Source organism: Neltuma alba, unplaced genomic scaffold (genome assembly GCF_004799145.2).
Source record: "Neltuma alba isolate B1F8T4 unplaced genomic scaffold, ASM479914v2 tig00011274_pilon, whole genome shotgun sequence".
NCBI classification, from domain to species: domain Eukaryota; kingdom Viridiplantae; phylum Streptophyta; class Magnoliopsida; order Fabales; family Fabaceae; genus Neltuma; species Neltuma alba.
In genome coordinates, this window is record NW_021635984.1 from 443,227 (window position 1) to 514,784 (window position 71,558).

A 71,558-nucleotide genomic window follows, 5' to 3' on the forward strand; every position below is an offset into this window, starting at 1 on the left:
TGACACTACTAAAAAAATTAAAGGTAAAAAGTACTTTCCTTTTAATAATAAAACAACGTACATCAAATGGTCAAATTATTCGAAACTGAGAATAAGTCTAGTTGGCACTACTTGACTGCCAAAATAATGCACACAAAATTACGTAAAATTCCTATATCAAATGACAATTTCAATTTAATTGAACATTTTAAAATTTTATAAACTTTTATTCAATAATTCAATATACATTATATGTGTGCGCGCATGATATGCATGATCGAATTCAAGAACACAGAAACAAAGCATTTAAATTAATGGTCCATTACTGAGAAATTCTAATGGTCCACAAGTTCTTAAACATATAAAACTGAACTGTAAAATAATAGATAAAATTACTATAAATTTCAAGAAAGGAACATAATCCTTAAAAAGTCTAACAAATGAGCAGTATAAACCTACTAACATTTTCTATACCGAAACTTGTCATTATATGCTGTTAACTTATTATGAAATTTTTAAGTAATTAAAATCTTTTTTTAAATCTCATAGTGATTCTCATATTATCAGCGTAGTTCAAAATAAAATGCCAAAGTTTCCGACCATTTAATAAAAGCAAGACATTAAAACATTATGTGAGGGGTGTGTGGGTGTAAAGCACAAAGACCATATTAGATCACCTTCCTTTGCTACGCCATCACCTCGCCCAAAAAAAGAGAATGTAAAAGGCTACATATACCACCATACCAAAAAAAAAACAAAAAATGAAACAACCAGATTCTTCTTGTATATTATAGGATATACAGTCGTTCACATATTCCAACAAATAAAAGCTAGACATGCTCTTTCACGAGATTCTTCTTCAAGGTATCAATGAACCTTATTTTTTGTGTGCCATTGCTTGAAACAAAGTCAAAATACTCTTCGACGCTAGATTCTCTGTACAGGCATGGGCGTTCTTCATCCACCAGCATTATGTTAATTAAGCAAAATAGTAGCAGTATATCATTATGTTCATTAAGCAAAATACGCAATTATGGATCATTTTAGATAACCTTAAACCTTGCAGTGAATCTCATTAAACTCTTACATTTGCCTAGATAACTCTCCTACTAATAATTTTATTCGTTACTTATTTAGAAGGCTTATATACATATAACTCAAAGCTTCAGGGGCCGTACATGCATACAAAGATACAATTTGAATGGTACATAATTTGATAGCTTGGGTTTATCCATATGGAGTTGAAAAGTTTTTCTTTTTTCTTTTTTTGGCCAAAATATAGAGTTGAAAAGTTTAGAAGGGTTTGCTATTAATCTTTAAAGCTTTATCCATACATAGCTAAAGGTATAGGGAAGTCTTGTGTAATTTAGTATTTCTTATACTAGAGAAATATGGTTTTGGTTAATTTTTTATAAATTAATATAATAAAGGCTTGATCGGATATAAAATCCCTATCCTTGGATTAAGTAGCGGGGAACACATAACTTACATGAACCTTGTGATAACCCAAGATATCAGGTTATATCTTGAGTGTTCTCCCTTAATGAGCATGGTAATGGTAATTTACATATAAAAGTGATCAAAACGAGACAAAAGATTAATTACACAAATGCCAAATGAAAAATTGACTTATGCTATGTGTAGTTCACTTAAAGAACACATGCAATTTTAACATTTAAAGTAATGGTCCAATTGATTGGTCCACAAGTACTTCATAAATACATAATAACTACGGTCAAAATTAAGTTGAGGAGAAAAAAAAAAAGTGTGAAACTCTTGTACCCATAAAATATGCTTACTTGAGGGTTGATATTTTTGTGGGTGTAGATGTGTGTGTGAATGTCCAACTTTATATACTACCTCTGATCTTAATTATAAGACCTTATTTGTAAACTATAAACGAGATCATGTAATTAGGACTGGAGGTAATACAATAAAATTGGCACCGATATCTAATCAAACCAACTAAATAACATATAAGTCTAGGGATATGGTGTCTGAAGAAAAGATATAAAGATAACTAGATATATAGACTAAACAACCAAAATTTTGCCACAAAATTAATTTTTCAGTTAGAGAAAACATGGCTTAGGTTAGTTGCTCCATTTACAAATGCTATCATTTGATTAAGTGGCATGCAACATACTGTCTCTAGTCCTTAATATAAGAGCTAGATAATTAATTTGCATATATTAAGAAAATTAGTTAAGTTAATTATTTTTAATAAATGAGTATTAACTTTCCTGAAATATCTTTATTAATCATGCATGTGCATTAGAATGGAAACTATTTAACATGTACAATCACTATGAAGACTAATTTAGAGGAAAAATAAATAAATATGAAAAACATGATAAATTTGAGTCTTATATTTAGGACCGAATCGAATCTCTGATTGGCTCTTACATTTATGACTTGATGTGGTATAATATATATGGCTCATGGCAAACGTATGTTGTCAATTTAATTTCTAGCTTGAGTGGTCTCTGTTGATGATCGTGATAGCACATATAAAAATGATCGAGTTGAGACAAAATTTCGTGCAATCATATGCGTGATGGAGTATAATCAAGAATGCATAGAGACATAGAGAATTAAAATTAATGGTCCATTATTGGTCCATTTAAATGGTCCAAAAGTTCTTAACCATACAAATCTTGGGTAGGTATTAAGTTGATTTATTGACTCAACTTGAGGGAGAACACTCTTGTACCCATACAAGGTACAGATTCATCCTTGCTTGCAAGTTGATTTTTTTCTGCCCCATATACGTGACTGTCAATTTTTCAAATATGTGAACATCAATTTTTTTCAAATACAACAAATTTGACACTACTGATAAAAATTAAGGCAAAAAATATTATTCATCTTTCCTTTTAATAATAAAACAACGTACAACCAATGGTCAAATTATTCGAAACTGAGAATAAGTCTAGTTGGCACAAAGTGACTGTTAAAATAATGCACACAAGATTAGATAAAATTCCCATATCACATGAAAATTTCAATTTAATTGAACATTTTAAAAAGTCTAACAAATGAGCAGTATAAACTTATTATCATTTTCTATACCGAAACTTATCATTATATGCTGCTAACTAATTATGAAATTTTTTTAGTAATTATATCTTGTTTTTTAATCTCATAGTGATTCTCCTATTATCAGCGTAGTTCAAAGTAAAATGCCAAAGTTTCCGACCATTTAATAAAAGCAAGACATTAAAACATTATGCGAGGGATGTGTGTGTGTGTGTAAAGCAAAAAGACCTTATTAGATCGCCTTCCTTTGCTACACCATCACCTCGCCCAAAAAAAGAGAATGTAAAAGGCTATAAATACCACCAACCAAAAATTAAAAAAAAAAAAATGAAACAACCAGATTCTTCTTGTATATTATAGGATATACAGTCATTCACACATTCCAATAAATAAAAGCTAGGCATGTTCTTTCACGAGATTCTTCTTCAGGGTATCAATGAACCTTATTTTTTGTGTACCATTGCTTGAAACAAAGTCAAAATATTCTTTGACGCTAGATTCTCTGTACAGGCATGGGTGTTCTTCATCCACCAGCATTGGAGCTGGCCTAACTTTTTCCTCTAATGCAAAACTGCAGAAACTTGCTATGGAAATTCGATTCTGATCTGCATTATTACTAATTGTCGCTCGATGTGTCACGCTCTTATATATTCCATTGCTCATTACTTCCATTTGATCTCCCAAAAGCACTAACAAAGCTCCTTCAATTAATGGCACATCAACCCACTTGTCATTAGGGTTCTTAATTTGTAGCCCTGGATGACTCTGAAGTGCAATAGTAAGTAAGCCATGATCAGTGTGGGGAGCCAAGCCTGAAAGAGATTGTGGCTCAGAACAAAGGGGATAGAAGTTCACGAGCACGACGTGCATTCCTTGGTCGATTTCTCCTTGTATGTAACTAGGGTTTAATCCTAAGCTTTTTATAACAATATCCATTAGTAGCTGGTTTAGAGCTTGCACTGCCACCACATACTCTCTCATCTTTTCCCTGTAAAAAGCATGTTCAGTTCATTCATAATCTCAAGTTCGGCTTCCAGAGGGATGAAATCTTTGAACTATCGTACTCCCAGTTTCCCCCCTTGTTAAAAAAGTTTAACCACAGTTGCAGAAACTGCAGCTAAGCCTGTTGTTAAATCTTAGGGGATATATTTCTATTTCTAGCACAACAAATTATTCTTGACACTAGTGACTCATAACAATGCGCCCCATTCGAGAGCTAACAATTCCATGGCATTTCACTTGGCATCTTGCTACTCAAATTCCATGACAGGACAAGTTCAAAACGAGATCCCAACCCAAAAGTCTAGCCTATTGGGAGGGAGAATGCCATATAAAACTCGCTTCTCTTGTAAAAACCCTTGATATGGGACTCATAACAACAAACAGGAAGCCAATTTTTTGGATGATATCAATAGCCACCTGTGGAGAATTTTCACTTGGTTTAAAGTGTTCGCATTGCACTGGCTTAGGGAGGATGAGAAATGAACTTGCTATCAATTTGTCATTATGGCTAAAATATATATATAGTTTGAAGAGTTATGATTATTGATTTTACCTGCATGATCTCGGGAGAACATCTCAGATATGAAATCAACTACAACGCGTTCCATATTACACTTGAAGATGATGAGTCGGTTAAAAAAATGTTGAAATTTTAAAGACCCTTGGTGACCAACACTATGAAAAAGCAGAGTTAATTGAATGTGGCAGAATGATAGTGTTGTTCATTACTTACTTGTAATTTGAAGGATTTGAAGGCCACATATGGATCCAATGTGAGATTGGATGACAGTAGAGCTTGAGGAAACTTCTCTGTAGGTAACCTTCTCTGTGAGGATTTGTGATGTTCGTCCCATATCTCACAGGCTTATAAATATCATCTGAAGCAAAACTCATCTTTTCCTCATCAGACATGTCAAAGAACTCCATTGAAGTGTCTATGGCATCTTTGATAACAGAGTGAGAAACTCCATGATTTATAACCTGAAAACAGACAAACTTTAAGGTACATGCACAGTTACTTGTTAACAAATAATAAAAATATGAAGAATATAATGTGGTTAGGTCGAGTAGAATGAACTTAATATTCCTTAAGTAAGATCATGGATTAATATATTTTAAATGATTAAAAAAAATTACATTATGAAAATTACCTTTATTAGATACGACAATACATAATCTGACTCAATAACAATACATATCAGCTAGTTATGCCAAAAACAGTTTTATATACTTCCAAACCTGAAAGAAACCAATTTCTTTACACGCAATCTGAATTTTCTCAAGTGTTTGAGATCTTGAAGAATGATCTTTCAAGGAGGAAAGATCTATCAAAGGAAGGTCTGTGGTCATACTCATTTGCAAAAAGCCAGCTAAGGAAAACCTGACAGAATCTTATTCCTGAAAATTCATTAACCAAAATTCGTTAACTTACAATTCAAAATATATATCCTGTTAGAGTCAAAACACACAAATCAACAAAGGAACTGAGCATTCACAAATTACAACTCAATTTCACGGTACATGCAACTTGGCTTGCTAAAGTAGTTTATGAATATGAGAGAAAAAATGTTTCACTTTATTTAAAACTAACTACAAAAGATTCTTGAAAGAACAAACTATTTTAAAATACTACTGTGAAACTTGTAATCATCACCAAACAGGACAGGATTCTTTTATAAACCAAGTTCTTTAGTCAGGGAATGCCACAAGACAACATAGAAATTAATAATAATATCAAAATTATTGAGAGAAAAATTTATTGAAGTTTCTCATCAACAGGACAATTGTGTGCTTTTCCTTAAATTCGCCGGATTTATTGTCGAAGAATTATATACGCTCCGCTAAAGAAGCATGAATCTAAAAACTTCAATTTTATTTTATTTTAATGGCTACAATCTACAGATGACGCAACCACAACTGCAACAGAAGGGAAAAAATTCTCTTAGAATAAGAAGGAAAGTTGGACGATGTAAACTCGGTTCTACTGGCAAGTTTCAGAAATTCAAGATAATAATTGTTAAGTATATAGGACAAATTTGTCAAGATCTTACTTTACTTGCCTACCATGAAAGCATTTAGTGGCATGCTGCTTCCCTCTGATGCGTTCAATCAGGTTGATCAATCAACGAAGAAAGAGGATGAGACTTGAGCTAGTACGGAAAAGAAAATGAAGGTCAGATATATGTGTAAGAGGAGTTTGAGAGGTTTGCATGTAGACACAGCTTTAATCTTTGGATTCTCTGCGTGTAAGAGAAATTGCTGAAGCACGCATTTCTTTTTTTTTTGTCGATTGGGAGGAGAAAGAAATGATTTATTGTTTGACTTAATCGAGAAAAGTTCACATGTTAAGGCAGACCAATCGACAAAGAAATCTCACGGACGTCTCAAGACACGTAGAATTAAATAAACATATAGATATAGGATCTAGATCAGAGGTGTGTATCTCTAAGTGCACCATGTGTCGTCCTCTTTTTTATTAATTTAAAAATCACTACTTTTCTAAAATGATAAGGTTGATTGTTGGATTATTAGAGTAATCTCTCGACAATTTTAAATTTATACAAATGCAAGTTGGAGCGTCTGCTATATTGGAATGAAGGTTTTAAATACGACACAACACACTTATTATTTAAGAGACTTAACTAATGTTAAATTTGCATTATTTTTTTCCCATCTTTCTCTGGTTGGCATGTGATGCCACAATCGAAATCACAATACGTGTATTTTACTTTGTGAAACGTGTAAGCATCTATGAGAAAGCCACACACTTAGGAGATAAACTTTTAGGTATTGTTGTTATTTATAATATCAAAACAGTATGAAGTCATTAAAAAAATAAAGAAATATCGAATAAACACTCGACAAAGTTATTGAGTCAGGACTTTTTTTGTTAACAATTTATTCAAAGATTTAGTCATTGACAGGCACAATAGTATCATGTGATCTATGTAGCTAGTCTCACCTAATCAGATAACACTCGTTATAATTATTGCTGCTCTCTAGCATGCCTTCAGACCAAATTTTTCTGATATCACTCTATATTAATTATCACAGTCCGTGTTCTTTTAGGACACGGACTTGCGACCAAGTACTAAAGTTGTACTTACAGTTAAATTTAAATTGACCATTCCACATAGCCAAGTGAAGATATATATATATATATATATATATATAACTAAATTAAGGAAATGAGAACACAAAACACTTGCACATAGATTACAAAAGTACTCGCTTACTTGTACACACTAGGATATACAGTGTCCCTTACAGATTAATGAACCAACCAATAAATGAATGCTACTATATCTATGCTTGTCCTTTGACAAGATTCTTCTTCTTCAAGGTATCAATGAACCTTCTTTTCTGTTTATGATCACTACTTGACAAGAAGTCAAGAAAGTCTTTAAAGCTACACTCTTCATATAAGCTTTCACATTCTTCATTTACTAACAATGGTGCGGGCCTGACTTTTTCCTCTAATGCAAAACTGTTAATACTTGCAATGGAAATTCGATTCTGATCTGAACTAACAGCTTGATGAATCACACTCTTGTATATCCCATTGCTTAGTACTTCCATTTGATCTCCCAAAAGTACTAACGATGATCCTTCCGAAAATGGAACCTTGACCCATTTATCGTCACTGTTCTTAATTTGTAGCCCTGGATAGCTCTGAAGTAAGATAGTAATTAAGCCATGATCTGTGTGAGGAGCTAAGCCTGAAGTGAGGTTTGGCTCAGAGCTTAGTGGATAAGAGTTCACGGCCACAACGTGCATGCCTTCTTCGATTTGTTTTTGTATGGAATTGGGGTTTATCCCTAAGCTCTCAAGAACAAGATCTGTTAATTGCTTTTGAAGATCTTGCACTGCCATCACATATCTCCCCACTTTTTCCCTGTCAAAGTTCAGATCAAACTGAACATAAGTTTCAGGAATGGAACCGATGACACACTAGATTCGCCAAATTTGATTCATTTGTAATTAAATTGGTTAAAACAAATGAAATCTAGAGAGACAAAACTAACAAAAGCCTTCAAGAAGTGCAAGATGCAGAGTTGAGATTGGATGAGGTAATAAAAGGCTTCAATTAGTGTCAGCAAAATCATATCTTACTTGTAATCAGGAGGGTTTGCAGGCCAGAGATGGATCCAATTTGAGATTGGATGAGAATAAAGCTTGAGGAAACTTCTCTGAAGGTAACTTTCTTGTTTCACATCATTCCTGATATTCGTTCCATATCTCACTGGCTTAAAAATATCGTCTGAAGCCAGACACATCTTCTCCTCCTCTGGCAATTCAAAGAACTTAATTGCTGTGTCTATGGCATCTCTTGTAACAGACTCCGAAATTCCATGGTTTACAACCTAAAACCCCAGAAAAAGAAAAACAACCTTAACCTCTATTGATACTAGTTAATGAAGAGTGTCGTGTGTGCGTGTAGATATATACAGATACCCGAAAGAAACCGAGGTCTTTGCAAGCAGTCTTAATTCTTTCAATTGACTGAGACCTCGAAGAAGGATCCTTCAAAGACGAAAGGTCTATCAATGGAAGGGTGGTTGAAGCGCTCATTTTTCTTAACAACTCAACAATCACAGTTAATCTCACAAGAACCAGAAGATAATATATTGATTGGTCAGAAAACAGTATTGATCAATTAACAAAGAGAAAGAGAATGAAGTATGAGCAGTCCAGAAAAGAGAATGAATTCAGATATGGACAGAAGCTTCTGGTTTTGATCTTCGGAAGCCGCAATATAATAATGGAAACAGACAGATGTTACAAAAAGGCCGAGCAACGAATGATGTATGTTTTGGTAATTGCACTTGCAACTACTCATGAAGAATTCCAATGTTGAAGACACGTAACATTGTGACAGGCAACCTTCACGGACTCGAAACAGACCTATAAAGAAATATATGTATATGCGTGCTGATGACAAGTGGTGGATTTTTGATTATTTTAACCACCTTCGGCGTGGATCTAGCTTATGTTGTTGTTAAAAACTACAAACTAGCTGTATCTTAATATCTACCGATCGATATCTTAAGATCTTGTTTATAAATTACTTCCTGCATATTTTTTTGAACTAATACAACCTTAAATATCATTAACTATGTCTTAAAATTTAACAACTTTTTTAACTTCACCCCATTTAGTATATATTATATCTCATAAAAACAAAGTCTATTTAATAATAAATGAAAGATAAAATTGTGTATTCCCATAAAAATTTTACTGATGTAACTTGTAAATTAGACCAAAAAAAATTATTCTTTTTCTGCTATCGGAGAAGTATCAATATTAATGTCAAATACATAGAATTCAATTCACCCTTGAATGTCTTCCAACGCTCAACGTACATTTGACCATAAACACATGCGAGTAAACTGACTACTTAATTAGATGAATGGCAATAGTTTCAAGTGTTGGAACGTTGATGCTGTTAACTTCAATCAATTAGTTAAAATAATTGAGGTAAGTTGAAGTTTTTGTTTGAATTAAATTAACCCTCCTTTAATTTCCGCTTTTTCAATTATCACAATATCACTTGACGATCCTGTTTAATTAATGTGGTTCAATTTGGAGAATACCATAGTTATAATTAATGGGAGCGTAGCGATCGAGAGGAACTATGCATTGGGTGAAAATAGAAAAATAAAAAATGATAATACGCGTAGAAAAACTTGAAATCTTTATATACTCTTGCATTTAATATAAGACCTAATTGGAGAGTTAATGTTAGTCCTATATATAAGACATATTTGATATGTTTATCAATTCTTTTTCAAATTAACCTTATTAATATTCTCTCAACAATAATCAAGCAGAGAAAGGAGTGAGAAAATTGAGAAAGATGTCTAGCGTGTTTTAGGAAAAAAATATATCATACTACCCCTGGTCCTAAATATAAGAGTTAGTTGGAAGTTTTAAATATAACACTTCAATTCATTTTGTCTCTTAAATTTATAATGTGTTTTCAAAAATATCCCTGATTGTAAGGTTATGATTGAATAAGAGTAATTTAGAAAAATCAACATACATTTATTACAAATAACTAATTTTTTTAATCTCTCCAAATTAGATATCTAACTCCTATATATATTAAAAATTAGAAGTAATATTAATTAATTTAATTAATATTTTTAATCTACTCAAATTAATTAGTTATATGTATCAGTTAATTTGAACAAGTCAAATGATATCACAGGTGGGTTCTACTTTTCTGTTTTCACTTTACCAATGTTCCTCTGGGTTTCATATCCGTAGGGTGTGTTACGCCACCGAATTGAGCGGTTCTTATTTATAAGTCGGTAAATACGGTATTATTACATTTTTTTACAATTGTTCTTATTTAAAGTTTGATATAATTTTCTTTTTTTTTTTTGCATTCTCACAATGAAATTCATGATTTTAATATGATTAAATTTAGAGAAAAAAAATATTTCAAATAAATTTAATAAATTAACCATTTCTTTTTTATTCTGTTGAAATAATTGAATATGGCTTATAATAGAGTCAAGAGGAAGCATAAACAAACAAACCAAATTCTTCCTTTTAGTTTAGTGGCAGGGCACCAGAACTTCTTCTTCTTCTTTTTTTCCCCCACTACTCCTTAGTGCCTGTAGTGTTGTTTTGTATGTGATGAGGATTCTTTTCAGTTGCAGAATGACATAAGCACCCCCGGGGGAGGGGGGGTTTCACCAAATCCACACCACCCACAGATAAACTTTTTTATTCCTCTCTCGACCTACACTGCAAGTTTATCTAAAAGTGAATTCAAATCAGAGCACATGAAATTTCTTATTCTCTGTATGGGCAAGGCCTTCACATGAAATCATGAGTGGTATTTTTGTCTTGGGACGGTGGATCTATTTGAAACCATAATTCAATCACTTATAATGCCTTCGTCTCCATAAGGCAAAGTCCATCTTATTAGACGGTGTTGGGAGACTCTCAGAGCAAGGTTTTCATGGAGCAACCTCAGCCAAAATCTTGCCTCGGATCCTAGATACTATAACAACTAGACAATGAACTTACTTTATTCCAAAATACTACTCCTCCAGTCCTTAATATAAGACCCATTTAACTAATTTAATTAGATTAAGAAAGTTAGGTAAATTAGTTAATTATAAGACATGCGACACGTTTTTCCTAAAATACTATAATAATCTTTCTTAATACCCCATCTTCCTCTTCTACTTGATTATGGTTGAGGGAGTATCCATAAGGATAATTTAGAAAAAATTGATAAATATGATAAATGAGTCTTATATTTAGGACTAAAACCAACTCAACAACGGTCCTATATTAAGGACCGGAGGAGTACTTTTAATTCTTAATACAAGAACTAGTTTGACTTTTAATTTAATCCTAAATACATGACTCCAAATCCATTTTGTCTTTTATATTTATCTTTTTTTTTAAATACTCCTTGTAGTAGTTACACATGTTAAAGATTTCATCAAATGCTAGTTTTAACTAATATGCATTATTAGTAAAAGTATTTTACGAAAAACAACACCTATTTATTACAAATAATTAACTTAACCAATATCTTTAATCTCTATATTAAGAACTAAAGATAGGAGAAAAAATCAACCTATTTTGTCTCTCAAATTATAATTTTTTGCCCAAGATACCTTTACTGATTGCGCAAATTAAAAGAATGTCCAATTAAGAAGTAATTATAATACATATGATTAAAGAAGATAAAATATATTTATTACAAATAATTAATTTAACTAAAGTTTTCCTATATCTACAAATTAGTTATTAAGCTATTATATTACAAACAGGAGGGAGTATATCCCATACACACAATGAATTGGCACTATTCATCTCAAAGTGAAAAGAACAATGTTAGAAAAATAAATGATCCATAGAACAATTTCAAGCCCAGTTCAATGGCTTCTATCTCATGGATAATATCAATGGGGCAACTACACAGGTTGGGGGAAGATTTTCCCTCAACCCAAGACCATGATGTACTGGCCCAAAAGAAATTCATGCATTGATGGGGTCCGAAAAGAAACCAAAGTCCATGAGAATATTATTGGAATGTTCTCAAATAATATAATTTTATTTCTTTCTAACATATGTATCAATAGTACTAAATAAAAATACCAAGTCCTATTAGCCTGCTATATTAGCTTGAATTGAATAATTAATTCATGAACAATGCCCCTATCTTTTGATATCTCTAGTTTTGTTAACCCTACGGAATCGCAAGATCCAAATTACAAACAGAACAATTTAAAACCACTTCTAATCCTACCAACAATTCATATTTTGGAACTCGTCGAGCACTGTATGATCTGAATCTTGTACATAGAGAAAATCGCATTAGGACAGCTATCTAAGATTCTTATCACCAATACACATGCATCAACAGTAACTAAAGAAGATCAGGAGCCACGGCAAGATGTAGCGGACGCCTCAACAGATTGGGAGCGAAACAAGATCCTCTTTCATAAAAGGAGAAGAATTAATACAACAATGCAAGGATAAGACTAATACACAAGATTCTTCATTATACATACAATGCATGAAAAAGGGCTATGTGAAACAAAATCTTTGCAATAGACCAAACAGAGCAGCATGCTATACAGCCCGCAGAATACCATGAATGTTAGTGGCATAACGGAGCAGATCCTAAAGGTAACCTGGGTTTGAACCCCTCAGTAATGGAGATGAAAACAAACATGTAAATGGTACAAACAATACTCCAGATCCTTAATCCACCACATCAGCATTTTCCTCTCCCCCAGTTCCTGCATATCAAAACGTGAACGAGTTCAGCAACATACCACTCAGAGGTCTGTGTCCCATAAGTTGTCATAATGCACTGATTTGGGTACGCATATTTGATATCACATGATACAGCAAGAGGGGCAGAAATATCTAACAAGAAATCATGAATGATACAATGAAGAAATCAAGAGCTCAGTTAGGAGGAAAGCCAACTTATGCCATCTATGAATAGATGCAAGATTCATGCCAATGGGAGTAACCAAACACAGGCAGATAACAGAGCATTAGTTCCATCCATCCCATTACCACATGCACAAGTTAGATATAAGTAACCACGAACAACTCGAATGTTCAGCATGGAATTGAGAGCAATTCTATAGAAAGATCAGTCTCTCAAGTAGTTGAACTTTTCAGTTTTCATCATTAGATGAACTTTTAGATTACACCTTTTAGTTAAAAACTCTTAAGATTCAATTGGGAAAGTGCTCAAAATCTCAAGAATGGAGCTTTCCATAGAATTACCCCAGAATCTATATGGTTTACTGTCCACATAACTAAGTCCAATTGATGAGCGATGATTCGTTTGCTTGGTGATCAGGGTTGAATTGAAGAACTATCGTATAATTTGTCTGAGCTACTTTAATAGAATATTTGGATTGAAGAAAAATTTTATCGACCAGATGGCATTTATCTTCTGAGGATGGATGAAGAATGTTATGCATGTTGAGTCAGAGTAACTCTTTAAACATAGCTAACAAATTAATGGTGATATTTTCGTATTTCAGACCACAAGTTTTTCAGAAAGCCAGACTTTTTTGTACTACATATTTTCCACTGGCATTTTGCAAGTATCCTCCCTAAAGAAATGGAGGGAGTCAATCTCTCGGATCTCACAGGCATGTCATTCTGATCCAAAGCTCATTTAGAGCAACAGCGAAGTCATCATGCATAAGCAAACAAAATCAATTTTCCAGGCATGTTATAAGAAACCAAATGTAAGAAACAATTACTTCAAATTGTACTATAATGAAGATGAAATAGCAGAATTCAACACTGCAGAGTGCCTGTAAGAGGCAAAATTGACAATGTAGCATAGAAAAAACGTCAATATTGCAGCCGAGACACATCCATGTTAAAAATTGGAGTTATGTTGCTTTTGATATATTATGCAATAATCCAAATTGCACTTACATCTTGTTTTGTCACAATGTAACCAAATCCACATCAATGTATCAAAATAGATGCTTCTTAGAAATGCAGTCATACTAAACCACAATGAATTATACTAAGATCACAACTTTATTGTTAGTTATATACTCAAAGCTTACCTTGGTCACCTTCCCCTCCATCTTCACCATCTACTTCATCCTCATTCTCGTCCTCAGTGTCTCCTACGTAATCAATCCCATATCTCTCATTCAAATAATCCACAGCAGAAGGCGTTAGCACCAACTTATCCGCATTCAATACATCATACAAATTAAGCGTTCTAGGCGTCAACATCTTCAGAGTCCCAATATTCCTACTCGAAAGCCTTAAATTATCCGAAACCTCAGTCAGCAAGAACATAGCCTTCTCCTTTGGGTCAAGCCCCCACCTCTTCATTGCGGCAATGAATTCCTTCGTCTTAGGCTTCTCAAACTTATCCCCAAATTCTTCCACAACGATCGTGTTCACCACCGCGCTAGATAACGCCGTAGAAATCGCTAATCTCTTCTCCTTCCGATTAATCTTGATGCTCCAGTCCCTAGGCTTAGGCCCAAACACGACCCCTCCCCCGGGTCGGAGCGGGGTCCGATTCGACCCACGACGAGCACGGCCGGTCTTCTTCTGCGGGTAAGGCTTCCTGCCACCACCACTGACCTCGGCGCGTGTGAGGGTTGAGGCAGTGCCTCGGCGCTTGTTCTGGAGGTCAGTTACAACAGCGCGGTGCACGACGGCGCGTGCAGTATCGGGTGGCGCAGTTTTGAGGTCGAGAGCTGTTTCGCCGACCTTTTCGCCATCAAAGGAGAGGACTGGGAGTGTGGCGAGCTGGGAAGTAATGGAAAGGGATTTAGGGGAGGTGGGGATGAAAGAATTGGGTCTGAATGTGAATGAAGAGAATTTGTTGTGAGAGGAAGATGACGAGAGGAAGATAGAGGATGAGAAGAAGGAGAAGGATGGTGTGGTCGCAGAGGAAGCCATATTCGTCGGACAGAGTGGAGAAGAAGAGTTAAAGGACTAGAGCCAGGACTGGAGGAAGGGGATGAGTTCGTCGACTCTATCCGTTTAATTTTTCCTTTCTTTTTTTGTTTTTTTTTTGTTTTTGTTTTTGCTTTTTTTTTTTTTTTTTTGGTTTTCCGCCTCTCTGGTTTGCCAAAAGATGAAACATCAAAGGTTATCCCTGTTGATTCCCCGGCGACGGGATGGATCAAAACACTGTTAAAAAATAGGGAAAATGACAGAACAAGACCCATCAACTTACAAAATTTCAAATCAGAAATTCTCAACAACAAAAAAAAGGCGTTGTAACAGGAATTTTATAATTTCTATGGTATTTATTTGTTATTTTTTCTAAAAAATATGGAAATTCAAAAAACAAATTATATTAGTTTGATTCACTAATAGCAATGTCTCAAAAGATCCACATTATTTATACATTTATTTTCTGCTATAAATTTATGTTTCTCTTTTGGTAAATGGATAATTTTATTCTAACACAGTATAACTAAAAATATACATGCAAATATTAGAATTTTATAAGATCATGTAACCAACATAAAAGCATACTATAAGCTCCAATACAAAAGGAACAGTATAAATAACTCAACCCAATTTAAAAAATCAAAAGACATGGAAATAAAACTAAACCAAATTAAAGCCTGAAGTGCAAACACAAAATAACGTCTAGTCCTTAATATAAGACCTTGTTTGATTTTTATTTGGATCTAAATATAAGACCCAATCTATTTTGTCTCTTATATTTATGCATTTTTTTCTAAGTTAGTCCTTCTAAGAATGGTAGCTCTAACCAATACACGTGATTAGCAAGGATATTTTAAAAAAGATAACACATATTTATTACAAATAACTAACTTAACTTATTTTCTTAATTTTTTTAAATTAGTCAATTAATTCTTATATAAGAACCGGAGGTAGTATATCATAACAAAAAAGGGGTCATAATCTATACCACAGAACTTGAATTTAGTTAGATTATCGTTTCATCAAAAGTATAATACATTTTCATGCAAAAGTGAATATTCAATTATCTGACTTTTTACAAGATTTTGGTTTTTTTCCAACTTTATAAAATTTTTATACAATTTTGCTACCCCGAAAAAATTAAATTTAATACATCATTATTTAAGAACGTTTTGTTAACATTTAAAATTTTAATGGGAGAATTTTTTTTGTAAATAAAATTAATGACTAAAAAAATACTCTTTAAAATTAAGAGATCAAAATAAAATTATGCGTAAAATTTAAAAGACTAAATATGTATTTTTGCTTATATTTTTATTATATGTTCTTCATATAATAAATCTGCGATATTCAAATTATACAAAATTATTATTTATCTGAAAATAATTAAAATTATTTCGCAAAAAATAATTACAATTATAATTATAAATCACATTACTAAAATACCTCAAGTGATAATTACAATGGAATGGATAATTTGAAAAAAAAAAAGTTTATAAATTTGAGAAGGCAAATTGAATTGAAATTAGGTGAGGAGGCAAGAAAAAATTGGAACCGTTATAATTATAAGCCCATGCGAATAAATTAGTTGGTCTTATCGCCTGGCTCTTAGAAAAAGCATTTATCATATTTTAACTTGACAACTCAATAAAGTTATTTAGGCGCACAAGACTCTACAAGTCTCCTTTTATAACAAGCATAAGAGCATCAGACGAAGAGGTTCTCTCCAGGTTCTGCCCTCCTCCTCTGGTGCGATTCTGCTAACATTTGGAGATCCTATTCACTTAACCGACATGAATCCTGAGTAGTACGTCTATCTATCCATTTATGTTTTTGATCTTCAATTTCCTATCGTTATCCATGCTTCTGGGGACCCAAAGAATCTTTTTTTAACTTTCGGGGAGATTTATTTTTGTTTCCGATTGTATTTGTTCTTTTCGTGGAGGGTAAGTGCGGTTGTAGTTTGTTGGGGTTGCTGGGTTTGCTGTTATGATCGAGGATTTTTGTGCGTAACCCTAGATTGATCAGCTTTCTCAAATCAGATACGATTAATTGGGTTGCAATTCTGCTAATAGACAATCGTGGGTTCTATCGGAATTCCGTTCGCTGATTTTAATAACGATTTCAAATCGTAAGATTTATTTCAATTTTGCCCTCCTTTTATTTTGGAAGAAAATTTATCATTTTTGTTGGTAATTTTCTTGCCTTGATGAGAATTTTGATTAGTTTGAAGATAAAATTGATGTGTTATCCTCACGCTGAATTGCTTGATCGTTTTTTGAAATGAGACCCGATTGACTGGATTGAATTCTGTTATTGTTCGATCTTGGGAATCAATAAATAGCTGCACCGACATATTCTTGTAATGTCTAATTGCAATCTCTGGGTTCTCAACTTCGGCAAAGTTGTCACTTTATTTGAACGAACCCCTAAGATGTATTTGCTATATGGTTGACTTTACTGCGGACAAGTTTTCCTAAATCTGAAAATTAGGGGAAACTTCCGTAATTGCCTACCCATCTTTAGATTACAAATGTTGTTAACTGTAACGGTTTCTCGTGTGATGCGAATTTATGTTGAGGTCTTGAGGCCCTATGCGCAATTTCGCCTTGCTATTCATTGATCTCCTTATACCCGTTTGCCAATGAACACGTAATGCCCCACTAGGTAATGACTTGAGGAAAATATGAATGGGTAAGCTTTGCGGATGATTTGCATCAGTCATGCAAATACTCCAGTATCTAAGCATTGCTATACTGTTAAACAATCATCCGCATGTTTTTGATATTTGAGTTACTTTTATGAGAGATTTCTTGTATAATTTTTTTTTTTAAAAAAAATAATCAATCACTATGAATAAGTGAGTATTGACATTTCATGTTTACTCTTCAGCTTGAATTTGGGTAGTTAATTACATCTATTTTAATTAAGAAAGTTAATGAACATCTGGTTTCATTGCAGTGATTATTTGTTCAAGCTCCTTCTTATTGGAGACTCTGGTGTTGGCAAGTCATGTCTTCTTCTGAGATTTGCTGTAAGCTATTTATTATTTCTAATTTATGTGATGCTAAGTAGTACTCCCTCCGTTCCTTATTATAAGAGACAAATAACCGAAGTACGTTAATCAAAAAAATAGTTAAAATTAGTTAAGAACAATTAATGTGTAAAAAGTATAATTTTTTTCCAAAAATGCCCTCATTAATAAGGAGAGAGAGCATGAGAGAGAACAATTAAATTATTAAAAGAAAGAGAAGTGGGAGGGAGAGAGAGTGTGAGTTGGAGATAATAAATATGGGTAAAATAGTAAATCAACACAAAAAAGTAGAGACAACTTGTAAGTGTCTCTTATATATAGGAACATGCCATAAGCATCAAATGTCTCTTATAATAAGGAACGGAGGGAGTATCTTTTACCACTACGTGGTTCTGTGACAGTATTTTTTTTCTTTTCGCCCCACTCCTTTACTGGCTTACCTTGCTTTTCTTCTCTTCTACAAAAATGTGTTTTTTCATGTCTCGAAACTTCCTTTTAAGTGTATCAGGATGATATTTTGTAGCAGCAACACTTTACCCATAAACATTACATGCTTTGTTCTTTGTTTTATTTGTGTTACAATTTTGTTAACCTAAGAAATTAAAGAATGAATTTGTGAACGGACCTTGAATCTGTCCTTGGACCATATCACCTCTCTTCCTTCATTGTATCTAAATGCATGTCCACCATGGAATGGACACATGAAATTATTTAACTATTTTGTTATGTCCCGATAGTTTTATTTAATTGGGAAAGAAGGAAAGAGGATTTAGTTTCCAAATGATGGACAAGCAACTGCATTGAATCCCCAATCCAGCTTGTCTGCTACTCAGACGGTGGGCCGAAAAAAATCCAGCTTTTCTACCTTGCATTAGCCCCCCCCCCTTTTTTGTAAATCAATTTTGTTGGTTCAGGTTTTCCATTCATTGAACTGAATCAGTTTACATCAGTATATAGTTCGGGTCTCTGATTGAACTAGAGTAGTTGTCTAACTAACATATATGGGCCTGGGCTTAAGCCCATAAAATGTTGGAGCATGTTTGGTTTTTAAAAGGACTTTTGGTTACAAAAGTTTGTTTGCCATAAGTAGAAGTCACTTTTTGGAAGTAAGAAATTTTTACTTCTTCAAATGTACTTTCCAAATGTGCTTTGCTTCAAAAAGTATGATAACCAAACATGTGAAAATGCAAAAAGGACTTTAGACATCTCAAAAGTTCTATACAAGCAAGCACTCGTATGGTATGCTAACAATCAGAGGGTTTAAACTATGTTTCTCTTTGTTTTACTTTTGTCAATCGTATTTCCATTTTCTAGATTAGTCCTTTAACAGTGATAGGTCACCTTGAAAAGCCCGTTTGGAATTTTGAAGTTTCCTCTATGGCAAAGTCATTTATCGTTACAGAACTATTCAATAGGTCAATATTAATAATGCATTGCAATTTGTTAGGCCAAACAAGGGATTTCTAGCTCATGGTTTAGGCTTTAGAAACAGCAATAACCCCATTATATGTTGCCTAGTTGTTTAATATCATTAGGCAGAGGCAGACATGCAGGTTCTTATATGTCAAATGTCTGTAAATTTTGCATTTTTTGAAGCTATCTGTTAGTGGGATATGTCTTATAAGCTTTTCTTTTCTTAATTAAAATTCTTCTATCCGCCCATGTTTGATGTCATGGAAGGTTCATGGACAGTACTGTCACTCTGCATGTTTGGTTGATCATACTGATGGTACATGGGGTCTAAGTGGAGTAATTTGTGCTGTCAAGTTGATAATTTTTTCATTTGACCGCAGGATGATTCATATATTGACAGTTACATAAGCACCATTGGAGTAGATTTTGTGAGTACAACTTCTAGCTTTAGCTTGAATTGATTTGGAATGTTTCCATAAGAGCTGACGTTATTTCCTTTTCATGTAGAAAATACGAACTGTTGAGCAGGATGGGAAGACCATTAAACTTCAGATTGTATGTATCTCATTGGCTTATATGATGTTATTTATTTTCAAGAGGCTGCAGCTATACGTTTTAACATCTACGCAATTATTTTCACATGCAAATGAGATGTTTCCTCATCAGATTGTTTATTGCCTGGTTTCAATCTGCTTTGTATGTAGTGGGACACTGCAGGGCAAGAACGATTTCGCACAATCACCAGTAGCTACTACCGTGGGGCACATGGGATCATTGTGAGTGATGTTTTTCTTGACTTAAATTTTCAGGAGTACAAGATTTTTCTCCTCTATGGATTCTCCTTTATGTATCAGCTGACTGGTTTCTATCTGGCACAGATTGTTTATGATGTGACAGACCAAGAGAGCTTCAATAATGTGAAGCAGTGGCTCAGTGAAATTGACCGCTATGCTAGTGATAACGTTAACAAACTCTTGGTTGGAAACAAGTGTGATCTTAAAGATAATAGAGCTGTCTCATATGAAGCCGCTAAAGTATAGTATTGGCATACATCTATTAATTATTTGCTCTATTTCAGCCAAAGAATTAATTTCAACTATGTTGATTTATACAGCTGTTGGAAGTTATTGCTATCTCATTCTTGCTTCAGTTCACCCTCATGTTACCTTTTTATTTTGCTATTCTTTTGTAGGCATTTGCTGATGAAATTGGCATACCTTTTCTGGAAACAAGTGCAAAAGATGCTACCAATGTGGAACAGGCATTCATGGCCATGGCTGCTGCAATCAAGGATAGGTACTAATTCCTTTTTTTTAATGTTTTTTTTAAGTCATAGAAAAGAAAATGAAATTTTGATTGAAGAACACACTCGATCACATGAAATTCAATTTGCTTATTGTTGTGGGTAAAAACAGCAATGAGTGTATGTGTGCGCCCGCATGGAAAAAATGAGGGAAGAGTATTTTAGGTGCAGATTGTAATGGTTGGTATGAAGATATTGATGGTGAATAGAACAGCAATCCTTTTCTAAACATCAGGGTTTATGCTTTACCCTTTGGTTATTAGATCTTTGGAAGATGGGGTGCAACAGTTCATGAAAAAATGGATTGAGATCCAACCTAATGGGAATGTTATGGAACATGCCATTATCTTCTCATTTTGGGACTTTCTCCTCAATCCAAACATATCCAATGTGGATTTGTTCCTTCAATTTTTTATATACAATTACCAATATTTTCCAAGGGAGCTAATTGATGGTAACTTAATCTTTCTGTGCAGAATGGCCAGCCAACCAGCCAGTAACAATGCAAGGCCTCCGACAGTGCAGATCAGAGGACAGCCCGTTGCCCAGAAGAGTGGGTGCTGTTCTTAGCCTCAAATGCTATTATTTAGTCCCATTTCATTTGGTCTGCTCCTCTTACTCTCTGATGCATGTAATGTAAGATTTGTTTGTTATTTCACTAAATAGTGGATCAATGTCATAGAATTCCTCATGGTTTGGGAACCGACCTAGATGATCCCATTCTTTAGTAAATACTTTCTGATGTTATGGTTTGTGCAAAATATATTACTCAGGGATGATAATATACTGTGATGATAAAGTATTCTCGTCCTTTGAATTGCTAGTTAAGACCATAAACGCTTTATCTTTTATCATGTTGGACTGGTTCAAAATATGTTGATCTCTCAGTCTCACAGGGAATCCCTCGTTTTTAGAGAACAGTAAACCAAAGTCCTTGTATTTTATCAACCCTGTCATTTTGTCAATGTCTTATGGTGTAGTGGCATGAAGGTTGGGAGGTTCTGAGTTCGATAATTTTAGGCTATAGTGTCTGCTCCTCTAAATCCACCCCCCCCCCCCAAAAAAAAAAAAAAAGAGGGAATTTTTGATCAAATAAAAAAAATTAGTAAGCTGAAGCGACAAACTCGTTCTGCTGTTTCCACTGTCTTCTCATCTGCTCAAAGGTAGGGATCTTGTCAATTTTCTGGAGGATGTATTAGTTATGACCCCTGATACCTGGTGCAATTGGCTGTCAAATAGTTAAGACATAACCTCAGGTCAGTCATCTTGCAATGGTTAATCAGGAATTATCCGTAAAGAACCTCATGTTGATATAAAAATGGTTTTTTTGTTGGCCTGAAATATGAAAATGGTGTTGCATACTTGCCAAAAAAAAATGGCAGTGAATATATGGGTTGAATCATGTTTTTATATAGATAATATTATTATTGCCGATGGACCGTATCTCATTTCATAATCATTGGACCCGCGCCATTTTCCCATTTTATGCCTTCAACTTCCCCCATTTAATCGCCAATAAGGGCATTGTGATTGTGAAGCAAGCATATATTCTTCCCTCGTTCTCTCCCCCCATCAAAATTCTCCTTTGCGGCCTTCCTCATCCAGACAAAGCATAAGAGAATAACGTATGTTTGGTAGGAAGCTTTTGTAAGGAAAAGGCGAAGGGCAAGTTATAAGCAAACCAACAGCGAGAAAAATAGAGGGTTTTATCTAATATAATGCAAAAACACTTATTTCAAGTTCATCCAAATAGCTGTATCATGTTTCATATGAATAAGAGAGATAAAGAAATGATCAATAATGAGTGAGTTGAGTGAAGGGAATTCATTTTTTCCCCCTCAAACAGAGATCAATACTTCAAACCTTGTGGATAAAAACATTATTTTCAAAGAGACATTACCCGTTAAGTTGGACAATGCCTAAATTTTGATAAATATTGCTTCCCAATTACATGTGTCAACCGAAAAGAAAGGATAAATAATTAATGCAACACATTTGGTGTGAATAATACCCGGAGGATAGCAAAAATAAAAAGGCTTAACTGTTCCCAATTAAAAGTTCTCTAACTTCTATCAATTTTTATAACATACGTTTTAGAAGATTTCAGTGTTTCGTTTTAGTAGTCTTTTTTTTTTTTTAACAAGAAATTAATGTCATTTTTCAAAATTCATGTCATTTAAAACGCATAGTGGAGTAAGTGTATAGCGTAGTATTTATTGAGGGGCATATTTTTTGAAATATTGGGATGGTTTTAAAGACATTAACCGCTAAGAACTAATACCTCCGATCCTTAATATAAGATCTTATTTGACTTTTATTTTGGTTCTAATTATAGGACCCCAATCTATTTTGTCTCTCATATTTATGTATTTTTTTCTTAAGGTGGTCCTTCTAATAATGGTAGTTCTAGCCAATCAACTTAGTAAGTAAGGAGATTTTAGGAAACACCGTATATATTTATTACAAATAACTAACTTAACTTATTTTCTTAATCTCCTTAAATTAGTCAATTAGCTCTTATAATTAGGACCGGAGGTAGTATTTCTCCTTGCTTTCATTAGATGATTAAAAATGACTTAAAATAACAAAAGAAGCATGTTAACTTGTTACTCTCCATATTCCTTATTACACGCACCAAAGTATTTATTAATACTAGCTCTGGTCCTTAATATAAGACCTCATTTAACTTTAATTTTAATCTTAAATATAAGACCCCAATCCACTTTGTCTCTAATATTTATGTATTTTTTTCCAACAGTCTTTTTAACAATAGTAGTTCTAGTCAATACACTTGATTAGTAAGAATATTTTAGGAAAGACAACACTTATTTATTGCAAATAACTAACTTAACTTCTTTTCTTAATCTCTTCAAATTAGTCAACTAGCTCTTATAATTAGGACATAAGGTAGTATTATCATTTTAGAGACGTTATTTTCTTTGAAGGATTAAGATGTAAATTTGCATCAAAATTTTTCACTTAGAAATGCCACGTACCTGGAAGCTTTTTTTTTTTTTTTGTGCAAATTTATCTTGAACAATCTTATCCCTACCGTTAAAAATATTAACAATCAATATTAAATATCAATGTTAATTTTTTAATGGTAAAAACAAAATTGATATAATTTTAAATTTTCAAAACAAATTTACACCGGCAAACTTTGGGAGTCCTAAATAAAAACTTTCAAGGCAAATCTACACTCTTTAAATACATGATTGTACAGGATCACGGTTTTGTTTTGATTTTGAGAAGGTTGGATTAACTGATTAAGTCAACAGGAACAGTAGACATTAGAGACATCATAAAATTTAGAAAAAAATTAATGTTTTGATTCTCCTAATTTTAACTCACTCCCGAGTTATTCAAATTAAAATTTCAAGAACTAAATTACACTAAGTCATAATTAAAAAAATTAAGTAAAAATTGAATTCATTAAATTTTATGAAAACCTTTTTGTCAAAAATTAATTATTAATTATTCCTACGAAGACCCATCCTTTCTTGTTACCAAAATCCTTTCCGCCCTTTTCAAAGCAAGGATATACGAGACAGATCAACATCCTTGTCGGCTATTTCGCGAGCATTGAATCTATACTTGACCGCAACACAAATCTTTATTCCTATGAGCTAGCTTCTTCGTTTTCTTCTTTTCCTTCATCCTCAACATTTCAAACTGTCATGTTCTAACCTCTGACACCCACATGTTAACTCGGAACTTTCGTATGCCATCATAGATTGGCATGGGGTCCATTTGGCACCCAAAACATTTCAAAACAGGAGAGAGAGAATGAGAAAAGGAAGGCTGAGGCCCTAAACTTTATTCCAAACAAAGCCATCTCACTATGTCCAGAACGCAATAAATATTCCTTCCCTCACTTTTCCCATTTCAAGCAACTCCTACATGAACCAATCACACGCCCACGAGGCCTTAATGGTAGTCATTTTCAAAGAAAATGCTTTAGTCAGAAAAATGGGGCGATGAGAGACAGTAACGGTAATTTATGTTGTAATTGAATATTCAGCCATCAAACCAATGACATGGCAATTATAATACCAAAGGTCAATGCATCACCCCGTGTGAATATGCCAAATTCTTTGAACCAGAGAAGCTTCAGTAGTTCGTCACAACTTAAATGCCATGAAACTTCCCTGACTCAGGCGTAGCACTCAAGTCGAGGCATATCCACCCGGAACTACCTGGCGAATATTATACCTAATATGGGGAACCAGATTTTGAAACCAAAACTGAGTAATCAATCTTATAAATAAAAGCAGACTCAGCAACATTTATGTTTTATCCGCCATGACATACCCCCAAAATTTCAACAGAGAGAAGCAAAACACAGCAACTGGGGGGAAAGGCTACAAGTGAACAACGGACCGTATGATGAACCTAAATTTACATTCTAAGATAAAATTAAATGATCCTTCTGACGCATGAAATCCAATTACCATGGTAATTTCTGACTCAGTTCAAAGCAGATGACTCAAAATCGAATAAAGGACAGGGAAATGCCAGCAAGGTTCTAGATAACCTCACTTGCCACCCAATGTTGGAAACTGCCCAGGATCTTCAATTGATGGAGCTGCCGCACTGCCTGCAGCATTACCACCATAACCTCTTGATCCACGAGCACGACCCCTGCCACGTCCACCTGAGTAGTACCTTTCCCCTTCAGCAGGCTTCAGAAACTCGTTAATGCTGACAGCCTAAAGACATGAAATGAAACAAAAAATGAGGACAAAAACACAAGAGATTGACAGGTTACAAAGCTATGAGAAAAGAGAAGGATGACAATTCAAATTTAAGTATCTTTAAAAATAGGTAATTAGACCAAATTTGATCTCACAAGCTCATTTTAAGCATAAAATTAAGTAAATTTATACATAAAATTGTATGGGATAGCTTGAGGTAAAGTTATAGGAGAGATAGCATCTGCTTTCCATACAATTCTCACACATTCAATAGCGCACTCAAACAGCAGCAGAATTTATTCCCCTCATATCACATAAACCCTCTTCAAATGCATTCTCAGCGTAGAAAACCAAACAAACAAACCAGAAAACAGTGAAAACAAAATGTTGAGAGAATACGATACCAACAAATCATAACATGCATCAACCGAAAGATTAGATCCAAATGGACAATACATAGAAATATTTGGTTAGAATAACTGGCATGAGTGCATATTCAGTTAGTCACAGAAAAAGGAGAACTAGTTCCACACCAATCACCTAATCGTAGATATCAACAGGCATGCATAAAGAGAGAACAGAATATTAAGAGCTTAGAATTTAGTGAACGATGGTTGCAAACATAACACTGGAGCTTTCTTTGACGGTTGGCAAAAGCCAATATTTTTTATGGGGTATTTTTAGGCAACTACACCTGTTGCGTTTCAATCATTTTGTCAACTATGTATCACTAAACTTTTCATAGAAACTTTTGATAAATTCAAATAAATAACAGCTGTCAAAAAATCAGGCCAAAAAACAAAAAAAAAGACTTTCAAAGCTCGGATCTGAGGAAAGTGAGTGCAATAGCACCTAAAGTTGAGCCAAAAGCCCATATGGGTTCTTAACTTGGACTCAAAGATATTAATCATTAATATTAATGACTTTAATAAAATATTGGCCAGGAAATTTCATAGTCGAGCACAAAACCAAAAATATAAAGGAAATAAGAAGCATGTTCAAAAACAATAAAATCATAGGAAAATGAAATCATGTCGCACCTTCTTGGATTTCTCTTCCCTCTCAAGAGCCTCCTTGCGCTTGTCCTTATCAGATCCCTGATAAGCAGGTAAGTGTCAAAATCATGGATAACCAATCCACTATAACCAGAACAAGAGGTAAAATTCCGACCAGTTTAATGAAGATGTCATCATTGTCTTTCTTGCTTGACAGTTGCTGCATGGACTCAAACTCCTTAACATCTACTTTTCTCTCCTCAGTCCTGAGTGCCTGCAAGGCCTTACGTTTCTCTTCCAACACTTTCTCGTATTCTTCCAGAGTCATCTCCTGACCCAGGAAATTCACTTTTAAAGCACAATAATTTAAGAGAAGAAAAGCACAAGCATCGAATTACAATTGCAATTATATATAATAGAAAACACAAATGTGAAGGACATCAGGCTATATGCATGCACCCTAACAGTCTGGAAAAAATGATCGAGATAAAATCATCACATATCAATCGAAAAAATGAAATGAACTGGAGCTCGCTTATAAGTAAATGAGAAAAGATATCAATGTGCGTAGTTAAGTCCCAAGTGCAGTTTTGAAAATAAACAGAGAAAGTTCGACAAATAAATAAAAAGCAACCCATACAATTCAGTAAAGATACATTTAGCAGATTAACCCAGCTGAAATGTATTCGTTTATCATCAATAGCTTCCAGATCACTTTACAGGTTTGGTCACATGCAATTTAATAATTTTTTTTTAATAAACACGTGACAACACAGATATCTTCTGCTTGTCTATCAAACATGAGAAAGTAAAAAAAAATTATAGATGAAGATGAAGCAGATACAGGTTAAATATTAAAGACTTTAAATAAATGAAGAAATTCACTTTATCCTCAGGCTCTTTCTCTTCAGCTTCATTAGTAGGATTATCTTTGTTGGCATCTGCTGCTTCTTCCTCAACTGCAGGCTTCTCATCACCCAAATTCTTGTCAGCTTCAGTCACAACTTCCTCAGTCACCCTAACCAAACCAAAATAAAAATAAATAAATAAACATTATTACTTCAGAATCATAAAATATTCCGAATAAATATGTATCAATAATTCAATAAAAAGCATGAAAGAGGATATCAAGAGAACACTTACTGGGCAAGTTCATCAGTTGATGTTCCCCAGTTACCTCGTCCAGAACCATCACGTTTGATCTCATTTCTGCAAATAGAACATATAAGCTCAATATTGGCAAAAAAAATGATGCTAATTTATCAATATCTTGTAGTCACACACACCCGCGTCCAGTCCCACTGCGGCGTTCAAACGCTCTTCGTGGGCGTACATCTTCACCCACTTCTCCATTGCTCAAGCCACCTCGGCGACCACCACGATAAGGACCACGAGGTCCGCGCCTTTCTGCAGGCTTACCAGTATCTCCTTCTTCAAGAGCTCCCTGACCAGCAGGAGCTCCAGTGCCAGAGAATGAATTATCATCATTTGAAAAGTCACGGTTAAAGCCACGACCATATCCACGCCCACCTCCTCGTCCACCTCCACGGCCTCCCCGATAAGTGTCATTTCTTGCTTCCCTCACTATTAGATGAAAAGTAACATCAATATTGGAAAGAGAATCATTAATCTAGCACAACCAATACAAAGAGCATTCAGGAGTAAGGGTCACAGAGAACAAAACAGTATAAACATACAATTGACAGATTGGTAATAAAATGTTCAAATGATCATACCGATTGACAAGATCACAGGAAAGATCGTCAATTTAAAGGGTTCTGAATACAAGTTGAAGTAAATTTGGGATCTGCAACATCCAGCCATATACACTACATCACAAACTACCTAGGAAAGGTCAAGGCATTCTACAAGGCATATACAGCCTTATTGGAAAACTGAATGGGAGTTAAGGACTACTGCTCTTGCGAAATATTGCATCTATACGATATTATGAATGACACCTTCCAGCAAGGTAATTTAACTTTACTTAAAGTGACTATTTCAAAATATCACACATCACAGAAACCAACAAAAAAGATTAAAAAAATTGGGCATTCGCATATATGTAATAAACACAGGAGACCAAAAAAGTACCCAAACACATAACTTTCAAATCACTTTTGCTTCTAAATTCAAGAGAAACAAAAGAAGACATCTAAGACATGCTTCAACTACATACATATGTTTACGTACATGCAACACGGATTTCACTCACCATCTACACTGGATATAAGCCAGACGTAAAGGAGAAAAGAAAACCATAAACAAGTAACAAAGATAGCAAACCACCAAATCAGAAGTCACATGCTCAACATATTAAGGAACCTACCAACGCCTCATAATACAGCAACACTTAGTTACATTCACTATCAAACAGAAAGCATATACCTGTCAAATAATCAACACGTGGGTACTTCTCCTATGCATCAGAACACATTCACTCAATAAAAAGAGGGAATCAGAAGCTTACCGGCCTGAGATGGAGGAGGTGGCTTAGTAGGCATCTGAGCCACCTTGCTCTGTTGCTGTGACTGAGAACGAGCTCCCTGCTTACCCTGGTCATGAGCCCCGGCTTTCTTCGGCGCAGCCGCCACAACCTTCTCCTGTTCCGCCGCGATAAGCTGCGACGGGTCCTCGGCATCATCACCCAACAAATCGAAAGGGTTCATGGTCGCCATTTCAGAAAGCCCCGATGCAAAACCTCCACACAACTCAACAGAGACTTATACCAACGAGAAGGCGACCACTGGACCCTATATCAACATCAACCCCATCGCAAGCAATACACAGGGAGAGACAAAGATTCACGGGTAGAAAAGAGCGAGAGAAGAACAGAATCAAGAGGGTATATGAGAGAGAAAAACCCTAGCCGCAATAGAGCGCTGTGCAGGTAGAGAGAACAAGAGAGTAAGCAGCAAAATGAGCGCAACCTAATCTCAAACTCGGAATTTATCCTTGAAGCGATTAACTGTTGCGTTTAGGAGCGCTCGTGCAATACCGAAAAACTAAAATAAACATGTTTTTGGGAGGAAAACAAAAAACCCTGTCATGGGCCTCCGGAAACATTTTATTTGATCCAGTGTCTCTGCCCATTATTCAACCCAATTTGGTAAAAAAAAAAATTTTAAAAAAAGGAAAATTGGAGTGTTTTCCCCCGGGGGGAGAAAATAACAAAGTTGGGGTAAACTTTTATTTCTTATTTCCTAGGCACATTGGAACCTTTTGTTTATAATAAAGTTATTTCATAGAAAGGAGTGAAAAAAATTGGAAAGAATTAAAAGTGCGAGTAACCCCTTAATTTTATTTTATATGATATAGAAAAAATGGTGGATAGAAATTTGTTCTTTGTATGAAAAAAAATGTAAATCTTAAAATCCCCCAATTTATTTTACTTTTTGGAAAAATTTCAAATAAGTCTTAAATAATTAATTATTTTTAAGCTCCAAGAATGCCTGCTTACAAAGGGGTGGGCTGAATAGCTCGCCTCCAATTTTTGTAATTTTTTTAAAAATTTTTAATTTTGTCAACTTTTTGTGCCCATCAAAATCTTTGTTTCCCCCTCTCTTTCTTAATTAATTATAGGTTTGTAGTATCTTATTGTATTAGCAACATATTAATATCATATTTAAAGCACTTTTTTTAACTAGAGCTAAATATAAACAATTAATTAAGCATTCCTAACATTAACAATATATAATTTGGTAGAAAACTAACAAATTATAAAAATATTATAAACATTCAAATAAAAGTATAAAATATTTAGTTTGTAACATAACATCATAAGTATAGAAATTTAAAAAAGAAAATCATGAGGGTTAGCCACAAGTACAAACTTGACTACCACATTTATATGTAATTTGGATTGGACTTGTCAGCAATTGATTTTTTTTTAAACCTATCTATAATGCTTCTTCTTTTTTCTTTCACTATTTTTTTTTTGTTTTTCTTATCTTTAATTTTCTTCTCATTATTACCCCCTAGTTTACTTCTCAGCACTTTAAGTGCCCAGTTGTCCGTAAGTAGTGATTAATTTTTTAGTTCTTATTGTTCAAAAGCTAGTGGAGGCACGAAAAGTCCCACGCTTAGTAAATGGACACACGTAGTCAACAATTCAAGGAATATCTAGTTAAAAATAAGGCAAAAATGATCCTTGAGCATGAAAAAGATTTAAAAAAAAAAACCCTTGTTAGGAGATCCTAGTAGTAGGGCTCCATTGCACCAAAAGAAAAACCAGTCAAAGGCTTAAGGGGTATTCAGATGAAATCAAAACTATAGTTTTAAAAATACTTTAAAAGTATACGAAATAAATAAGTAGAAGAAATTATCTTGATTTATGAAAATTTGTTTTTAAAAAATACCTTTCATACTATCCAAACACCCCGCTGTATTGGTTAGGGCAAATTAATTAAGTTCCTAGTAAGAGGATTTTGATAACAATGATCAGAAAAACAAATCTCCAATTTTTTTTTGGTCGAAATTATAGTGGATTCGATGAAAATAACATTTTCTTGGGTTCTTTAAAAGGAGCAGAATCATAATCCAATCATGGATACTAAAATCTTAAAACTGGGTGATGCCTCATAGTTTAAAGCTTGGAGTAATGCAGTGTATCTTAGTTTTTTGTTCATTAAAAATAGTACTCCTTCGGTCCTAAATATATGACCCTTGTATACACTATATAAAGGTCTTATATTTAGAACCGAATGAGTAATTAATTTTTCCCACCATTAACACTCAACATAACACTACCTATTGTCCTTAATATGAAAGTTAGTTAACTGATTTGATTAGATTGAGGAAACTAGTTAAATTAGCTATTTCTAATAAATAAGTATTATCTTTCTTAAAATATTCTTACTAATCAAGTGTATTGGTTAGACTAGCATTATTACAAAGACTATCTTTTTTATAAAAAAAAAAAAACAGAGAAATGTGAGAAACAAAGTAGATTAGAGTTTTGTATTTAAAACCAAAATAAAAATTAAACAAGCTCTTATATTAAAAACAGGAGGTAGTATCTCATTTTAAGGTCAACACTTAAATAGGTACTTATGAATTTTGACTGATAAATGTAAATTTTGATGCATCTTTCCTACGTCCTATCACCCAAAAAAATGCTTTACAATAATTTTGGTAAACAAAAGGTTAAAGGGACCTATTGATTAGGGCGCAACTGTGAGAATGTGTAAAAAAGATGCATTAAAAATTGCATTAGACATTCACAGCGTCTTATATAATGTATAACTTAGTTCACTTGCTCTGGTTTTGCATATTTTTCTTACATTTTTTCAGATGCGATTTAAACACAATATCCTTTTATTTTAAAAGAAGTAAAATGTAAATAAAATACACGTTTTAATATAATTTTTAAGTTTCCATTTTAAAAATATGATTTAAGTAAACATAAAAATAGTAAAAATATATGTATGAAAATAGTGAAATATAATATAAACTATATATTCAAATTAAATCCTAACAAATAATGAAGAATGTGAGGCTAGATATCCCTCTAAAAAATGCAAAGGGTCCGCACACCATAATGTATAAAAAGAAACAAAAATACATATAAAATCCACCCAAAAGCAAAAGTGAAAATTCTCAAATCACTTGTCGGAAAGCAAGAATCAAATCCGACCTTTGTGGTTGATCAATCTATTTATAAAAAAAAAAGGTGTTGAATAAGCAAATACAGATTCGGACCCAAAAGAATGCGGCGCGGGCTGTCTCCAGTCTCCACTAAGCTAATGATCCATCTCCCTCCACTTCGCTCAACGAAGTCGTTGAGAGACAGGAGGCACGCAGTGAGGCCTAGCAGGGGAGCCTAGGACGACGCTAAAGGCCTGTTTGGTTTGAGGAGAGGGAGGGGTAGGGAAGAGTAGGGGAGGTTTCATCCTCATCTTATTTGATTTGATTAAAAAAGAGGGGAGGGGAGGGTATTTAATGATTCCTTATTTGGTTCAAGGAGGGGAGGGGAGAGATAGTAATAATCAATTTACCATTTTACCCTTGCATATTAGTTTATGTTTTTTATTGATATATTATATAAATTAATTTACATCTTAATTTAAATCATATAATTTAATAAAAATTTAGTCTTATTATGTTAATATGTTTATTAAAAAATTGGTACAGTAATTTTTTATTCTAATTAATATAATAATATATTTAAAATAATCAAATTAACAAATTTTATATGCTCTAAGAAAAATGAAATTTTATTTTCTTTAGGCTATCTTTTTTTCCAGCTTTAAAATATATTTAATAAATAATATATTTATAAAAAACAATTAATTTTATAATATTATAATTTTTTATTTAAATAATTTTTTATTTTTAAATAATTTTTATAATATATTTTTAATTATAATAATGTATATATTTTTTATTTTTTTACTTAGGATAATATATTTTTTATTTGAAATAAATATTATAATAATATATTTTATGGGTAGAAGTGGAATATTAAAAAACTATAAAGGCATAATGGTCCAAAATTTTGGCTCCTCTCTAAAAACCCCCAATTTGAAGGGGAGCCAAAATGGGGGGAGGGAGGGAGGGAGCGAGGGGACATTTTAGCTCCCCTCCCCTCCAAAATTTTTAGGGAAAAAGACAGAAAAATGCACCTTTAACTCCATAATCCCCAAAACGTCCGTCCAATTCCACAAATCTCATTTTGGTACCATGAGACCAAATTGGGATTATTATGTGAAAGGAAAAGACCACATTGCCCTTCATTTTAAATATTATTTTTAAAATATCACAGCCCCTACTGGCCGGCCGGTCACCGGACCTCCGGCGGCGGCGGTCACCGGACCTCCGGCGACCAGCCGACAATTGGTCACCGGAGCTCCGTCGGTCGGATTTTTTTTTTTTTTGAAAATTTTTACAACTTCAATATAACAGTTAACAACTTTTGTAATGCTATTAACAACTTCAGTATAGCAATTAACAACAGCTTTTCTGGGAAATTCAACAAACTCCGGCGATCGGAAACAATTATTTTGAAAATTTTTACAACTTCAATATAACCGTTAACAACTTTTGTAATGCCATTCACAACTTCAATATAGCAATTAACAACAGGTTTTCTGGGAAATTCAATAAACTCCGGCGACCGGAAACAATTTTTTTGAAAATTTTTACAATTTCAATATACGGTTAACAACTTTTGTACTGCTATTAACAACTTCAATATAGCAATTAACAACAACAAACTCAGGCGACCGGAAACAATTTTTTTGAAAATTTTTACAACTTTAATATAACGGTTAACAACTTTTGTAAGCCTATTAACAACTTCAGTATAGCGGTTAACAATAGGTTTTTGAGTTTGTTAAAGGCATTACTGAAGTTATAAAAATGTCACTTTTTGAATTTAAAAACTTATTGTTAACTGCTATATCAAAGTTGTTAACCGTTATATTGGAGTTGTAAAAATTTTCAAAAAAACGTAATTGTTAACGTTATACTGAAGTTAAAAATTTTTACAACTCCAATATAACGGTTAACAACTTTTATAATGCTATTAACAACTTCAATATAGCAATTAACAAAAAGTTTTCTGGGAAATTCAACAAACTCCGGCGACCGGAAATAATTTTTTTGAAAATTTTTACAACTTCAATATAGCGGTTAACAACTTTTGTAAGCCTATTAACAACTTCAGTATAGCGGTTAACAACAGGTTTTTGAGTTTGTTAAAAGTATTACTGAAGTTATAAAAATGTCACTTTTTGAATTTAAAAACTTATTGTTAACTGCTATATCAAAGTTGTTAACCGTTATATTGGAATTGTAAAAATTTTCAAAAAAACATAATTGTTAACATTATACTGAAGTTGAAAATTTTTACAACTTTAATATAACGGTTAACAACTTTTATAATGCTATTAACAACTTCAATATAGCAATTAGCAACAAGTTTTCTGGGAAATTCAACAAACTCTGGCGACCGAAAATAATTTTTTTGAAAATTTTTACAACTTCAATATAGCGGTTAACAACTTTTGTAACCCTATTAACAACTTCAGTATAGTGGTTAACAACAGATTTTTTTGAAAAATTATATAACTCAAAAACCTGTTGTTAACCGCTATACTGAAATTGTTAATAGGGTTACAAAAGTTGTTAACCGTTATACTGAAGTTGTAAAAATTTTCAAAAAAATTGTTTTCGGTCGCCGGAGTTTGTTGAATTTCCCAGAAAAGCTGTTGTTAATTGCTATACTGAAGTTGTTAATAGCAGTACAAAAGTTGTTAACGGTTATATTGAAGTTGTAAAAATTTTCAAAAAAATTGTTTCCAGTCGCCGGAGTTTATTGAATTTCCCAGAAAACCTGTTGTTAATTGCTATATTGAAGTTGTGAATGACATTACAAAAGTTGTTAACGGTTATATTGAAGTTGTAAAAGTTTTCAAAATAATTGTTTCCGGTCGCCGGAGTTTGTTGAATTTCCCAGAAAAGCTGTTGTTAATTGCTATACTGAAGTTGTTAATAGCATTACAAAAGTTGTTAACTGTTATATTGAAGTTGTAAAAATTTTCAAAAAAAAAAATCCGACCGACGGAGCTCCAGTGACCAATTGTCGGCTGGTCGCCGGAGCTCCGGTGACCGCCGCCGCCGCCGGAGGTCCGGTGACCGGCCGGCCAGTAGGGGCTGTGATATTTTAAAAATAATATTTAAAATGAAGGGTAATGTGGTCTTTTCCTTTCACATAATAATCCCAATTTGGTCTCATGGTACCAAAATGGGATTTGTGGAATTGGGCGGACGTTTTTGGCTTTTGAAGTTAAAGGTGCATTTTTCTGTCTTTTTCCCAAATTTTTAACTAAATGAGGGGAGGGGTTCATCTCCCCTCCCTTCCCCTCCAACCAAACAAACCCTAAGTTAATTTAATTAAGGTGTATTTTATTTTACAAATAAAAATTTAAAAAACAGTATTAATTAAATTAAAATTAATTATGATAGGATTAAAGAAAAGATTTAATGAGTTTGATTTAAAAAAATTAAACAGTGGGATTTTAAAATTTTAATAAAAAGAAGATATAAGATAAATGAGGAATAAAAGTTAATTAAAAATTTCCAACCCCATTTTTTTAATTTTTTAAAATGAGCACATTAAAATTTTTTTACCCCTCCATTTCCCTTATACCAAATAGACCCTAAGGCTTTGTTTGGTTCAATAAAATGGAGGGGATGGGAGTAGTCAAGAGTAGAAGTGAGGAGAGGTTATCAGTGTTGTTTGGTTGGAGGGAAAGGAAAGAAAGGAAAGATTTTTTTGTTTGATTCAAAATGAAAGAAAAGGAGAACTAATTATAAATTGACAAATATGTCTTTTTTTATTTATATTTTTTATTATTTTATTATGATATTTATATCAATTATTATTTTTTAATTTACGAATATAAAAAAATGTTACCTCACATGTATAAAATATTTACATATCTAAAAAAAAATATATCATAAAAAAATTATATTATCATTATCAAATATATGTATCATAAAAATATTTTTAAATTTACTAATATAAAAATATCTTCACCCATATTGTCTAATTAGATGATTTTGAATTTATTAGAGCCTTACCATCATAAAGAAATTGTAAAATATTGAATTTTTTTAGTTTAAATATATATAAATATCATGTGTTTTGCTAAACTAAAAAATAATGAACTGCATAATTAACATTAAAAGCATCAAAAATCACCAAAGCGTTAGCAAACTATTATGACATCAAAATCACTAAATATTAAAAGTCCCTAAATGATTGTCAAACTAAATATTTGCTAAGTCAATTTCCTAAGTCATTCATAGTTTCTCTAATCAAATCCTTCAGTCCAACAAGAGGATATCCAGCAAATGTCCTTAATAGCCTATCATTACCCATGGGAGCTTTATAGATCTTGGCAATATAGATAGTTGCAACACTCTATTCTTTAAACATATCTCATACTTGCTTGCCTGAAAATTAAGGTATCTTGATTGATATTATTATCAAATGCTTCAAAATGCTTTATGTTAACATTATAATACGAAGCAACATGATATCAATAAAGTCCTGCAGTAGTATGAGTTCCTTCCCCTGATGCTGTATCATTGCCATACAAGATCACAATCTTGTTATAGTTGGGGAAAGAAATATTTTTTCAATTTGCAACCCCAGGCTTTGACTATAAAGGGCAAAATTCAAAAAAAAAAGTTAATATTAATGAATAAATTCTATATTTAGATTAATTAGAATTCTCCAAAATAAATGTAAAGGTAAACTAACCTCAATAAATTGATCCCAAACTTCTGCCTTCTGTAATTGGGTTGATGGCTTCTAAGTGAATCCATTTAATTCATATTTAAAAATATCATAAATTTCATAGAAATTTTTTTAAAAAATGTTTTCTTCCTATTTTTAATTTTCTCTTTATCTATTTTAATATTAAGCAAAGTACTCATCTCTTTCATAAATTTCTCACATATAGTGGTTGTGAATGTGCCATTTACTTTATTGTCACAATTATATTGTTTCATGAAAGCATCGACAAGATAATCATCCATAGTTCTTATCCAATTCAAACTTACTTATTGTTATTTGATTTTGGCAACATTCTATTACGAAAGCAACAAAACAATATGGGAAACAAAAGTCAGCATAATATAAAACTTAAAAGCAACAAGTTTGAAATTTCAAATATGATATATATGTCTAACTTCAAAATTATTATAATATAGGCAAACTTAAAAGCAACAAGTCTTAAAATTCAAATACAATATATGGAATTCCAACTCCAGAGTTGTTAGGTAGCAAACTTTAAAACATCAAATATGAAACTTTTAATAAACTTGAAGCAACAAGTTTATCCAAGCACAAATTTCAAATTAATTAGGGTACATTATCATCACGTGTCATTAGCCTATTTTGATAATCTATCCACATCTTATTTGCAATAATATCTCTAATCAATTGTCCTTAAGCAGCCTCCTTATTCTCACCCTTTCATTCACGATTATTAATATGACAGTCAAATTGAGTTGCAAGTTCACGATCTACTTCTTTTATGAGATCCTTATTAGGATCTATACTCATTAAGTAGTCATGGAGAATGCAACGTGCTCCAATGATAAGTGTTTGAGCTTTCACTCCATTAGTAGGCTTAGATGAATTAGCTAAAATAAAATGTCAAATCTTTTTTTTAAAACACCAAAAACCTCTTTCAATTGTATTATGTAGTTATGAATGTCACAAGTTAAACAATTCTTTATAATTTTGGGGTAAATTTCTTTCTGACTATTCTTTCAAATGATAATGAACTCTTCCACTAGTTAGCATGAAACCAATATCTACAAGGTAGTACTTACCTTTAGGAATTTTCACCTTATCCTTTTGTGTTATTGTATTTTTCATAATCCTAAAGTCAGATAGTAGGCCTTTCTATCCGGTGAGAATGTAAGTGAATTTTAAATCAAACGAGCAAGCTACTAAGACATTTGTATTGGAAAGTTTTTCCTGCTATGATACTGAGGAGTATCTTTAGTAGATACCTCCATACATATATGTGTCTCATCTATGGCACCAATACAATCTTAAAAAAGAAGAAGATAAAACCTGTCATTTGTATGGATTTCAGCAAGAATTTTTGTCCCATCAGGTTTGTACAATAAATTTATCGCATACTTCAATAATGATAAGGGGATGATAATTAATTGTCTCAGCAGATACTACTCGATTGTTTGCTTTATGGCTTAGTCTGTAAAGAGTTTTTGTCACTTGTTTTTCCATAGGAGCCAATCTTGTAGGTTTTAACCCCCTCTCTTTCTAGTAAGGCAGAGTCATATAAATGATATTGTGACTTTTTTCATTTGTACTTAATTGACTCATTATTTCTTCATGCATTCTTTCCTTTTCTAAGCTCATATTATAACTTATTTTTCTTTTGCGACACCTCTTTTAGATAACAAGGTAGACAAAAACACATATGAGTGGTGCTTGGCGTAAATCTAACCATCAACACAAGACTAAATTATTTTGAAATCCTGATTCCATCTAACAAATCATGTTGACATGTATCTAATTAATAAAGACCACTTGAGACATAACAAATATATTATAGATAATCATTGATCAAAATAAAATACCGATCAAAGAAGTATATTATAGTGTTTAGCATATTATATAAATTATAAAACACACGTACTTAATTAGATTTAAAAATGAAATTGAATTAACATAGGTATATAAGGACATGCATATCATCAAATGTAGTGGTTGATAACATCATTCTAATGTTTCTTAGTAACTTCAACTCATATAAACCAATAAAGAATAACCTTATACATAATAAATGAATCAAAAATAGTAATAATACTAATCAGATAAACGAAGTGGGGGATCTGACAAGAGGAAAATATGGCGAAGAAATAAAGTACGTAGGGAAAAAGAGAATTAAGATATAAAATGCTAGATTTTTTGTTGCATCTGATGCCACAAAAGTTTTGGTCGTTCTTCAAGATATACCATTTTAGTTTTCATTTAAAATTAGAAATAGTGGTTGTTACGTGACACTGACCATTGTTTCTTATTTATCAACACCTTTAGTTATTGATGACTTGGATTGCTTTTTTAAAAGTCAATAATTTGGGGAGAAGACAAAGCCGACACGAAAAAAAAATAATGACATCGTATACTATTGGAGACTAGGACTATATGAAAAATATCCACCTAAAGACAAAGGATTCGCATAACCATATACACTCTCATACTCAATATTATGGGTAACCAAATGGCTTTTAATGACTAAGAACTCTGAAGCTTACCTGAGTGAAGACGTGAGTAGCTATAGGAGCAATTGGCAGTGGCGATACAGAGCAGGTGATGACAGTGGATGGAGTAGAGCCAACCAAGTCAAAGATCGGAAGAAGAATAGTAACTGAAATAGTTTAAAAAAAAGTTTTTACCGAAAATAATAAACTTGAAATATTTAAAAACTAACTAATATGAGTAATTTAGTCAAGGTGAGACATAATATTTTTCTCTCTATCAAAAAATACCAAATTTGAAGGGACGACTAAAAAACAAAATTTTTTTCCTTCCCTTCCTGCCATTCTTTGGAACTAAACACAATTTCTCATCTCCTCTCTTCTAAAACCTTACAACCAAACAGTGCATAAGTGTAGTAGAGGACCAACGCGGCCGAATAAAAAAAGACAGCAAGCAAAGCATTGGGCTACTGGGCTTCCTGCGATCAGTGTTTCTTCATCCCCAAAAAACTTCTTGGACCCAAATCAGTTACGAGTGATTGGGATATCAATATCAATATTATATTTATATTTGCACCAAAGAAAATTACTCATAGTCCCGAATAAAAAGATTTAAGTACAAATAGGTTTCTTGAATTTTATTTAGTAAAAATAGATCCAAATGAATTTAATATTTACAAAAAAATTTTAAGGTTGACTTGTAAATAATGTAACTTGGCTTATAAATATAAAAGTTTTACTTATAAATATTAATTCGCGGGATCCATTAATATTAAATAAAATTTAGAGACCTATTCTCTTTTTTTTTTTTTGGGCAAAAGCTTTAGAGACCTGTTCATATCTAACTTTTTACATAAGACCTATATATAACTTTCCCTATATTTTTTAGTTGTTGGGTGGACATGATTCTAAGAGGACCCCAGTATTACTCACAAGTCTCTTATGAGAAATATTCATCTGATTCTTAATATAGGATCTAATTCTTGAGTTAGTTTTAATTCTAAATATAAGAGCCATTTCTCATATTTATTAATTTTCTTTAAATTACCCCTATGGATACTCCCTCAACCATAATCAAGTAGAAAAGGAAGAGGGGGTATTAAGAAAAATATGTCACTTTTCTTATAATTAACTAACTTACCTAACTTCTTGAATTTAATCAAATTAGTTAAATGTGTCTTATATTAAGGACCGGAGGAGTAATTCCTTTTTTTTTTTTTTGCCTCATCTACATTTAGTTTCCTTAATTTCTCAATCTATCATTGGCGATTAGGAGAGAGCTCCATCATCAAAATTTTTGGGAAGAATGATCAAGGTGGGATTTCAACTCAATAGTAATTGGTCTCTCCAAATACTTCCTCTAGTTCTTAATATAGTTAGATAAGTAATTTAAACAGATTAAAAAAAGTAGTTAATTTGGTTAATAGTAACAAAAATGTGTTGATTTTCCTAAATCATCCTCTTTAATTATGTATACTAAAACTATCAACTAGTAAAAACCCTTACTATCAATAGGGAAATTTGAGAGATAAAATGAATTGAGGTTTGATATTTAGAATCAAATTCAATATCTAATTAGTTTTTATATTAAGGACTGGAGGTAGTAATTTATAGCGATTGGATTTTTGGTGCATTTTGACTCACAATTAGTGTCATGCAACATATTAATATCAGAATAGCTTAAGTAAATGACTAGACTTAAGGAATTCATAACTCATCATTTTATAACCAATTCCATAAAACTAAGTTATGAACAACTGAAAAAGTGCCAAATTTACAACTCATTTACATGTGACTGATTAAAATTTATAACTTGTATCTTGGAAAAATAACAAGCAGGCTTGAGAGAGATTAACAATTTTCTTCAATGCAATAGTATTGCAAAATTAACTTTTTTCCATAAATATATTGTGATGCCTGCAAAAACGCAAATAACACTTGCCACATGACAAACAACATATGAATTTTCCATACAATATACTCGAAATGTTTACTTTCTTTCATGTAATTCCAACAATTAAAATCACATATTGACGTCAAAGTACGCAACCAAATTAAATATAATCAACAAGAAGAAGAATAAAAGTGACAATTCGTAGTAAGCTCGACGTACATGTAGAGATCGATTAATGTTTCAACAACAACACACTTCTATAGCTTTAGTTCAACATTTATTATTGGGACGATTGATATATAAAGCCATTTTCACTTCTAAGGTCATGCGATACACTTTGTTAGCCGTTCTTGCTTCTCCTTATAGAGAAACTCAGCCACCCTGCACACGACCCACAAAATTAACGGCAAAATTGAGAGAGAGATAGAGAGATAGATACATACAGAGAGAGAGAGAGAGAGATAGAGTACATACTCTTTGAGGGCTTCTGTATTTGTAGGGCCATCGGGTACTTCCTTGAATTCGAAAGTTGCTAAGTCCAAACTTGTTACCCTTTGCTCTAATATTTGATTTGCCAATTCTTCAAGGTTCTTCATGTTTTTGTCAGAGCCATCATCCATTTTAGCCATTTCTCCACTTAACTTGTCGGTCTGCATTCGTCGCAATTCAAATAAGAAACATTAGAAGGCCTCATGTTCGAACTAGTCGTGGGATTTGCCCTAATCCTATAAAGGTAAAACCTTAATTCATTTTAATTTTTTCCTCAATTTTTTATTTCCCTCAATATTATTCGTATTAATTGCACATATTAAAGAAAAATTTCATCGACAAGAGATAGTTTCAATGCAAATGACTAAAAGGGACATCTTAATAGTTTAGTTTAAGCTAAGTGTATGCATCTTAATTATTTCCTTATCAATAAAAAGAATTAACATTACAATATGTACTACTTCCAATCATTAATAGAAAAACTAGATAAAAAAATTGTGGATATTAGGGAAATTAATTATGTTTTTTTATTTGCTAAGCACAAGCATCTTCCTAAGTACCATCAGTATTAAATGTGGACACTTCTCCTAACAGGAATTCAAACACTAATTCGCTATATTGTAGGGAACTAGTCTGTTCTGCTAGATCCTACCTCTATTGGTTAAAATTAATTAAGTTAGTTATAACAAATGGATCATGATTTCCCCAAACTAATATATTTAATTATGTGTATTGGAATTACTCCTTAATTGGGAGCCCTTGATATATGTGATTAATATGGACACTTTATTTGGGCAAAAATTTAAAACTTTGGGAGGCAAAATGCATCTAGGTCTTATATTTAGAACCCAATTGAACCCCTTATTAAGCTCTTATATTTAAGACTGGAAGTAGTAATATATATGCACCAATAATATACTACGTTCGGTTTTAATTATAAGACCTCATTTGTATATTATAAATGAGGTCTTATAATTAGGACCATGGGTAGTATTAATAATGTACCTGAATTCTGAGATAGTTATTTGAACCAAGGGCTTGGAAAACAGAGGCAAGGTGATAATCAACCAAGTCCTGACTTCCATCAAGTGTTAATTCAGTGATAGGACCACTTGCCCATGCAAGACTTCCCCAGTTAGCAGCAGCTCTGGCATCATAATCTTTGTTTGGCTTCTGAAATCCAGTTCCTAATGATAGCAAATATATTTTTGAATAATCATTTGGCTCCACTTGTAAGCATTCTGTGTTCCTCTTCTTCTTTTGCTCTATGATCTCACTTATTGAAATCAAAGCCTGCCAATAGACAAATATTTAATACTGATTTCATTATATCAACACACACACACACACGCGCTAGTTGGAGTTGTTAAAAGGGCTGAGTTAAATGAGCCACGCTACTACAAAATATATAATTTCCCTCAATATCTACATCTGTTTTTTTTTTATTAAATAAACATAATAACTATAAGAGGTGACATTTTTAAAATTTGAAGTTGGGTTACATTTGCATGTATAAAAACAGATCATAGAAAAGAGATTCCACAATTGAGCAAGCCTTTTATAGGTTCATATATGACACATTAATCTGGTGAGTTAGAAAGCGACACGCGGCATACCATGTGGGTTAAACAAGCCGGTTCAGTACTTAACTAACCAAAAAGTAAATAAATAAATAATCTCTCTCTCTCCCTCTCTCTCCCTCTCTCTCCCTCTCACACACACACACACACGTATATATCTTTCAATACTATATTCAGCTTTCAACATTTAATTTTCTAACATCTACCACAAAAATTAAAAAGAAAAAGAAAAAGAAAATCTTTTTTGTACAATACACAAAAACCATTTTTACAAACAAAAAAGAAATAATTACCGGATTATTTGCTATAACGCCGCCATCAATCAAATTGAATTCTTTGCCATCGTTGGAAAAATAATGTGGAGGAAGATACGTTGGTGCAGCTGAAGTCCCAACACAAATATCTGAGAGCTTGGCATCAATAGAGGGCATTGTTCCCAGCTACCACCATGAAAAAACACAAATTAATTACCAAGGATCTAGTGTTAATTATTGTCAAGACTACTGTTCATTCTTCGAATAATGACTTCTTTGACCATAATAATTTTGAATTAAAGAAATATAATATAGCTCTCCCTTTTGAGGGATCAATCTTTAACTACCAATTAACAACATCATTGTAAAGTAAAATTTATAAACAGCTGTATACTATTTATAAGCTAGTTAACGTAACACGAGGGCACGAATCTATATTTTACAATATTAAAGTTCCTACAAGTCTATCCTCATTTCGTAAACTATCAAATTATTATTAAATTAAAGAGTATGAAGGAATTGGGTATTATATACATAAGAGTAAAGAAATAATGCATGTGCAAATTAAATAATTAATACCTTGAAGCTTGAGAAAATAACAGGTCGGACTTGCTTCATGTCGAAGGTCGGAATTACAACATTGGTCAATGTCTCGTGCAGCTTTGTTCCCTGCAATTTGTTTCTACTGGTCTCACGTAAATACTTACCATCGTACTTGGGTTTATTGAAAAAGGTTTCGATTTTTCTTGTCCAGCTGTGACATCATAGATGGACAAATCATTGTTAAAAAAAAAATTAAAAGAGAGAGAAAGAGATTACTTGACAATTGTCTGCATAAGTTAAAGATTACTATTTGAAAAATTATACTATTTTTGTAAGATTGTTATGTGTTTTCGTACCTTGGTTCTGGAAAAATACGTTTGGCTTCGTTTTTGTAGAAATCTACAATATCTTGAGCGGTGAATTTAGGACGTTGACTTTTGTCTGGTGTTGCAAGTAGGGCTGTGATAAGTCCACCGGTGCTGGTTCCGCCGATCACATCAAAATAGTCTGCAATTCTTGCATTTTCATCGAATATCTGCCCTCAGAAGCACCAAAAATGAAGAAACCCTAATGATTAGTTTCTAATATTTTAACTTCAAAAATCATGAGATTTTGAGTCAGCAAGAGCCTAATTCAATAAAAAGGTAATGATGAAAATCTTACCACCTTGTGAATTGTAAATCTATTCTTAAAATGAATTCTTAGAGTGTGTTTGGAAAAGGAACTAGCTTCCAATATATTTTTCTACCTTTAGGGTTCAGGGATTAGAAAACATCGTGATTTGGGAGGTGACAAGACACCATCAAACATATAATCTCTTATTGAATTATGCGGTGTAAAAAAATAATATTTATTGATGAGAAATATATTTAAAAAATGATAAGAAATGGCCTATATTATTGATAAAATGAAGAATTAATTCAAATAATTGAACCAAACCTGAAGCTGTTCCTCAAGGTATCGCAGAATAATTGCTGGGATGATGCCCCTAACACCACCTCCATCGATACTGAGAATAGTAACAACCTTTCCATAAGCAGAAGGAGGTAGCTTTGACATGAAGATATGATGAAGAAGATGAAACTCACAGAAAATTAGTCTAATGCTTGATGAGATAACAGCTAATTAATTGGCTTGTTTATATATATATATATATATATATATATAGACACACACGTACACATTCTTCATTCAAGCTTGTGAAGGGTGTATATGATTATTATTAAATCCATGAGACTTGGATAAGTGATAATGACCAAGAACAAGTCTTTGGTCTCTTTAATTATGAAGAAGCCCAAGACATTGTCTCTTGACTTTTGGAATGATAATTTATTTTATTCATATATGCTTAAATATTTAGTATACATTGCTTTTGCTTGTGTGCATGGGCTTTGCTTAAATATAAAGATAAATTAATCGAAATAAATAATGCAACAGCTATTTTTATTTTTGAGCACGTTATAAATTAAAATAATTATGCATAGCAATCCATTAATCGATTAAGATAATAAGAGACTTCGATCATGTAATTGAAACGGATGATATATATCAGCCCACCACTTGAAATCAGTTCTTCCGTACTCAACCAGAAATTATGGCAGTTTACATTATGAGTTTATGACATAGGACATTAAAATTAAAAAAAATACATTATATTATTTTTATATATTAATTCAAACCACCCATGTTCAAATATAAATGATTACCAATTGATCAGTTGGCAACTTGATTGATTAACTATTGGAGTCTTAACTGATCGATGCGTGATAAAGGATCAAATTGAAATGGACAATTCAAATACAATTAGAAACTTAACGTATTGGATCAGCACTACTACTCAACTTGAATGTATTAGATAAGTCAGTAGTGTTTAACAATTACGTTTTTGGAACGGAACTCTCTCTCTCTCTAATTTTAGTTCAATCTTTGCAATTGAATGTTAAAAACTATCACTTGTGAGATTAAAACCTAATATGAAAAATGTTCATTTTCAGCTCTGCCTACGAAATGCTAATGTTTATAATGGATTTACTCTTTACTCATTCAAAAACCTCTCACGTATCATACGTAACCTAATTCTTTTGCTCTGACCTTGCCATACTTATACGGTTTAAATTACCACAGAACTTGTATCGTTGATCATTGCAGCAGAATCAACAATTTAAGCTAGCAATTAAGAAATTTCCAATGAACACATGTATTAACTCTTATCAAATCCTCGATTGCCTCAGTTTTTATTAGAGAAAGAAGTCCCACATCTGGTAATTACTAGCTAGATTAGGCATATATAAAACTTCAGATATACCAAAATAAGGCACTCGATAATCCGTTTTGGTAAAGCAGAAGATTGTTTTTTTAAATACAATTTAAACACAGGTACGCCCACAAACATGTAAACACGGAGCTCAAGTTTGAGATCTTATCCAAGTATGATGAGTCCCGGTACAACACTTGCTCTCCATGTGCCAAAGAAATATTGCCACAAGATTAACAAGAGGTTGACAAATTTATTTTGGGGTGATACATAATATGGACGAGAAAGAAATTTTTCTCAAATAGCAAGAAATATGTCTGCCATATGAGGAAGGAGGATTGCAATCTTGCAATAACAATCCAGATTCAATACTTCAATACGGGGTTAGATGATGACAACAAGATACATAGGATAACAACTGTGATATGACGGCTTTAAATTCCCTGTCTCAAACCTCAAAAGACATTGTTCTTTCTAATGATATCTGGCTTGTTCAAATAGACATTTATAAAAATGATTTTTATCCTAATTATATTTTGCAAACTGAAAATTTGGGGTAAAATTAAATTCAATTAGTGTGATACACTGTTAAGAAAAAGTAAATATAGTATAAACTTGTAGTATATATGGACGATTTTTATCCTAATTATATATTGTTTTAACCAGAGTAGTATGGATGATATGTTGAACAGTTACTTTCAGAAGTTCCAAATCTAAAATAAATTTTTTAAAAAAAGCCGAAAGCTATTTTTTTTAATTAGGTCTTAACGGAGGAGTAATAACTATACGCCGTGTTTTCAGTGCACATAACGGATCTAACTGTTCATGTGAAATGGACGCAGCACCAAATAAATGACAATTTGGGACCAAATTTTCAAGGATTTGCGGCAAATTTAGTATAAATGGATCTATCATAAACCCCAAAATTTTTTTTGGATACCAGCTCTCAAAAGTAAAATTTTTTTGAATCCATTTGCGCCTTGATCCTGAATTCAAAGATCGAATGACGCTTTTATTATAGTCTTGAGTTAAATTATTGCTATCAATATGAATAATCAATCAATTAATAATTAATTATACCTCCTGTGTGACGAGACAATACTGTATATAGATTGTTAAGCAGGATATGATAACAAATAATTGTGAAAAAGTGATATTTATGATATATTCGCTATACAGCTATAACATTCATAAGTCATACAATTCATTTATCATATTATAAAAAAGGCCGTCATAATTTCATGTGTGTGTGTGTGTGTTGGCCAACGAACATAATTTCATATATCATTTTAAATTGTTGAAGCCATTTGGCTTATCTGAGACTTATCACGTTCCTTTCACCAGATGAAGAATGGTATAAAAAAATCATTTCACTTCTTATCTTCGAATAATTTCTGATGGCCAAAAAAAAAAAGAATAATTTCCGTGCTTTATCAAGAAAGTGCTCTTGACTTGTAAATGTGAAATGTGACTTATAACTATTAAATTCTTAGAGAATTATTAGTATTTTAAAAAGGGTTAAAGTGTAAATGTATTCATGAAGCATTTTGTCATGGCATTTAACACCATATATATATATAAACTTTTCTTTTCTTTTCTTTTCTTTTTTTTGCCAAGAACATGATAAATTTTTCTTAAATGTAAAAGTATAATGAAATTTTTAAATGGTGTAAAATGTGATCGACGTTAAGTCAACTAATATTGACTATTTAATAAACATTTAAATCAAGAAAATGGAGTCTCTTAATCGATCAATTAAACTGTAATTTTCCTAAGAAATCCGGTATGATTTTATGTAGTAGTTAATGTAATTGTGATATAAAGGCTTTAAATGCCATGTGTGAAACCTCGAGAGACAATATTGTCTTGGAAAAAAAGGGGGATATTGGTTATTGGATCATCCATTTCTTTACTTACAACGAGCTAAGTACCCGGAACAAATTATATGCATTGCATAATTATTCTAATATCCAATAAATTTGCAAAAATTTGATTTTTATTCAAGCCATATTGTCCAGCAATTAAATGAGATTGGCATTCACAGTTTCACACACACACACAGACACAAACAAACGAACAAAAACAAGTTTAAAAGTACAATGGAAGAAAAATCTCAAGAAGGTTTATTTCAGGCCAAAACAAAAAGGAAACAAACAAAGAGGATTATTATTATTATTGAAACACCACCAATGCCACCCCACTTTGAAAGCTTTGGCTCATCACTTCATTCCATTTCCACTCATTAGGTCCTTTCCTTCGCTTCTCTAATATCGTGGAGAGATTTAGCCACTCTACAAAACATAAACGACACGAACTTACAATTAATACATTATATGTTAAATTTGAACATGTGATATTATAATAGATCTTATATTAAAAACCATGGAGTGAAGTTATTATACATAGGATGAATAAAAATATCAAGAAGAATTACTATAAGGTTTCAAAAAAAAGATCTAATCAGCCAAAAGTTCAATAATAATTGAGGAGCATATAATGGCAAGTTTCAAGACAGAAAATAACAATAAGTTCTTGCTACTCATTTGTACTTTTTAATAATTAAATTATTTTCTTAGGACACCATAATAATTCTCCCAAAATATTATACGTGCAAGCAGGGATACATACTCTTTGAGGGCTTCTCGATATGAACGTTTATCGTCGGGGTCGTCTTCGAGCTTGAAGGTTTCTAAGTTCATCCTCTGAACTAGTCCATCTAATATGTCATTTGCCAACGTCTCCAGATTACTAATGTTTTCGTCGGTGGTGCAATCCATTTGAGCCGTATTTCCACTTAATTTGTCAGTCTGCATCACAGCTCAAATAAGTAACAGTAAAATACAATAATTTAATAGCAAAATTATACTTTTTGTAATTAAAGAGGCAAGTATTAACGTCACAGGCGAATCAAACTCGTAACTTTCCACTTTGAAGGAAGCTACCATAGCCATTCGCAATATATCAATATCATAGTAATATATCAATATCATAGTGTTACCAAGTCACTGGTAATTAATATAGCTAACTTCATATAGGGTACAATACATACGATCCACTGTGAATTTAATTACACTAACTATATGCTCCTCCAATCCTATTTATTTTTACTAAAACTAAGAAAATCTTTTAAACCTCATTAATTCTATCTTAAAATTTAGTAATTTTTTTGACTTTATGAAAAATTTAATATGGGAGACAAGAGGGAATGAGACTTATATTTCAGACTAAAGCATAATGATTAAATAGATATTATATTTAAAACCAAAGATACGTAATAATGAATATGAAAAGGTAAGTATCCTATATATATGTGCATTAATTAACAATGTACTACCTGAATTCTCGTATAAGTTTTTGAGCCAAGGGCTCGGAAAACAGAGGCAAGGTGATAATCAACCAAGTCCTGACTTCCATCAAGTGTTAATTCAGTGATAGGGCCAGTCGCCCAGGCGAGAATGCCCCATTTTTGAGCGGCTCTGGCATCATAATCTTTGTTTGGCTTCCGAAATCCAGTCCCTAATGATATCAAAAATATTTTTGTATACTCATTTGGCAACACCCTTGGTATGATTCTTGGTACCAATCTTCTATTTATCATCCCTATTGGTGGCCGCTCTACTGCTACCGGCCGATCCTGTGTGACCTCAATTATAGCAATCAAAGCCTGCAAATAGGTGACATGATTATTCATAATCAGACATCATAGGCCTCGGTCATTGTTTGAAACAGGAATTGAAGAAAAGTCGTTGTTTAAAAATTTTTGTGGACAAAGAGATTTAAATTTGAATACCGGTACTTTCTACTGATAAAAACATATCAGACCGACCCTTCTGCCCAATAAAATTTCTAGATAGGAATTTTTCATGGACTTGCACCGAAGTATGGCTAATCTAAATTTTAAAGGGGAGCCGCAAAGTTTGTTACAACTTACAAACGAAATTAAATTTGGATGTCTGAATTCAAGTTTGGGTTGGGAAGTAAAGTGTGACTGTCTCACCCTTTTGGATGCTTAATGATATTAGAGTCCAACTATGGTGGGGAATTGCATGTGTAAAGACATTCAAAACAGGTATTGAAAATATTTGTTTATTCGATTATTATAAGTGTAAGAGCTAGATAGCCAAAAAATTTTTAAAAAATTGAGTTAGTTATTTGTATAAAATGTGTGATAGATCAGTGATTTACCAAAAATACAACTTTTAATCATTTGCATTGAAAACTAATCATTGTATTAAAAAACTCTTAATATATGCATGCAATCAATTAAACTGGAAAACCAAAATAGATTGGTGTCTTATATTTAAAGTCAATTTGGAAACACTTAAAAAATTATGTTTATATTTTACAAGTCAAAACTCATCTCATCTATTTACTTTACACAATGCAAGATTACTTAAAATTAGTGGAACCAAACAAGCACTTAGAACTAAAATGAACCCTCTCTACTAGCTCTCACTTTTGGTAGCATTGGGATGGACACGAATGTAATTAATTACCGGATTATTTGCTATGACACCGCCATCAATCAAATGGAACTTTGGGTCATGTTCTGGAAAATAATGTGGGGGAAGATACGTTGGCGCAGCTGTAGTTCCAATGCATACGTCTGACAGATCCACATCGTCGATTTCCCTCAGCTACATCATCCAATTATTAAAAAAAATTAGAATGTACTATAGTCTGAAATAAAGTAACCCTTCTAAAAGAAATTTTTTAGTCCATAATATAAATTACTTATAGAGTTATCCCCAGTTATTAATGATAGCCACGTGATGTATATCAAGAAATTAAAGAACGGAAAGACAAGCCAGAGATAGAGATAAAATTGAAAAAAAGATTAATTGAAGACAGATTTAATGAGTACTACTCTTCCTTAATAATTTTGGCAAAACAGTTAAAAATAAGTTGCATTTCAAATCAAAGATGAGAGTTTATTATCTCTGGAACACTACCACGCACATATATATACCTTGCAGCTTGAGAAAATAGAAGGTCGGATTTGCTTCATGTCGAAGGTTGGAATTACAACGTTGGTCACTGTGTCACTCAGTCTTATTCCCTTCAACTTGGCTCTTACGATGTTATGTAAATTTTCACCATCGTACTTGGGTTTGTACAGATAAGCCTGGATTCTTTGTCGCCAGCTGCAACATATATATAAACATACAAGTATAGTTATATTACTCCATCAGCCTAAATAACGAAGACGACAAAAAAGAGTCTAAAAAAAATCTGCAAGGAGCACATTTTAATAAATAGATTTCTTTGAAATCAATTAAAAATTAGCGAGTGAACCAAATAAAAAAAAAAGAAGGTCAATGATAGAACAGAGCAACAGAAAAACTAGAGTATCTGAAGTCAGATACGACTTGTACTCAGATAAACAAAGGTGACTGCAGGTAAAAAGAAAAGGTGACAAGAGAGAAATGTGATTAGTAAATGAGGCTATAGGAAAAGAAGCTGACCAGACAAATAATGAAAGTTGACCCGAGAAATGCAATTTGTATAATATAACATATTTTGTCTAAAATTTTAATTTTTTTTTTCATCTGGCATCCCAAATTAATTATAAGGCACATAGACAAAAACTTGGTGAATAAAAAAAGGCATAATCTCGAAGCCTCGAACATTAATTAATATATTTTTGCCCATTGATATTCATTTGCGGAGTGATAGACAAATTGATGAGCCCAATGTAGATCTGGTAGATCACAAGGCATCTGGTTAAGTTAAGACTTAAAAGTGACTCCTTCAGAACAAAATTTTTCAAAGAGAAAAATTTATAATATAGTACCTTCCTGGGGGAAAAAAATATTTTTGGATTCCTCTTTGTAGAATTTAACAATCTGGTCAGTAGTAAGTTTCGGACGTTTGTTCTCATCTGGTGCTGCAAGCATGGCTGTGATGAGTCCACCAGTGCTGGTCCCGGCGATCACATCCAAATAGTCTGCGATTCTTGCGTTCTCATCGTATACCTGACCTCCATCACCAAGTTCAAACCCTACTCATCACTATTTTTTTAAGACCAAACACTAAAAACCCTAATGATTACTATTTTATATGAATAAAATTAAACTTAGGTCTATTTGTCAATATATATTTATAACCAATTCATTAATTAAATCTCACCATTTAAATTTTTGTCATAAATATAAGAAAAATAAATCTGCAGGTCCCTATAATTTTATCTGATCTTTAATGAGGTCCTTACATTTTTTTTTTAAAAAACAAGGTTTTATAGTTTTACTTGATTTTCAATCAGATACCTATAAAAAGAACAAAAATGTAGTTACCTAATTAAAAATCAGATGAAATTATAATAACCTGATAAAAAAAAGAAGAAAAAGAAAACTACAGGATCTTATAGATTCACCTGATTTTTAATCAGGTCCTATAGTTTTCTTTGTTTTTTTAAATCGAGTCCTTATAGTTTCACCTAATTTGTAATAATCAGGTCTCTAAATTTTTTATCTGGTCTTTGTAGTTTTACATGATTTTTAGTTAGGTTCCTGTAGTTTCAATTGATTAATAAAAAGTTCGGGCAAAAAAAAAAAGACTAATAAAAAGAAAAAAAACTACAGAAAAAACTATCTAAAAATCAAGTGAAACTATAAAACCCTGATAAAAAGGAGAGAAAAAAAAACAGAATGGGAGCTAATTAAAAATTAAATACGATACTAAAACTTTATGCTGGTTATTAATTTTCCTTGAATATAAATGATAAAATGAGAAAAAAGGGTCCAAATGTTGAGATTATTGCAATGAATACAATTAAATATTCATGAGTCATCTTCAAACGCTACATATGTTGACGTGATAGAAATATATTGAAAGTCAATTTGTACGATATCTAAGGATTAACTTCATCATCATGTAAGCAAAGAAAAAGAATTGACTTTACACTATAAGAAAACTATAAGAAATCCTATTACTTTATTCCTAATTAAATTTATGGAAGAATATACAAGTATTAATGAAATGAACCAAAACCTGAAGCTCCTTCTCAAGGCATTGTAGAATAATTGCTGGGATGATGCCCCTAACACCACCTCCATCAATACTGAGAATAGTAACAAAGTCCGATTGATCATGATGAAGAAATGGCTGTAAATGATGGGCTAGCTGAGCCATTTAAGGTATAAACGGAAGAGGAGGAGGAGGAAGAAGAAGAAGATATACACACAACTGATCTAATCGATGAAATTAAAGAGATCATTATAAAAGCTGATCAGCCGGGCATGTCTATTCAAGATTGAGAAAGGGTGTATTTATAGCTATACACCTCACTTGCATTTGCATTTCTTAATGATCAAATTGCTGAATATCCAGCTAGACATGGCATATTTTATATTGACCATAGACTTTGCCGACGTCTTGATAAACAAAGAAGACCAAGAGTAGAAATACCCAGACGGGAAAAAAACCAAATTATATCAATATAATGTGATTTTTTCTAAAATATCCCCATGTAATATTACAATAAATAACACCCAGAGGGAAAAGAAGAAGAAGATCACAGCAAGGTTGGTTGAGAGAGTATTGGCCTTGGAAAAACAAAACAAACAATCCAAGTTACTGAGAGAGTATATAGGTGCTTTTCACCAAGCTTTTCATAGTCAAAACATATGTTTGGTTCAATAATGTGATCTAAAGTTTTTAATTTTTTTTCCTTGCTTGCTATTTTTCCCTTATGTATAGTTAAATTAAATATCATTAGTAATTGTAGCCTTTGTCTTTTTATAAGGATGATTTTTTAAACATGTTGCTCCATTCGTTTCAAATGCAAGGCTTGTTTAAGTCCTAGATGTTTCAATATATAATGCACTTTATGGGGTTCTAAAAGCAATTGATGACTTTTTTTTTTAAAATCTAAAATGTTCCTAGAAGTATATTAAGGTTACTAACCTCCTACCTTAAAAAAAAAATTCATAATTGGTAGTATTGAATAAGAGTATAGTAGCGAGAGAAAAAAAAAATTAAACTCTTAATTTCCCAACTTTTCCAGTTATGTGTTTTCTGGTTAAAAATGTCTTATATTTGAAATGAATGGAGCATAATTTTTCACATCTTTGATTACCTGAGTCTCATTTAATGAATATTGTCCTAAAGAGGAGTAAACTAGAGCTACACATGATTAACGTAAGAATAAATGTTGTCCCAAAGATGACATAATAAAATTTAACAATGACATGATATAATTTCATTGATACACTACATTTTTTCAGATAATAAACACTACCTCCTTTTGCTAAACAAAAATCCCTCCTGTGCTACTTAATATATAGAAGATCTACTTAATTAATTGAGATAGATTAAGAAAATAAAATATAAAGTAGTATATATTAATTTATACATTCAGTAAATTAAGTTGTGAAAAAAATAATAAATATGAAAGACAAAATATGATTTTTTTTGTTTTGTATTTAGAGGGAGTTTGGAAACCCCTAGAAATACTTAAAAAATATGTTTTCATTTATGTCGAGACAAAACTTCTCTTATATACTTATTTTTAAGTTATTTTTGAAAAGCTAATACAAACAATCCGGTAGAACCAAATCTAACTTTCAGTTAGCTCCTATATTGTATTAGTGACAGAAAATTTCCGATGTGGACAGGCCCGTTAATATATCACCTTAAATAATTTCAATGTGCAAACTGTGAACACCTTGACAAATTCTGCTTCGAGATATAAAATGTGAGCACATGCCAGGTTTTCAGCGCACGAAACGGAGCCAAGTGTTCATATGAAATCCAAATAATAATATATTTGAGGCAGAATTTTCAATAGATTTGCGACAAATTTAACCTTTGCCACGGATTTGGTGCAGATCGGTCCATCATAAATTTTGTAGTAAAAAAGGTTTCTTTTACAATGGAATTTCCTTTTTAACAGAAAAATATATGTGATAAATTAATGTCCATTATAAATTTTCAATTTTTTATAGTGCCGTGAAGGGCATAAAAGATGCTGTCATATTCCGTTTGACCTCCTTAATTTTTTTTCTTTTTAAATTAGTTAAACATAAAATGCTTACTTGAAATTAAATTAATTGATTCAATGATTTCAACTACCTCGACATTTAAATTAATTTATTTATAATGATTTCAACTACCTCGCCATGCCAATAACAAAAAGAAAAATACTATTATTTCTTTCATCCGATTTTCAAAATTTTCAACTTCAAAAACTTGAATTTAATATTATCTTGATTAGAGACACGGTATTTACATGTTCTGTTGGCCCAACCCAAAAACAAAAAATGAATATGTATTGATCTATGCCATGTATCAAAAGGTGTTCTTGCCCGACCCGGCCCTTTTTTCGTTTTTAACTTTTTGTTAAAATTAATTGACTTTATGGAATTTTTTTTTTTATGTTTATGCAATTTAAATATGCACATACACCGACACAAACATGTTAATGTTAAATTTGAACTCGAGCCCTAAATCCACTGTGACAAGTGGCAACGTTGTTGGGATAGTCTGACGTTGACCTATAATAGTTTTTCTTGACTCATTCCACAAATGAGTAAGCTAATTTTATAACTGATATGGTGAATTTTTATGATTTCATTCTCTTGATTTTATAATTTTATTTTTAATAAATTATGCATATATATTAATTTTAAATTGATATGTTAGTTTAAAATATATTATGAAAATTAATGTAAAAAAATTGATTACTTATATTTTTGAAGAATGTTACTTTTAGTTCTATATGTTAACTTTTAAGGAATATATATTGATGAATTGATTTATAATTTTGATCTATAAATATAATTTGTATTTTTTTAAAAATAGATTTCTCTTTTTATGCCCTGTTCAGACCGAGATTGGATAATGGAGTGCCATGAACACCCTTAGCAGCCTTGGAGATTCTCCAAGTAATACTACATTTTAGTTTTCGATTAAAAATCCGATATTTCAAAAATTAATTTCTAATTATTTAAATTAAAATGATAACAAATAAATCAAATCAATTCCACGGGAGCACTTTTTAAAAAAGTAAATTGAAGTTAACTGCCCTTAATTTGTCGCTTTAGGGTTACTCTAAAAATTAATACAATATAGTGCAAAACTCGGGTCGTTTCACTTTGAGAAGCCAAAAATGAAATTAAATCCTAGTAAATAAATACAAGTAACCTAAACTATAAAAAGGATTTTTTATTTGATAATTGCTAAGTAAACACCGTGAATTAAATTGAAATTAAAATATTTTTTTGTTTTAATATAAAAATAATTAAAATGAATGAAGATTAAAGAAATAAAAATGAAACACACAAATAACAATACTAATAATCAATTCTCCAATTCAACAACACCGGCAATCCTCACTCCAAAAGATATGGGAGTTAAAACAATCAATTTAGAATTATAATTAAGCTTTTAATCTAACAACCGAGCCACCTCAAATTGTCACAAAATATTTTCATAAAATCCCAACTTACTAACTGCAACCAAAATAGTAAAATGGGATTAAGGATGCTAAAACCAATGCTTAGTTAGAACCCTTAAATCCAAAACAACGGAATTAAAGCTAACAAGAGACAATATGATCCAAGATTCCAAGCCACCTCAGAAAACCACAATATATTAACTCTAAAATCAATACAAATGTCATAATCACAACATTATAATTGAAATTAAAGTTATAAACAGCCCAATGTCAAATGCTAAACAATAATCCAGTCACAGTAATCTCCAAATATAATCAAATTAAACAATAAAAATTTTCTAATAATCAGAATAACTATCCTAAGACTTAGGAATTATTAAACAATTATTAGATAGGAAATTAAAGTAACTAAACTCCCCTTCGATGATCCAAGCTCGTACCATTGTTGTTGAATTAAAGAATCATAGAACTCTAGCCACGCATAATTTCAGAATCTACTTCAATCAGCTCCCTCATACCGTCGGCCATAGCACCGTTAAGCTCTGTTCTGCTCGCTGGCCGCCCTCTGGTTCGCTGCTCACTGTTGATTCTAGACGGAAGAAAAGAAGAAGATGATGAGTGTTGCCGTCGAGCTCTACACCTCACTCAGCTCCCTCGCCTCTCTCTCGCATGCGCGTCTCTATCTCCCTGTTCACGCCGCTCTCCTCTGTTTTTTTTCTTTTTTTCCGCCGCCCAACTCCCGTGTTCGTCTTGTGGGTCTTGTGGAGATGAAGAAGAATTATACTCCCTCCGTTCATTATTATAAGAGACGAATAACCGAATTACGTTGATAAAAACAACACTTAAAATTAGTTAAGAATAATCAATGTGTAAAAAGTATAATCTTTTTTCTAAAAATGCCCTCATTAATAAGGAGAGAGAGCATGAGAGAGAACAATTAAATTATTAAAAGAAAAAGAAGTGGGAAGGAGAGAGAGTGTGAGTTGGAGACAATAAATATGGGTAAAATAGAAAATCAACACAAAAAAGTAGAGACAACTTTTAAGTGTCTCTTATATATAGGAACATGTCATAAGCATCAAATGTCTCTTATAATAAGGAACGGAGGGAGTAGTATATTAGGTTGGGAGAGGGCAAATCGTTGCGTTTTGCTCTCCCCTTTTGTTATTGTTATATTTTTTTTCCTTTTTTTTTATTTTTTTTCCTTTTCTTTTTTTTTAATTTTTAATTCTTCCAAAAACCTGCAAACAAAATTCAAAAATAAGGTAGCATTAATTGTCCTAAAAAAACCAATTACTCACAATTAAACCAAAATATGACAATTTTGTCCCTATAAAATAATAATTCAAAATAAAATAAATTAAATCAATTAAGGAAAAAAGGACCAATTAAGCTGACAAAACTCATATAAAAGATACAAAAATATATAAAAATAATTGAGTTTTTCATAAATTAATGGACAAGTTTTTTTTACCATGTTTTTAGAGTTCAATGATTTTGAAGAAATTAAATAAAGTTAAATGATTAAATTACGGTTTAGAATTAAAAGACCAATAATATATTTTTACCTGTTTTAGCTTTTTTATTTATAATTTTAAAATGATAAATTAATTTTTTCGAAAATTTTACGGTTGAAAATTTATTTTATTTTAGATTCCACACCTATTATAATAATAAAATAGAATCAATTTCAAACCATTCAAATTTGATCTTCTTTCTCATCTCTCAATTTGAGATCAGCATCCTATCCTCATCATCTTGAAGAGTATGGAATGTACTCCTATACATAACAGGTTTCGGACAATCTGAAAAGTGCAACACTTCTTCAGAAAAATAAAATTGTGTGACAAAAATCAAGCTAACAATATTGGTCCCATTGGCAGTCTAAAAAGTGCATTTGTGCTCTACATTTTTCAGATATTTTTCATCTTCATAACTAGAGGGAAATAGCAGAATAACAGAAGGTTGTTTCCACCCTTATTAATATTATATCTAACAAGTATCTAAGTTTTTTCGGAATTTAAAAAAAAGCTTAATTGAAAAATAAATTCATGAGACAAATCTTGGAAAATACTAAAACATCTAAATTGTTGTTGTTGTTATTACTCCCTTTGGTTCCTCGTATAAGAAATAGTTAGGGGATGAGATTTAGTTTTAAATATAAAACTTTAATTTATTTTTTCTCTCACATTTATCATATTTTTTTAAAATTAATTTACCTAATGTGATAGATAATCTAATGTTTCATAAGGGTGTTTTAGAGAAATCACATCATATTTTTTATAATTAACTTATTTATCTAACTTCATTAATCTATCTAAATTAATTAAGTAGTTTTTATATCAGGAAGCAAAAATAGTATTTGAAAAGCTATGCTATGAAGTTTTATAACATTTATAATCTTATAAGTAGTTATGATTTTAGAAATTTTTAAACATAAAAGCCATCAATTAGTGATTATCTTTAGTCCTTAATATAAGATCTAGTTAAACTACAAATTAGATTTTATATCAAGGATTGAAGCTGGTACTGCATTTTGAGAAGCTCCTGTATTAAGAGTCTAGAGATATGGAACAGGCCTGCAAAACATATAAGCAACACGAGTTCAATCATTGCAAACACACATATATATAGCATTATATAATTATTAAAAGATTAATTTTATTGTTAGTTTTTCCCGTTTGATCTAATTTTGATTATGGTTCTTATAGTTTTAAATTGTTGGTTTTGATTCTTATAGTTTTATTTTGATTTGGTATGAGTTTAAATACTGGGACCAAAGTCCAAAAACAAAACTCATTAAGTATAGGAATCATTCATTGAAATCAGACAAAAATTATGAAACCATGGGACCAAACCAAAACCAATTATTTGTAATTATAGGAATAAAAATAAAATTCCATCAAACCAATTATTTGTAATTATAGGAAAAGATTAACAATGGCATTAACCCATTATTAAATGTATACTTTTCTGAAAAGTTTAAATTAAATGAAACCTGGTCAAGATTATCCATATTTTCTACCGTCTACAACTTTGTAAAGATTGTGACTTCTTTAAACTTTTATGGGGATGGACATTGATTTTGACTTCTCAAAACGTGTCCTGAAAAATTTTGTCAATCAAAGAGTTATCTATACATTTAGCATATCATTTAATATATCAATATACAGCTCATGTTTGGCTACCTATAAGAGAAATAGTACATTCGTAAAACCCAATTTTTTTGGGGAAAAAAATCAATTTTGAAAACCAGACTTTCTACTTGGGAAATTTGAGGTTTGAGAAAATCAGTTTAACAACAAAAACAATCAAATAATTAATATATCATCATATTAATAAATTATATATTGTTCATAATTTATAAATAATCTCTCTCTCTCTCTCTCTCTCTCTCTCTCTCTCTCTCTCTCTCTCACACACACACAGAGTGCTTGATTCTGACGAGTGAGGTTTTTGGATACGATAAGGAGAACCTCTCGTTATCTGAGGATGAGCAGCTAATGAACTTCGATCAATAACTCCAAATCGTCCAACAGAAAGTTCTGTTGGGAGTGAGGCAGAGGAAGTTGCTCAGTGCTCACATTCCGCTACTTCACACTCACTTCCAAAGCTCCCATACTCTTACTATATCCAGGGAGATTGTTTATTATTCCAGGAAAAATTACAACAACGAAGGATCGAGTTAGAATAATGAATGATATTCATTAAAAAAGATCATAAAAATTATAATTATTATAATAATAATCATCTTTGGCTGCTTTAATTTCGTAGTCTGCTTGAGGCTGATGAAACTGACTTCAATTGAGAGAAACGAGAGAGAACTAAACAAATTAAAAGACCCTTCAATGGCTAATTTGAATTGATGTTCATTTGTCAGTAACTCCTAACTACCAGAGATATGATAAGAGGGAACTTGCAAGATTTGGCTAGGACAACTTAGTACTTTTAAATAGCCTATTATTGGTTAATTATTCTTATCACGGGTTAATTATTCTTTTCATTTGTTAAGTGAAAGTTGTTATTCGCCTAACAATTTAGTCATTCCCTATGTCTTAAAGTTTGATAGTTATCTTATATACTACCTCTGATCCTTAATACTACCTCTAGTCCTAATTATAAGAGCTTATTTATAGTCTACATATGAGGTCTGATAATTAGGACTGGAGGATATAAGAGTTAGATAATTAATTTGAAAAAATTAAAAAAATTAGTTAAGTTAGTTATTTATAGCAAATGTATGTTGATTTCTTTAAATTAACCTTATTCAATCATATTTATTACAACTATACGTGGGTGAAAATACCTTATAATCAAGAGGGATGCTTTTGAGAGCACATTATAAATTTAGAAAAGAAAGTGAATTGAGGTCTTATAATTAAGACCTCTAGGCTCTAACTAGTTTTTATATTTAAGACTGGAGGTAGTATTATCTTGCAATAATTGATTATTAGAAGACTAATTCCTTAATTAAAAACAATAAACTTCGACTCAAATTAACCATATAATTTTGAGAACCAAAAACTATGTAGATATAGGAGAATCGACTTGATAGTTAAAGGACATCACCCTATCCTTTGTAAGCAATCTTCTCTTAATATATAGCCAACCATAAAATAAAAGAATCCTTTGGTTAGTTATATTCACTTTTTCCTTACAAAAAGCGCTTGTACAAATTCAGTTCCTTGGCCTTGTAGCCATTGATACTCATGTATATATGCCGTTGGCGCTTGTCCTCTACAAGTAATTCCTTCTGATTCTAAATATAAAAACTAGTTAAAAAGTTCACTTTAATTCAGAATATAAGACGTCAATTTTCAAACTACTCATATTGATTGCATATTTTAAGAAGTTTTCACTAAGAGATAATTCTAACATAAATAACTAAACATGATATTTTGGGAAAAACCAATGCATGTTTTTGAAAAATAACTAACATAACTAATTTCTCAAATACGTTAGCTTTTCCTCTAATACCAACTCATAGCATTATAATTTAATTTAAAGGAAAGATTCAAACCTGGTGGCCTGTCAAACACAACATGAAAACAATTTTTCTAACATGACTTCATTTTTTTATGCAAACCTAACATGGCTTTATTCTTTGAAACCCTCTCACTCAATCAACTTGGCGTTAAGGTTGGTAATGCGAGTTGAATCTGTGACCTCAACCTATGAGCTTGGGTTCGCATTTTGTCAACATGCCAGCACACAAGTTTTTTCAACTTTTTTTTTTAAAGGTTTCTGAGTTTTATTCCTCATCTTTCCTATTATAAGAATAGAAAAACAAATCCTACACAAAAATTTCACGCACCCAGGTGAATCAAGAGAATCATTCCACAAAGTTGAAAAAAAGGTAAATATAATGAGAGTGTAGGAAATGAAGAGAGGAAAAGCGAAATAATTTGATATTCGCTAGGAGAAATAATGAACGACTTGTGGCTGTGACACCAATTGGAAAGAAAGGAGAAAGGAAAATGAAGAGAGGAAAAGTGAAATAATTTGATACTTACAGAGAGAAATAATGAAGAACTTGTGGCTGTGCCACCAACTGGAAAGAAGTGATGAAAAAGAAAGGCTAGGGAGCAGAAAATACAGTACACTAAAACAAAAATGGTAAATCTAAAAAGATTCTTTTAAAAATAAACAGCAGGTTGGCACTTGGAGGGCTCGAGCTAACATTGTCAGCTTAGTAAGGTACCCGACCGCATGACCTACGGGTTTGAATGGGTCAACTCGCAACTTATAGATCGGCCCGCATTACCAACTCTAGCCGTGTTGGTTGCACAAGAAATTGCTTAATAGAATTGCTTGGCCCATGTCTCTAGCTAGCAATGGTCCCATTCTTTAGTGCGAAAAAGCTTCAAAATGCCTGTGTACTTCTCCCTTCAAGTGGATGTTTTTCATCTCTATAGATTGGTTCACGTGTAGACAAAACTCTCCAATATAATTCAGGGCCAAGTTGGGGAACTCATTGTGCGGTCAACACTGGATATGAAAATTTTGAATTGGGTTGTAAAAAGTATTCAGCTAAAAGAAAAAAAACAGAGAGAATTTGGTTGTAAAAAGTAAATATAATTGATTTATCACTCAGGGTTCTTCGAGATGCACCTGAGAATAGAAAGTAATTATTATTTCAGGATGACCCACCACTTCAATAATTTCAAGCTGTCTAACGTATGGCTTCAGATCTTTTGACCAATAGAAGTCGTACAATTATTCCAGTTATTGCATCCAATGAAATTCTTCATATTAGACATGCGAAGAGTTTAAAATGAAGAAAAGTTAGATTTTACTTGAAACAATGGATGCAAGGCAACGAACCCGAAAATTGTCTCAGATTTTGGTAACAAATAGTTGTTTCTTTACTGCTTTCCTTTTTATTACACCACGTACTGATCAGAAATTGCACTATATAGTGTAATAAAACATAACATACATCGGGATTCTTCGTTATAATTGTATTAATATATACGGCACAAACCATAATGCTCAAATGCAAAACGATCAAACAAAAAATATGTGGAAACATAAGAGCTCATTAAAATGACTTCGATCATTTCAAAGGTATAGAATTTTACTTTAAAAAGATAAAATGTAATTATAAGAAGTTACTAATAAAAATGGAGTGACTATTATATATATTTCATAGTAAGGGAGTTTTTACATAGATATGATAATTATAAAAATTTCAATTAACTTAAACAATATATCTTTTTAACTTGCGTGTTAATTATATTTTATTAAAAAAATGGAGGGAGTATCATATGTATATATATATCTATAGATATATATCGAGGGGGAGAGAGAAAGTTCTTTTCACGTGCTAAGAGAATCCAGGTAAAGAGAAAAAGAGAGAAAAGTTTTGGTCAATCCCTCACAGCTGTTTCTTTTTTCGCTACACCTGAACTCCTATACGCCACTTCAAGTAATTAACATGGAACTTGTGGCATTTTTATTGATATATTTGGTTTGTTTTCCTTCATGGCAATAAATTAACTAATTTTGAAAAATGAAAATTTTTCAATGGCCGCATCTTTAACTAATTGTTTTAGTCCTTTCTTAAAGATCGTCCTCACCTTTGCATGCACAACATAATTAAAATAAACTATGAAACCATCAACTATGTTTCTCATAAGCGGCCGTTTCGTAGATTAACACTAGATAAAACAGAGAGCTTATAAAATTGATTTATAAGCATAATTTATTATTTAAAAATAGGGCGTTTGGATAAATTTTTAGGAAAGTATTGAAAAGCAGTTAATGATAGTTTATGAGATAAACATATAATTTTTGTTAGATTATTGATTAAATAATTCAATAATTGTTTTAAACAAGTCAAATTCTGACAAAGTATTATCTAGGGAGAATTGCAAATAAGTTTTAAGAGAGTAACGTAATTACTATAAAGTTTCAATGACAATTAAGCGGTTGGTGATAATAAGATTCATAGTAGGAAATGACAATTCTTTATTTGCGATTAAGACTTTTTGGTAGTTATTTCTTTTAGATGAGACTTTATTCTAATTTTTCCTATTATCTATCCTATACATTAATGTACGAAAAATCCGAATGATTGTACTATCTCCTCCGATTCTTAATTAATTATCTGTAATAAACAGATATTCTCATCTCTACAATGTTTTTATTGATCATGTGTATTTGAATCACTCCTTAATAGTAACTCTTCAACGTGTGAAATCTCTATAGAAATTAATTGAGGGCAAAATGAATAAATCTTGAAGATAGATTGAAGATAAAGTGGATCATAGTTTTATACTATTTTTGGTATATAATACAAGACCTAGTTAATTAATTTGAGGATATTAAAGAAGTTCAGTAAATTACTTCAAAATATTATATTTATAATTTTTTCCAAACTAATTTATCTAGCTTGTAAACTAATATGTATAATATAATGATACACATGAGTATTTCAAAGAGATCATGCATCATATGCTATAACTAAGTTTTTTTTTAAAGCTTTCTCAAATTTTCAAATTAATCAACTGAGTCTTATGTTAAGGACCAGAGATAGTATTTAAGACTAAGTTGAATCTTCAATCAAATCTTATATTAAGAGTCGGAGCTAGTATATATTAAAAGCATGGGAGTAATTGGTACCATGTATTATTGTTGTAGATTATTGATTGTATCATTTTTTATTTTCCTATATATATATATATCCTAAATTTCGTTTTTTTAAAAAAACAATATATCCTGTTAATGTGGGAAATATGCTATTAATATTTTTTTTGGTAAGCACATGTTATTTCATTTAAAGAAATAAGTAGTCATATCTTACTTAAGGCAATTGATACAGAGCAACAATCCGCAAAAAATGGTTTCAGATTTTCGCGAGAAATAGTAGTTTGTTACTTTCTTCCTTTTGTTTTGGTGAGATCCTCTTTTTCTTTTTATTACACTGAGAAGTTGCACTATATATATAGCACAGCCATTATATTATAAACTTAAATTTCATGCGTTTTGGCTAAGTATCAAATTCTTGATCACGTGAAAAAATTATTGACTGGCCCTGGGAATCATACTGAAACTTCAATTTCATTTAATGGTTTGCGGGGAAAATTATTCCCTCCGATCCTAAAATACAGAAGCTAATTGTAGGGTAGCTTTGAATGTAAGACTTTACTACGCTTTGTTTTTCACATTTATAACTTTTTTCCTTCTGGCACTTCTAGTATTTCACACATTAAATGAGGTAATTTTCGATACATATGATTAAAAGATATTTTTAAAAAATATTGACTTTTTTTACAAATAATTAGCTTAATTGATTTAATTAATATTTATTTGTAAATTAATTATTTAGCTTGAATGAGTAGTAAACAAGAAGCATTAAATTGACGCTCATTTGTACTTTCAATTCCACATGTGCTTGCCAGTGGCCCCATGGTCCCACACTAGACGCCTCATTCTGCAACTCGTCCAACTGAAATGGAAGAATTACAACGAGGTCCCAAGTAAGGAAAACAATTGAAAAACAAGTTTCAGAGGTTGTCATTCTCACTATAAGATTTGTCATTATAAGCTGTTGAGGTTATTATTAGGACCTTTTGGTAATTATTTCTCTTCTGTAGAACATAATTGTAATTGCCCCAATTGAAACTGTCTTCTTTTTTTGGCCCTACAAGCTTAGTGAGTGCGAATGTATTTTAGAATTGTTCAGTTCAATTTATTAGGAGAGAATTACAATGAGGTCTCAAAAAAGAAAGATAATTATTAAAAAATCCCAATAATAACTTAAGTAACTTATAATGAAAGTTCTAGAGCAGAAAATGACAATTTCTGACACTTGTTTTGTAATTATTTTCCTTCTTTGGGACCTCATTACAATTTTCACATTTGCTAATTTTAAAAAAAAAAATTTTTGCAGTGTTCATATTTTTTTTGATTGCTTTGATTCTTTTTTTAAAAATTTCTGGGAAGTCTAAACTTTTTTGAAAAATAAATATAAAATATTAAAATGTTAAAAAATATCTTCATCAAATTTTATTTCATAATATTTGAAGCTTGAAAGTAAGTTTAAAAATATATAATAAATACTAGAGGAATAATCGAACTTATTTTAGCTTATATTAGGTTAAATATCCAAGGCCTTACTTCCAATGAAGTTATAACTTTTAGTGAATCAAGAAGAATTTTGTTACTTTAGAAGTTTGATTTCCCCTTCCTTCTCAACACCAACTAATAACGTCCTTTCATTACCTATGTTCAACCAAGTCACCCCCTTATATTCGGATTAATCAAGAATAGGAATCCATTCTAACTGTCTACGTATATTTATACTACCTCCAATCCTTAATATAAGAGCTAGTTTAACTTTTAATTTGATCCTAAATATAAGACCCCAATATACTTTATCTCTCATATTTATCTTTTTTCCCCCCTCAAGATAGTCTTGGTAGTAGTTGTATATGTTAAATATTTCATCAAATAATACTTTTAATTGGTACACGTGATTAATAAGGGTATTTTAGAAAAAACAACACTTATTTATTATAAATAACTAACTTAACTAATTTTTTTAATCTACTCAAATTAATAAACTAGTTTTTATATTAAGTACTAGAAGTCGTATTTACCAAAGTCACTTGTCACCAAGGGAATAATGAAGTTAATACTTGCTTTTTAATTTATGTTATATTTAGTCAAAGTCATAATATTCTATGAAAGGGTTAAGGTGCATCCAGCACCCCAAACTATTTTTCCAGGTGCACTCAGTGTCCTAAAGTAATTTTTGGTGCATCCAGTGTTCTAAACTAATTAAAACGGTGCATCCATATCTCGGGCTAACAAAAAAGTTAAGTTTGACCATTAGTTGACCCAAAAATTTGACGTGGCGGACACGTAGGCATCTAATGTGTGTTATTTTGACGAGTTAAGGTAAGTCCAGCACCCTAAACTATTTTTTCAGGTGTGCCCAGTGTCCTGAAGTAATTTTTGGTGCATCCAGTGTCTCAAACTAATTAAAACGGTGTATCCATATCCCAGGCTAATAGAAAAGTCTCGTAAGACGGTTACCTTGCTGATTTAGCTGAAGGCTGACCAAAAAATCCTACATGGCGGACACGCAAGTGTCTGATGTGTATTATTTTGACTAAAGCTCTTGAGACGAGCTCAGTGGCGGTGGGTGTTTTCTCGGAAGGCGATGACAATGTCGATTGAGTGCCCAAGGGGAAGTTTACTGTGTTCTACGAGGAGGAAAGCAAATGTGAGTCGGATGAGGAGTCGATAGAGATGAAGATGGAAGTGTGCTGTGACAACGGTTGTGGTTTCAAATCGAAGTGGTGGAAGAAATGGGATAAAATGTTAAAGACGAGGATGTGATCGAATGGGTGGTACATGTACCAGGATTTAAGAGGGTGGATCGGTGGTATTTCTTTTTTTTTTTAAGTTTAAAAACTTGCAAAAGATAAATGTTAGAAGAGGAGGAAATAAATTGAATTTTCAGTCAAAATAATATACATCAGATGCCTGCGTGTCTGTCATGTAGGATTTTTCAGTCAACATTCAGCTGAATCAACAAGGTAACAGTCAAACAAGACTTTTCTATTAGCCTGGGATGTGGATGCACCGTTTTAATTAGTTTGGGACATTGGATGCACCAAAAATTACTTTATGACATTGGGCGCACCTGGGAAAATAGTTCAAGGTGCTGGGCACATCTTAACTCGTCAAAATAATACACATCAAATGCCTACGTGTCCGCCACGTCAGATTTTTCGGTCAACTAACGGTCAAACTTAACTTTTCTGTTAGCCTGGGATATGGATGCACCATTTTAATTAGTTTGGGACATTGGATGCACCGTTTTAGCTAGTTTGGGACACTGGATGCACTGAAAATTACTTTAGGACACTCGATGCACCGAAAATTACTTTAGGACACTGGATGCACCTGGGAAAATAGTTCGGGGTGCTGGGCGTACCTTAACCCTTCTATGAAATTATAATATTCCTCTGGTCCTTAATATATGACCTAATTATTGAGTTGATTTTGGTCCTAAATATAAGACATATTACTCATATTTATCAATTTTTTTTAAAATTATCCATATGGATACTTCATCAACCATAATCAAATAGAAGAGGGAAAGAGGATATTAAGAAAAATTATTATAGTAATTTGGGAAAAACATGTCATATTTCTTATAATTAACTAACTTACCTAACTTTCTTAATCTAATTAAATTAATTAATAGGTCTTATATTAAGGATCCGATGAGTATTAATTAATATTTTATCTTATGTGATGTAGTGTGATCCTGAGTTAAAAACGCATCGGTAGATGCTCTTACAGTCTCCAATACATTGTTTTTCCTTTTAATTTAAAGAGGTAGCGTGAAGTTATAAGCTGTATCAAACGTATAGCCTCTAACATGTCGATGAGTTTTTCATACTATGAAACCGCAAGGTCATCAATTTCTCCAATACATTTTTACAAAGAGTGAGACTGGCAAAAACTTTATAATTATAACCAGAATAGAAGAAATAAGAGCATAATTATAAGTATATATGGTTGTAGGGAATACTGAAACTTGTGAGAGTTGATTTCACAAAAAGCAATGACTATATCCGGCAGTATGACATCTAAAATAGGATCGCATCATGTGACAGAATAGTGTAAATGTAGAAATGGGAGTGACAATTTACACAGTACAATATAGTGTGCGGTAATGGAACCCTGTAATTTTTTTCTCTTTTATTTGTCCAAATTATGTGAGAACTTTACTTAGCTAGCGCTGTAGATTGTAGAAGAATGTAAATTCTCACCCTTTCAGCTTATATATAAGACTCCCAATATATACACACATATATAAGAATCATTCACTTCATCAAACTATCTCACATTCTCATCCCAAAACCATGACGATCATCATGAAACATCCACCTAACTTACTGTCACTCACTTCCTCCGCGGCCACAACCTTCACCATCAAATCTTACACCATAAGTACCCTTGTCCGACCACAACAAATGAAACCCCACAACTTGTCCTTGTCCCATGAAGCAGCAGGCTCATCGTCCGACATCAGCAAGCTGTCGTTGTCATCATCGTTGTCGTCGTTGACACGGTTCAACCTTGGAAAGAAATGGATGGAGTACCAAGGTTTGAGCGATTGGGACAGTTTGCTTGATCCATTGGACGAAAATCTACGTTCTGAGATTCTCAGGTACGGCGATTTCGTCGACGCTGCTTATAAGTCCTTTAACTTCGATCCTTCTCCACCTTCCTATGCCGCTTGTGGCTTCCCCAAGAACAAATTCTCCGGCCGTTTCAGGTTGCCGAGAGCCACTGGGTACAAAGTAACCAAGCACCTACGAGCAACCTGAGCCATCGAGCTACCTCGTTGGGTCGAAAAGGCACCGAGCCGGGTCGCCGCCAGAACCAGCAACATCGGCTACGTAGCTGTCTGTGAAAACGAAGAAGAGATCAAACGGCTCGGACGTCGAGATGTCGTTATTGCATATCGAGGAACAATGACTTGCTTGGAATGGCTGGAAAATTTACGTGCCAATCTCACCCCTATTCCTCCCAGCGAAACAGAGCAGGACGAAGATGATGGACCGATGGTGCAGAGTGGGTTCCTGAGTCTGTATACTTCAGCAGTTTGTGATTCTTTGAGCCTTCAACAAATGGTCCGTGAAGAAATTCGTCGGATTCTTCAAACCTACGATGGTGAAACCCTCAGCTTGACCCTCACCGGCCACAGTTTAGGGGCGGCGCTGGCGATTCTCACGGCGTACGACATCAAAATGGCCTTCGGGCTCGAGCCCCAGAAGCCGATGGTCACCGTGATATCGTTCGGCGGGCCGCGCGTGGGCGATTGGAGGTTCAGGCGGGAGGTAGAGAAGCAAGGGACGAAGGTTTTACGTATAGTGAATTCCGACGATGTGGTTACGAAAGTGCCAGGGTTCGTCTTTGAAGGTGATGATGACGTGGCGGATGATACCGGTGCCCACATGGCAAGGTGGGTCAAAAAGAGGCTGGTGGATGCCCAGTTGACTTATGCTGAGGTGGGGAAGGAGTTTCGGCTGTGTAGCAGGGATTCTCCGTACCTCAAGAGGACGAATGCTGCCACGTGTCATGATCTGAGCACTTACCTCCACTTAATCGATGGGTTTGTCAGCTCCACGTGTCCTTTTAAAGCCCCCGCAAAGAGGTTCCTCCGCCGGTGACGCAAGCATGTTGTCCGCCGACGTCTGATGATTTTTTTTTTTGGCGGTCTTCATGACTCGGTCCCTAAGCTTTAACTGATAAAATGAGAAACATGACAAAAAGGAGGAAATTTTATACATATAATAAGCTAACAAATTTAATTATGTAACATAGTGTCGTCTATTGTTTTTTAATAAAATTTTTATTACATACATGACAAAAAGGAGGAAATTTTATACATATAATAAGCTAAAAAATTTAATTATGCAACATAGTGTCATCTACTGTTTTTTAATAAAATTTTTATTACATACATGTAAATTTTCCCCCATTTTACAACTGCAAGTGAGATGCAAAAGCAGGACAAGGGGAGGGAAGAAGAGAAGAAAGAAGACATAGAAAGAGAAGATAGCATATAGAGAGAAAATAGGAGGAAACGACACCTCAGTGGGAAGAAAAATTTCATATTCATTCAATTTTATTAGAAAAGGCAAGGTCGAGGGGCAAAAAAAAAAAAAACTAAATACATTTTATTCATTCAAATCAAATCATAATCCATTGTCAAGATGTGATGGTACGTGAGACAATTTTCTTCGGTGGACGCTACCGGTTGGATGTGGGAGATGAGATTTCTGCTCATGAGATGGACATTATTTGAATGAGATAAATGATGTAGAACAGGCCAAAACCAATCATATCCTTTGTTTTTAACCTTTTTTTTTCCCCACTAAGATTCATGACCATATCGTCAATTTACTACCTTCTATCCTAATTATAATATCTTAGTTATAATCAACAAATGAGGTTTTATATTAAGACCAGAAGAAGTATTATTTAATGATCAATATTGATATTTATTCATTTATATATTATTGCCTAATTTATATTATCAATACTAATATCAATTAAACTCTTTTTATTAAAACAAAAAATTAAACTCACAAAATAAAAATAAAAACCTCATTTTTATTGACAATATTTTTTCTCGTATTCAAAAATATTATCGCAGTCTTAATTATCAATTTTATTTAAGAATATGATGGAATATCTGAATTTTTAATCTAGTGAAATTTAAAAATTCGCATTGTTTTTATAAACAGAATAGAAATTGTGGGAGAAAATGTAGGAGGTTTGGTTAGGAACAATTTGGTATTTTAAAATTTATATTGTAATATTTGATCTTTTTAAATAATTACAATTTTTATGGTTCTTTGTGATAAATATTTTTCAATAGAGGTCATTTTGTCCAATTTTCCCTATAAACAAGACAAGCGGAATATGCATGTATATAGATGTATTTAGGCCCTCTCATATTCACTGACTC

At 32.3% G+C, this 71,558-nt stretch overlaps 7 protein-coding genes and 1 pseudogene across 8 annotated transcripts; 2 read left to right on the plus strand and 6 right to left on the minus strand.

Moving 5' to 3' along the window:
- Window positions 1-3,346: 3,346 nt before the first annotated feature.
- On the minus strand, window positions 3,347-6,289 carry LOC114763314 (flavanone 3-dioxygenase 3-like). 2 transcript variants are annotated; one of them, XM_028952938.1, is made up of 4 exons: window positions 6,085-6,289; window positions 5,260-5,418; window positions 4,754-5,001; window positions 3,347-4,006 (listed from the first exon to the last, which is right to left on the minus strand). In XM_028952938.1, exons 2-4 carry the CDS (start codon window positions 5,374-5,376, stop codon window positions 3,415-3,417), a joined length of 957 nt encoding a protein of 318 aa, XP_028808771.1. In that variant the 5' UTR covers window positions 5,377-5,418; window positions 6,085-6,289; the 3' UTR covers window positions 3,347-3,414. The 2 variants fall into 2 exon arrangements, with proteins under 2 accessions (XP_028808771.1, XP_028808772.1); XM_028952939.1 differs by having other exon boundaries at window positions 6,072-6,289.
- A 922-nt stretch (window positions 6,290-7,211) lies between these two features.
- On the minus strand, window positions 7,212-8,759 carry LOC114763313 (flavanone 3-dioxygenase 3-like). Its single transcript, XM_028952937.1, has 3 exons — window positions 8,476-8,759; window positions 8,134-8,384; window positions 7,212-7,915 (listed from the first exon to the last, which is right to left on the minus strand). The coding sequence occupies exons 1-3, from the start codon at window positions 8,590-8,592 to the stop codon at window positions 7,327-7,329; spliced, it is 957 nt and encodes a 318-aa protein (XP_028808770.1). The 5' UTR covers window positions 8,593-8,759; the 3' UTR covers window positions 7,212-7,326.
- Window positions 8,760-12,467: 3,708 nt separating this feature from the next.
- Window positions 12,468-15,085, minus strand: LOC114763316 (50S ribosomal protein L4, chloroplastic). The gene is made up of 2 exons (XM_028952940.1): window positions 14,103-15,085; window positions 12,468-12,794 (listed from the first exon to the last, which is right to left on the minus strand). The coding sequence occupies exons 1-2, from the start codon at window positions 14,956-14,958 to the stop codon at window positions 12,757-12,759; spliced, it is 894 nt and encodes a 297-aa protein (XP_028808773.1). The 5' UTR covers window positions 14,959-15,085; the 3' UTR covers window positions 12,468-12,756.
- A 1,520-nt stretch (window positions 15,086-16,605) lies between these two features.
- LOC114763317 (ras-related protein RABD2a) lies at window positions 16,606-21,562 on the plus strand. The gene is made up of 8 exons (XM_028952941.1): window positions 16,606-16,765; window positions 17,920-17,992; window positions 19,786-19,833; window positions 19,913-19,960; window positions 20,110-20,181; window positions 20,284-20,439; window positions 20,598-20,701; window positions 21,185-21,562. The coding sequence occupies exons 1-8, from the start codon at window positions 16,752-16,754 to the stop codon at window positions 21,276-21,278; spliced, it is 609 nt and encodes a 202-aa protein (XP_028808774.1). The 5' UTR covers window positions 16,606-16,751; the 3' UTR covers window positions 21,279-21,562.
- A 3,376-nt stretch (window positions 21,563-24,938) lies between these two features.
- On the minus strand, window positions 24,939-29,309 carry LOC114763312 (RGG repeats nuclear RNA binding protein A). Its single transcript, XM_028952936.1, has 7 exons — window positions 28,868-29,309; window positions 27,684-27,981; window positions 27,541-27,606; window positions 27,283-27,415; window positions 26,573-26,728; window positions 26,443-26,499; window positions 24,939-25,417 (listed from the first exon to the last, which is right to left on the minus strand). Exons 1-7 carry the CDS (start codon window positions 29,073-29,075, stop codon window positions 25,244-25,246), a joined length of 1,092 nt encoding a protein of 363 aa, XP_028808769.1. The 5' UTR covers window positions 29,076-29,309; the 3' UTR covers window positions 24,939-25,243.
- Window positions 29,310-41,090: 11,781 nt separating this feature from the next.
- LOC114763311 (patatin-like protein 1) lies at window positions 41,091-45,002 on the minus strand. The gene is made up of 7 exons (XM_028952935.1): window positions 44,844-45,002; window positions 44,261-44,439; window positions 43,941-44,115; window positions 43,401-43,547; window positions 42,533-42,820; window positions 41,513-41,688; window positions 41,091-41,419 (listed from the first exon to the last, which is right to left on the minus strand). Exons 1-7 carry the CDS (start codon window positions 44,961-44,963, stop codon window positions 41,362-41,364), a joined length of 1,143 nt encoding a protein of 380 aa, XP_028808768.1. The 5' UTR covers window positions 44,964-45,002; the 3' UTR covers window positions 41,091-41,361.
- Window positions 45,003-48,330: 3,328 nt separating this feature from the next.
- Window positions 48,331-53,289, minus strand: LOC114763302 (patatin-like protein 5). The gene is made up of 8 exons (XM_028952926.1): window positions 53,149-53,289; window positions 52,002-52,133; window positions 51,807-51,859; window positions 51,128-51,302; window positions 50,655-50,795; window positions 49,493-49,822; window positions 48,767-48,965; window positions 48,331-48,449 (listed from the first exon to the last, which is right to left on the minus strand). Exons 1-8 carry the CDS (start codon window positions 53,287-53,289, stop codon window positions 48,331-48,333), a joined length of 1,290 nt encoding a protein of 429 aa, XP_028808759.1.
- A 15,873-nt stretch (window positions 53,290-69,162) lies between these two features.
- Window positions 69,163-70,254, plus strand: LOC114763307 (phospholipase A(1) DAD1, chloroplastic-like; annotated as a pseudogene).
- Window positions 70,255-71,558: the final 1,304 nt, after the last annotated feature.

Bases quoted from the DNA above. Each gene is read 5' to 3' on its own strand.
- LOC114763313 (XM_028952937.1), bottom strand. From the start codon at position 8,592: ATGAGCGCTTCAACCACCCTTCCATTGATAGACCTTTCGTCTTTGAAG. The intron at 8,385-8,475 runs GTATCTGTATAT...CTGGGGTTTTAG, and splicing joins AAGACCTCGGTTTCTTTCGG to GTTGTAAACCATGGAATTTC. The intron at 7,916-8,133 runs GTAAGATATGAT...GAACTTTGACAG, and splicing joins GCAAACCCTCCTGATTACAA to GGAAAAAGTGGGGAGATATG.
- LOC114763316 (XM_028952940.1), bottom strand. From the start codon at position 14,958: ATGGCTTCCTCTGCGACCACACCATCCTTCTCCTTCTTCTCATCCTCT. The intron at 12,795-14,102 runs GTAAGCTTTGAG...TTTGATATGCAG, and splicing joins TGGAGGGGAAGGTGACCAAG to GAACTGGGGGAGAGGAAAAT.
- LOC114763314 (XM_028952938.1), bottom strand. From the start codon at position 5,376: ATGAGTATGACCACAGACCTTCCTTTGATAGATCTTTCCTCCTTGAAA. The intron at 5,002-5,259 runs GTTTGGAAGTAT...GTCTGTTTTCAG, and splicing joins AAGAAATTGGTTTCTTTCAG to GTTATAAATCATGGAGTTTC. The intron at 4,007-4,753 runs GTAAGTAATGAA...TGCTTTTTACAG, and splicing joins TCAAATCCTTCAAATTACAA to GGAAAAGATGAGAGAGTATG.
- LOC114763312 (XM_028952936.1), bottom strand. From the start codon at position 29,075: ATGGCGACCATGAACCCTTTCGATTTGTTGGGTGATGATGCCGAGGAC. The intron at 27,607-27,683 runs GTGTGTGTGACT...TTCTATTTGCAG, and splicing joins CGCAGTGGGACTGGACGCGG to AAATGAGATCAAACGTGATG. The intron at 26,500-26,572 runs GTCGGAATTTTA...CCTGCTTATCAG, and splicing joins ATGACATCTTCATTAAACTG to GGATCTGATAAGGACAAGCG.
- LOC114763311 (XM_028952935.1), bottom strand. From the start codon at position 44,963: ATGTCAAAGCTACCTCCTTCTGCTTATGGAAAGGTTGTTACTATTCTC. The intron at 44,440-44,843 runs GTTTGGTTCAAT...TTCTGAGGGCAG, and splicing joins ACCTTGAGGAACAGCTTCAG to ATATTCGATGAAAATGCAAG. The intron at 44,116-44,260 runs GTACGAAAACAC...ATGATGTCACAG, and splicing joins CGTATTTTTCCAGAACCAAG to CTGGACAAGAAAAATCGAAA.
- LOC114763317 (XM_028952941.1), top strand. The intron at 17,993-19,785 runs GTAAGCTATTTA...ATTTGACCGCAG, and splicing joins GTCTTCTTCTGAGATTTGCT to GATGATTCATATATTGACAG. The intron at 20,440-20,597 runs GTATAGTATTGG...ATTCTTTTGTAG, and splicing joins TCTCATATGAAGCCGCTAAA to GCATTTGCTGATGAAATTGG.
- LOC114763302 (XM_028952926.1), bottom strand. From the start codon at position 53,289: ATGGCTCAGCTAGCCCATCATTTACAGCCATTTCTTCATCATGATCAA. The intron at 50,796-51,127 runs GTATATATATGT...TGGATGATGTAG, and splicing joins CTATTTTCTCAAGCTGCAAG to CTGAGGGAAATCGACGATGT. The intron at 49,823-50,654 runs GTAATTAATTAC...ACCTATTTGCAG, and splicing joins GTGTCATAGCAAATAATCCG to GCTTTGATTGCTATAATTGA.